Consider the following 71,771-nt stretch of genomic DNA (forward strand, 5'->3'; position numbering starts at 1 on the left):
AATAAAATGAAATGAAATAAAAAAGCAGTTTTGTTTCTGATTGTGCCACTTTGAGTTTCTATTAACTCCCCCCCCCTGTGGTATGTCCTTTCAGCCACTGAAAAGAGTCAATTTTGGTAGAAAATGGAATAATGGAGTATTAAAGATTTTCTCTGTTATGCATTTTGATTTGTTGCCTCGTGAAAACACAAACCCACACACACACACACACACACACACACACACACACACACACACACACACACACACACACACACACACACACACACACACACACACACACACACACACACACACACACACACACACACACACACTGTTTTAAGTGCTGGGCTATAATTCAGCGTAGCAGCAAACACAAAGCTCCAGAGCGGCTTCGCTTTAATACAACAAGACAATATTTCAGGCCTAGTGGGGCTTCAGAGAGACGTCTCATGGAGGAACCACCGGGTACAAACACTGTCTGCTTCTATTAAATAAAAGATGTGGCAGCTTCCGTGTTTGTTCCCATGTTGAATTCCTGTCCAGGGCCGCTCGGATCGCTTTTATTTAGAGGACACACTGAAATACCAGCCGTCCCATAAGATAAGAGGACGGGAATAACAGGTCTCATTTCCATTTTGTCCACAGAGGAAGAAAACGCACGCACACATCTTATACTCCAGGAAAGAAGACACTAAATCCTCATAGTGATGAAGTTTAACACGGCATCTACTTACAAATATGTACAGTCTGGTTCTGGAAGTGCGGAAATCATATGAACGGCTCACATGACATGAGATGACGATGACTTTCGAAACCTGGCTCATTTATGTCCATCATTATCCACTTGAAGGAGTCGTTACTATGGAAACTGTTGCCCTCCGTCAGGGTCTGATGGTGAAATGCATCAGATAAGAGCAGCAGTCAAAATAAAAGGTTTTAATGTTGATATCTTCAGAGATGCCCTGGTTAAATAAAGGTTGAAAAATAAAACTAATATATAAGTGTTATGTGACGTCACCAGAAAACACTAACAGCCCAAGAATAGACCCTTGTGGCCCCTCGTTATATGGCGAGGGGGCGCAAGGGGGCGTGGTTAACAAACTGATTCTCTCTAACTACACGACAGCAGTGAATCAGCTCCAGGACGATTTCCTGGAACGAACCCGTCACTGTACTTCCCACCATTCGCTCTGTGATACTTCCTGCTCACTGTGGAGGCAGCAGTCAGCAAGGATCAGATTACAGCCTCTCCACTTACTGGGGCTTCGCTTCTCCCTCGTTACAACAGGTCACCTGATCGGACCCGGGGGATGTAGAGCAGGAACAGTCTGTGAAAACAGAACAAGGCACGAAGGCTGCAGGACGTTTTCAGGTGAAGATGATGCACAGAGACAATAAAGCTCCTGGTGTTGGATGAAGCTACGTCACAAAGTCGAATAAATCTCTTTATCTGAAATGTCCCATATTCAAATGTAATATAATGAACTTCCAAACATGAAAATTAAATAAAAACAGTATTTTTTATGTAAAAACATTTGTCAAATTGGTGCATTCCATGTATTCACATATAAAGTATGTCAAGCCCATAAATATGCATGTTTATGTATGTATAATATATACTTTGACATATATACAATATGTGTAATAATTTAAACATATAACATATTCATGTGTATAGAAGTGCAATTTACAAACTACACACACATGCATAGCAAATGCATAGCAAATATTAACATATGTGACGAAAGTTACATGTGTCTGTTGTATTGTCTTGAGATTGATAATAAAGGACTGATGTTTTTGCGATATATATATAAATATAGTTTTTCTATGTATATTGTTTTAATTAACTTATCTATTTAATTTAGATATTAGATATTAATATTATTGATATAGGGGCATATTTGTCACATGTTACATTTCTAAATCAGGTAACATTCATATAATTGAGAAATAATGTTGTTATATATGTATTTTCCCACTTGAGGTGGATATTGTTTGCTGTTCTATTTATTTGTGTTTCCTCTGATCTCTGTGTCTGTGCAGCTTCATTCTCTGTGTATTATTATACAAACTCCTCTGGGGAACTTATTGACTTTCTGTGTGTCGTACAAACACCTTATCTGGATGCTCTGCTGGAGCGGAGGGTGTATTTGGTAAATAGATTGTCTGTCCTTCAATGAACGATGGTGTTTTCCTTGTCTGGGCGGGTGGAGACTTTGAAGACAACTCGTCATACCTGCTGCATCAGAACTAAATACTATAAGAATACTGAAGTTTTTAATTAAAGAATTAGAGAAGATTGAATTTCAACCTGTAGGAAAAGTCAAATGATGAGCTACTCATCCTAATTCAGAGAATAATAATAATTTAAATATTTTAAACATATAAAATCTCTTAATTACTGCAAATACATGATAGGATAGATATGTGGTCCAGTATGTGGGCAGTGGTGCGGCACTTCAATGGATGTGACCCTGAAGTGGTCCATATGGCACCAGGTCAGTATTTCTATGGCTTAGTTGTGACCCAGATCTGTCAAATAGCAGAAGTGCTGTATAAATACAGATATTATTATTATTATTAAGTCTTATTTCTCATCTCTTACCGTCACATGCCTGTTTTCTGTTTTCCAAGCCAATGCCGCCATCTGCTGTTCACTACCTGGAAGTGCAGCAGAGGAATATTAAAATAAAGGTTCAATCAAATAAAAACATTACAGGGAAAAATACTATTAATATTACATCAGAAAAAAATCTCAACTATCTCAGCTTCATCTAGGAAAGAAAGCTTGTATTCACGTTTGTGTTAAAGTTGCAAATGTGGAGAAAATCCACTTTATCGTCCTTTAACAATTAAAAGCACGTTTGTGTGTATTGTAAACAATCAAATTTATCTAAATTTACAATGCATGAAATAAAAGTCTTCAAAATGAGACAAATAAACAGGGTGATATTTGCTAAAATGAACAATATGTTATAATAAAATAGGGAAACAGTGGTTTGTTCCCCTGATAGAACAGAAGCATGAGGCTCAGACACATTCTGCCTTTCACCAAATACAGCTTTTAATAAAATAATATAATTGATGCCATTTATTTCCCCCCTGAGTTAAAGAAACTCCCTGAACCCATCCTCTTTATGTCTGTCGCTCTCACACTCTCACACACACTCTCACACACTCTCACACACACACACACACACACACACACACACACACACACACACACACACACACACACACACACACACACACACACACACACACACACACACACACACACACACGGGTCTGTGGGTCACTGTACAATGAGACAGCTGAGCCAGTCCTCCCAGTCCCTGGGGAAACAATTACACCGGAGCAGAGGCAGTGGAGTCGGACAGGGGGCTGGGAATTAATGATGGGCTCATGACCGGCTGCCACTGGCTCATGACTCAAACTGGAGGAGAAGCTCATACACAGAGAGGATGGCGTCCCCTGCTGGTAGGTACATGGTACTGCTGTTTCTGTGTCCTGTCTGATTATCATTAAATATAAAGTTCCTACATGAGAATCATCACATAGTTCATAATGCAATTAGAAATAAAGGAGAAGTTAAATATAGATCTATATTTCTCTAAAACATCTGGATCAAGTAGAGGTTTAATTACTGCAGCTTTAACATCACATGTTAATAAAGATAAACTGATTAGATCTGAGAGTTAATTCAATATAATTAATCTATCTATCTATCTATCTATCTATCTATCTATCTATCTAAAGTTCAGTATACGGAGACTTTACTACCATCTAGTGGTGAAATTGCAGATTGCAACCAGCTGAACAGAGGAACCTACTTTTGCTTCAGGTGACATTAAAACATGAAAGTCTCTCTTCACAGTCAGTGTTTGAATGAATCTAGATTAAAAATAAAAATATATATCTGTGTGTGAAAGCTTGAGTCCAGTTAAGGGACTGTTGGGCCTCAACCTACGTTTCAGCCACGTATTTCAAAGTTAATAATATTATTTATTGCTGGATCCTGAGTGGACGTGTAGAGTCAGTTCATCCTGAGCCACATGCATCAGCTCAGACTGAGAGAAGAACCTGGACGGGACAGAAAACCCATTAAATCACATTTTTTCAATTTTTCATAACGATGAGGACATTGTATTCTAGAAAACAAACCATAATCACTTCTGAGCTGATAATTATCTAAATGCACACTTTTCCTTATTCGTACCCATTGTTCAGACACACAGTGAAAAAGCCAGACCTCCACCATCCTTCTCCTCCCCCACAACCCCCTCCAGCTGCCTCCTCCTCCTCTTCCTCCTCTGATCAACCACCCCCCTCACCCACCCACCCCCCCTCCCTCTCGTGGCCTGTTGCCATGGAAGCTGATTGGAAGGCTCACTCTGTCTCTCCCCGCTCGTTGCCACTCCATCCTCGCCGAGGAGAAAACAAAAGCGAGTCGGAGCTCGGCACTAAACCAAAAAATAAAAAATGAACTAAGACAAGACGTCCATCTCAATTTCTTCATTTTCGTGCTTCGTTCAAACACAAGAAGAAGAAATGTGAAGCCCTACGACTTCAATACTTTATCTTTGTCCATGTAAACTCAAGGCTGAGGCTTTAAATTTATTTATTTTCGTTATTTTTCAAACCAAACACGACTGTAATGGGAGAAGTGAACGTTCAGGGTCGAGCATCGCTATAGCAACAATGTTTCAGGTCGAGTGGTTGAAAGCTTTGTTGTGTACATTGATGTTTGGTGCTGTTTGTCTGCTACAAATACGGCCTGTTTACAATATGGCTGATATTTTCAATTTGCGAATAAAAAAAACAGCACAAACAGACTTTAAAGAGACTGTTTCCATTCATACATGAAAAGTATATAAATGTCATATTTCCATCATGTTAGCTTCGTAATTACATCGTCTTTTCCCCCGTTTGCACCCATTGATAATTAAAGATGGACGACACGTCTCCCTCCGTCCACAAAAGAAGCTAAAATATCACGTAAACAAAAGCTGCCAACTTGCGCATTTGGAGACAGAGTCCATCATGATGTCTTTTCCTTTATATGGCATCAAATAACAAAAAATGTACAGACTTTAAGGATTGGTCCTTCTGTTAACCGCCACCAGGGAGCGATCTGTGTCACCTTTATGGTCTATGCTGCCACCTGGTGGTCATTGTGACAAACTACAACATCTGAGTGGAATCGCACATTCAGGCTTAATTTAGGTTCTTGAGACGTCTTTTAAAAATGGAAATCTGCACAAAGCTGCTCAAATCTTTAGAAATTGTTTGTTTATCTGTTAGTGAACAGGATTATTAACTTGTCTTAATTAACTTGGTGGGAGGCTGTGGAACGAGTTCAGGAGAGAACCCATTAAATGTTGGTGCGGCTGCAGGACTTTTAAAAGACGATCTTTAACATCGTGAGACATTTTTGTTGATTTCTCAGAAAATAACTCACGTGACTTGATGAAAACTTCACCTGTGTGTGTGTGGAATTAGTTGCGGATACAAATAAAAAATGGAATCAGTTAATGTAAATGTGGTTTCATGAGGGGACTGTCCGGCCTTGTGTGTCCTTCTAGTTTTCATTTTGGAAAGAATCAACTCAGGGCCACAGCCACACTGAGGACAATAGCTGGGTCCTGGTTCAGGGGCCACAATCGGTCCACGGAGGAGCTGGCCTTCGTGGGCCGATGAAGGCCGAACTGAGATGAGATGGACTGTTCTCACCTTTCACCCGAGACACCACGATCCACCCAGTGGATCCTTGGAAATGGGACAGAGCAGTTTCCCCTCCGTGACGCAGTCGGTCTTCAAACACAGCCTCTGAACGGATGCAGCCCCTGAAGTGAGACACAGACAGTGAGGTCATGGTGTGAGACCTTCATCCCATAATGAAATTCACAGAAAATAGATATGAAAACAGAAGCATCATGTGATCCAAACTCCATTAAAACAGCTAATTGATTCTAATGTTGTTCCTGATCAGTTTTACATTCCTTGTGATGGTGTATTTATTGTGTGATGAGTCATTGTGTATTCAGTGTGTTATTCCATCTATGTAAGCTTCAGGTGGTGTCTACTGTCCAATAGGAGACAGAAATTGGGTTTATATTCTGTCATTTTCTGTCTTCATGACGTCAATTATAACATGATGGGATTTTCTGATCATTATCTGCTTTAAATTGTGTCTCTAGCTCTATTATATGTGGAGACATCTTGGAAAATGTGTTTTTCAGACTATATTTTTGTCAACTTTGACCTCTGACGCTTCCAAATCAATATTCCCATAAACTCTGGTGAAAACAGACCGGGCTGAAAACTATTAAATCAAGGCATCACATGGACATATGCTTTAAAACCTTTTTCCTCAAACAGCTCTGAAAAAGTTACCTGTTTCTGTACTTTATGTATTTTAGTCTCTCATATCGGCCTCATGTGTGTATTTTGTTAACTTTCATAGACAAACCAACAGTGAAGATGATTGATTTCCATCATTGTGTCAGTTTCCTCTGATCCTATTCGCTTTGCTATGGATTTAAATTTCAAATTAGCTTTTCGAAAAAAATTTAAGAGGACGCCACATGTCATTTTGTGTTATAAACACCCTGCAAATATATCAGAGTGAGAAATTACACGTTATTGGGAGAAACTCGTGGCTTAATACTTGATATTAGAGTTAATGATCCTCCGGAGAGAAGGCAGAATCTACACTTTCCACCCCCACCCCTTCACATCCACCAGCACATCTACACCCTCCCCTCTCTCTCTCTCTCTCTCTGTGATCTCCAAGGGCTCGCTTCACCTCAGTCAAGCTCCAGCGCTCCAGCCGGCAGCAGCATCGGGCTAACAAGTCTTTGTGAGGAGAGAGAGAGAGAGAGAGGGAGGGAGAGAGAGAAAACAGGAAGAGGAAGGGAGGAGGGGGTGCAGACGGTGAGAGAGCTGACAGCCTGAGCATAGGATGAGGGTGCACAGGGAGAAAGCATAAGATAGACAGAGGCAGAAGTGCTCAGTGCTGCACAATAGTGCCAGAGGCTGCTGGAGAGAGAGAGGGAGGGAGAGTCAGGCATCATGGCAGCGCTCACTGCATCATCACGACACATGGGGATGTTTGGCTGCCGCTGCTGGTGAACACCGTGTGATGCAGAGGAGCGACTCGAGGACTTCCTGGAAACCAGAGGCGAGCCGAGGAAACAGGTCAGTGACGGTCAAAGGTAGAGAGAGGGAGAGAGGGAGAGGAGGGGGGGTTCATCCCAGCACAGGGGGGTGAAGGGGATTTACATGAGTCAATGAGAAATCCCCCCTTGTTAGTGTTTGGGATGTGGACATGCATGGGGAGTGGGAGGCTGCGTGTGCATTCAGACACGTGAGTGGTTTTGTGCATGTGTGTAGTGTCTTCCTGTTTCTACTGATTCTCCCTGCAAAGCAATGAGCAGGACTGAAAAACCTCAGAGGGTCTGGATGGAGAAGAGGGAGGAAATAATAAAGAAATACAGAAATAAGAGGGTGAGACATTCAAATGAAAGTGTTTGGTAATGAGGAGCTGCAAAGGAGGGAAGTGTGTGTGGCAGTGTGGGTAGTAAGAGAGGGAGCAGGGAGACAAAGCCAGTCAGAGAGGAGAAGCTTGGCCCAGCATCCAGCTCTGCTGCATATGATGTAATCCTCCACCAGTCCAAGCAGACAGCTCAACACTTTCAACAAATCTGAAATTGAAGTATCCACAAACTGCGGAGGGCTCGGTAACACCACACTTCCCAGTTTGTGAGAGGATTTACAGCAACCAATGGGAAAGGAGAATAAACGACCATAACACGTCTTGATTGATTCTCTACATTTGAATGACACTTAATTCTCGAGTGCGAAGTTCTGCTCAAAACATCCTGAAGTTTAGATTCTTTCCTTCTGAGCTCCACTCGTTTCAGTTTGAGCCTTAAAACCACAAGATCCCATCGTTTAACGTTCCTCCAGCCACTTACTGTGAGTCCACTACAGAGGTTTATATTAAGTCCTGCATAATCGAGTGGTCGTGTGGTAAAGCCAAGCGATGGATGGAATTGGCTCAACGTTAATCTCGACCCCTGAGGGGGAAGATTCCCGCTTCCTGTCTCGTCAGGCCTGAGAGTGACTGTGCTGGTTTAACCTGGTTTGAGAATCTGTTACAAATAAAAATATAGAGTAAATTATGATTTTCAAGCTCGTTTTAACCAGATTTGATTCCTAATGTTTTGATTTGTGAATTTGAATTTCAACAGAGTTCAATATAAGATTGTGCTTTTCTAACTCATTTAAAATAGTTTGATGACCTTGGTTCCTTCTGCAGTAAAATGGGGTTTTGATGAATTAAAAAATTGCAAACTCTTTACTCCACTTTGCAATATGTGTGGGTCATAAAGTGGATTTTCTTCCCACAGTTTTTAAAGTTTGCCAACTTAGTCTCAAAAGCCTGGGAAAGAAGTCAGAAGTATCTTGCATCACCTGGGTTGCATGATTCTGTCGTGATCCATGAATCTGTGGTCTGTGCAGGTGTGACGTGCGGGAGGAGCCACAGGATGAGTGGGATTCTGAAGAGGAAGCTCGAGGAGGGTCCGGCCCCCTACCTCTCGCTGCAGGGCTCTGAGGATGACGAGGTTTCCTGCAGCGACAGCGGCAACAGCAGCGACAGCCTCAACCATCCCGTTCCCTCTGGGCTGCTGGACTGTAAGACCACATCACCACACCTCCACGTCACCACGTCACCTCACGTCACCACGTCACCACATCACCACATCACTACATCACCACACGTCACCGTAAACGTATCGGTGAAACAAGACAACTCACTCTTTAGTGTCCATTGCAGTCATTGTGTATAATTCGTACGTAATAAAATAATATGGCAGCAAACGTTTTGCATTCAAGATTAAAATGGTGAAGATTTAAATGATAGAAATCTTTCCATTACATATTTAGTGGTTCTGAGTATAAAGAGTGTAGTTAGTTTCACCCCTCAATACCTATAGGATACGATTCATCTTTTATTATATAGACACACGTGTGGAGTCCCCCAAGGATCTATTGTGGGGCCACTCTAATTTTCTATATACAATGCATCAGAATATCTCCCTCAAACCTGACCACACTGCAGATGTAACACAATTGTTGTCGTCTCTTGACTGTTCCCATTATGCGCATGATTAAATGGGGTGACTGGGTTATTTTATTCTGGCAAGACAGAACAATAGCATCTTAGTTTATTAGGTTCATGATGTATAATTATGAAACAGGTTTAGCTTGACCCAGACCTTTAATAAAAGCTAATCGACAATTAAAGTCCAGACCCGACTCTGTGTTTCTATCCCAGCTTCTCTGCAGCAGCACTCAAAGCGACTCCGGGGCCGCAACGTGCACTTTGAGAGCGTGACAGTCTACTACTTCAACCGGCGGCAGGGCTTCACCAGCGTGCCCACGCAGGGCGGCAGCACCCTGGGCATGTCGCCACGTCACAGCGGGGTGAAGCGCTTCACCCTCAGGGAGTTCGCCATGGAGCAGAAGAGGAGCCACCGCAACATGCTGAGGGATCATCTCAAGGAGGAGAAGCTCAACGCCATCAAACTCAAAGTCCGTGGGACAACTGACTCATAAAAAGTTCCATTACCTAATTTATTAACCATGATTTTTCCTTCATCAAAGCCTATTTGCTTAAAGGGTAACTGCTAATATAGGACAGTTATAGGATATAGGAATAAAATAAACTTTTTAGTTTTCTCTACATATGATTATCCTGAAAGATCTAATGTTTGTCCATTTAACGTAAGTCTCCACTTCCTCCAGATGACAAAGAACGGCACCGTGTCATCCGTGGAGGCCGACACCCTCACGCTCGATGACATCTCTGAGGACGACCTGGACGTGGACAACACAGAGGTGGACGATTATTTCTTCCTCCAGCCTCTGACCACCAGGAGACGCCGCGCCCTCCTCCGGTCCTCGGGGGTCCGACGCATCGACGTGGAGGAGAAGCACGAGCTGCGTTCCCTCCGCGTGTCCCGGGAGGAGTGTGGGTGCCGGTGCCGCGGGATATGTGACCCTGAGACGTGTGCTTGCAGCCTGGCCGGCATTAAGTGCCAGGTAAATGGAACTGTGGTGAGGCCCATCTATAATACTCAAGTGTTGTTCACGTCTGTCTGAAGAACTTTAAACTTAAATCAATATTCATTTGTTCTTATTCGGTCAAAAGTCCAGTTAGGAAAAGTAAGAATTTTGAGTTTGGGTTATTTTTGGGTTCTGACTTAAATCTATACTGGTGCTACTCTTGTAGTCACGACCTCTGACCTTTACATTTTCTTTCACGAGCTGTGACGTGTGTCCACATCCTAACCACAAGCTCCTGAGTTCTATTTGAACACAACAATACTAACTCCACATCAATATATGCATACAGCTGCATTATAGGTCATACACCCTGCCTCCTCCATGTAAGCAGATGGGACATGGTGCAAACTGAAAGGTCTAGGTACTGTGGTTTCTGTAGTGGATGGTGTCACACCACAAAAATTAATATTTTTGTTTTACCTCTTCTACCAGACAGTTATGTATTATTGAATTTATCTTCAAGGTTTTAGAGGATTTTTCACAAACAAATGGGTGAATCATTTTTTTAATAAACAGTTGACTGCTGTCTGATTTTCGGGGGTATTGACCACATGAAGTTCTTCTGCATCAAGATGTATGAAAATATTAAAGAAACCAAATATAGATTGTGCGGTTTTCTGGTCAAACATGAGCAGCCCTGGTCATGTTGACCTGTGCTGTTACTTCTGTCCCACACCTGTGCACTGAATCAGGATTTCTGTCCGCAGGTGGACCGCATGTCATTTCCCTGCGGCTGCACCAAAGACGGCTGCAGCAACGGCACAGGACGCCTGGAGTTCAACCCGGTCCGGGTGCGCACCCACTTCCTGCACACCATCATGAAGCTGGAGCTGGAGAAGAGCCGCGACGAGCAGCATCAGCAGCAGCAGCCAGAGCAGCAGCTTGTAACCAATGGCAACGGTTACCATGGAGACTCCTCCTTGGTCCGGCAGCAGCAGCAGCAGCAGCCGAACCTGCAGTTTCCACTGATGAGCGCCACGCCGCACATTCCCATCATGCACCTCCAGAACACAGGCGACGCAGATTTACATCTAGATGAGGAGGAGGAGGAGGAAGAGGAGGAGGAGGAGGAAGACGAGGAAGAGGATGAAGATGATGAAGCGTATGAGGAAGACGAGGATGGCAGCAGTATGTGCAGCGGGCTGTCAGACTGCAGCACGCACAGCTTGGAAACAATCGACCCCGAGGATGGAGAAGAGGACGAGGAGGATGAGGAAGATGAGGAGGACGAGGACGAGGAAGATGAGGAAGAGGAGGAGGAAGACTGGGAGTGTTCACTACCTCCGCCCTACTCTGTCCCACTTCCTTCTGTGCTGAGTTACTCCAACAACACACTCATGAGCCTCAGTAACCCCTTCCACAGCACCCCCCCCATGCAGCACTATCAGATGGACGGCTCAGTGAAGGACACTCCCGCTTTCCTCAGTGAAAACGCCACCGCCGCCCCCACCCTCCCCACCCTCCCCACAGTGGAGACCGCACTCGAGGCCGAAATAAACACTGAGCCCCACTGCCGAACGTTCCCAGGCCCCACAGAGTCCCTGACACTCCAGACCCGTTCACATGTAGACACCCGTGAGACGAGCACCGCAGCCAATGAGCGGCCGCGCTCCACAGACCTCCAGAACGGTCCAGACGACCATGACTCACACACTGAGGCTGTGGAGCAGACAGGGGAGGAAATAGGAGAGCCATTACAGAAGCGGCTGAAAGAGCAGGGAGCCGAGCCCGATGGAAAGACAGACGCGTCGTGCTCACAGAGCGCCTGATGATTCAGACCCTTCAGAAAGGGAGCGCTTGTTATTTGGAAATCTTTATTCAAGAATTGTGACCTTCCAGCGTCGGAGGTTTATTCTTGATAAGTGCACTTCCAAAGAGAGAGGGTGATCTCATTCTAGCTCAGTTTGTCTGGAAACCTTTTCAAGATCAACTGGCCAATAAAACAGTGTTTCTGTATCTTACCTGTAACTACATGAAGTATCACTTCTGCCTTGTTCTGAAGTCTTTGATTATTACAGCATGTTTTCTGGATGTGGGGCGTCAGTGACTGATCCATGAGATTGTGAGGTGCCCGTATCGTTTCACTATTCCCCATCGTGCTGGTGTGTCACCCCCGCTGCTAGTCGTTCTTGGATGCCTGTCTGTATCGCATGTGTTCTGTTTGGACTCTCACACAAACTGTAAAATGATAAACGATGTCACTGGCAAAACAACAGCATTCGTATGAATTATAGACAACACAGTGGACACGAGTTGTGTTTTTGTTCCTGTTCTGTGCTCAGTTTTTATCCACGCTCGCAGTGTAGCGGACTATCGCATGGATTGCTTTAGATTTGGTTTAGAAATGTATGTTCCCCGCAGGAGGTATTTCATTAACGTATCAATAAATATTTTTATATTAACAATGCATGACATGGAGTGTTGATTCTTACACATGTCCACCGTGTTTCTATATCTTCTGCCGACTGTTTCCATCAGTGTTTTGTTTACGCAGCTTCTCTTGCCTGCAGCCTCTGGAGGTATGACTAATTGCAAACTTGACTTTTCCATCTAGAGAAATCATCACGCTATGATTTCACCGTGTCCAATATTTCCAATTAAATATCTACAACATTTCCACCTGCCTCAGAATTGCTTTACATTCCAAATTAAGACAATAAACAGCGACAAATCACGACTTAGGTAAGGTGTCATTTCTCTTTAAAACCACAGCACCTCCTCCATGAATCTCAGTTTTTAATAACTCCACCACTGACACTTTGCCAATATGAACGTCAATCATTCTTTTCCTCCTCTAAATAACACCACAATCATCCCGTTGTTGGTGTCAATCGAGCTTACGTGTGTGTTCCTTTTATTAAAATAAGAAGAGGAATATTTGTCTGTGCATGTTATTGATCATTTTACAGTCCTGTGAACAATGTGATAAAACTGCACTATTTAATTCTGTTATATAAATCTGACTAACAAATAAAGATATAAAATCCACTTAATAATCCACTTCAGGGAAAAGTGATAAATCCTCCAATGTGCTGTATTTTATTTTTCCACCATCAGATGGCGTCTGCTGCTCAACATCTGACTTCATCTTCCCTCTGACGTCCCTGAGCACGAGGGGGTTCAATCCATTTTTTTTCTTTTTGTCTGACGTCAGTAAATTTGTTGATTACATGATTTCTGCCTCACGGTTTTGTTCCGAACATCAGTTGTCAAACGAACGCGTCTTTTTCTGTCACTGAAACAAAGGATGGTGTGATGATCCTCTGACGTCCACACACACCTGTACTGTTCTGTCCCTGTTATCTCAATCTGATTCCACCCCGAGCCCCCACTCGCCTCATATCCTCTAGAGAGCGCTGCAGAGTTAATAACACTGTGACCAGACCTGTTCCCCTCACGTATAGAGACGTATTTTCATGGCTCATTTCATAACCACACAACAAACACAGCAGGTGCCGGTCACAGCAGAGACTGAATGTACCTACAGGCGAGAGTGTGCAGCTGAAACGTGCAGTTACACTCTGCACGTTGAATATCATCAGGAACACAAGGTCAGCGGTTGACCTCCGCCTTTTCTTATACAATCCAACCATTAAGGTCCGTGTCGGTGGGGGTGGGGGGGTGGGGGGGTGCAGCAGGAGGGGAATGCCCGCCCCAGCAAGGTATGGTGGGTAAAGTGAGCCCAGAGACGCCGCTGATCAATCACAGACACAGAGAGCTGTGATGTGAGGTTGCCAGGCAACAGGCCGGGAGAAGCAGGCACAGGAGCAGCAAAGTGTTCGGAGGGAGGAGGAGGAGGGGGGTGTGGGGCTGATGGGTGGGGGTAGTCTCGGCTTTTTCACCTCCGACTCCCTCCCGTCTATCCCAGCACCACCTCCTCCTGTGTGCTCGATGTAGACGAGACGCTAAAGACAGGAAACACTGACGAGTACTTGTATAAGCAAACACTGAATATGCTCAAATGTTAATGTATAGAGTCTGTTTAAAGGACACACTGTCCATTTTACACAGTCTAACATAATTACATCCTCCTGAGGACGATAAGCTCATTCTATCCTGGATCTAAAAAAAACTGTATTTCAAGATGACAGCTAAAGTATAGGTCTTATGGGACATGGATCAAACTGCTCAATTTCCCAGTAAGTTTGGTTTTAATTAGTAATTTGATGCAATTAAAACGGGATGAAATGCAAACGTGGCGCTACAGCAGGTCACAGGTGGGCTGCAGCCATGTCACAGCCCCAGTCAAGCCCCCTCAGGGATTATAGAAGGCTATATTTTTTATTTAATAATAAATATATAAATAATAAATACTTCTTAAAAGTGAATAACCACACAGCGACTTGTTGCATATATAATAAATTCACTTCTTTTCATTTTGCTTTTTCATGTGTTTGTGTTGTGGCTGCACGGGAGCTGTCCGGTGCTGAAAAAGGTTTTTGTCATTTCCTCCTGGTCACTAATAGTTTGTTGATTAATCTTTGGCCAAATTGATTTAGAAAACAATATCTTTATCAGAACTTAACATCAAAACTGGAGATAACACTCCCAAGTTATTAAAGCAAACTATGTTATTTTTTCATTGCTCCAGCCACTTTATCTCTTCATGCACAGATTTCAGGATCTTTTCTTCTGAACATTGTCGAATAATTTGTAAAGGTGCATCAGCTGAGACTGACTTACGACTTACATCGGCGGGACCTCGCTCCCGTGGCTCCACCCCTCCTGAACAGACTCTGGCTCCAAATGACGTCACTGACACAACATGGCTATCGTGGCTTCTTTTCTGGATAGTGGGAGGAAGTGCATCTTTATTTACAGTCTACGATTCAAAACATTCAGTCTGCTGAGCCTCTTACCTCTAAGCATCACGAGCTCTCTCCTTCAGAATGAAAGCATCCTGCATGCAAAGTACACTTCCCAAAATTACTTTTATTTTGGAAATCTAGATTTGTCTTTTCTTGCCACATCTTTGGTTAAAACAAAAGAAAAAATATATATATCACTCATCACATTTAGCAAATTACATAGTTAAGTAACATTTACTTGAACCACATGATCCTGTTCAATTGACCAAAGTTCCAATAAACAAGCATTTACAAAAAATATGTCCTTTATTCTTTTGGCTTTAAAATGATATGACCACATGAGCAGACAGTAGTCACTTGCATGCAGTTCACTAAAAACACTACAAGCGCAATGAGAGCTGGCTACTGATTGCTTCATGGTTTGTATCTACAGATATGGGACCAAACATGTGTGTTACAGTGCAGAAAAAAAAAGAAAAACACCTGGAGGAAAAACGTAAATCAAATGGACTCATATCTACAGTAAAAACAATCTCTATAATATGATATTGGCCCAAACAGAAGGAAACCTCAAACTCAAGGACATCATCGAAAGGCAAGGACTGGGAACGATGGGGGAAAGCCAACCCAAAGGAGAGGAGAACTGTGGCCTAAGTCAAGAGCAGTGGAGCGAGGATCCCAGGGAGCCTGGACAAGGGGTGACCTCCCCAAGAGGAAGTCAACAAGAGCTGACCTATGGGCCTAGAGCCTTTCTGGATCTCCTTCTAGCTAAGGGCCGTCTACGACCCCCTTCACACCCCTGTGAACCTGCACATTTGGGGCAGAAGAAGCGGCCCGATGTGCAAGCTCTGTGGGCAAATGGGCACCATGATTGCTCCGACCCAGGGCAGATACTTGTGGAGCCACGACAAAGTACAGACTGTGCTCGCTGACATTCTGGAGCAGGAGAGAACCGGGAAACATCAACTCAAGAGCAAAAGATGGCTCCAGTTTCCAGATGTTGTCTAAATGCAGTCCTGTTCTATACTGAAGGAAAGAAGATCATCCAAGTGGAGCTGACTGTGCCGAGGGGTGCGAGGAGGCATTTGAGAGAGAATCTGAACGCTACAAAGACCTGGTGCAGGGACAGAGGCTGGGGGCTGAGGCTGGCGGGCTGAGGCTGGCGGGCAGGGCTGTACCCGGTTGAGCAACCGTCTGATGACGTGACTTCCTGTCCAAGGCTGCCTTCATCACGTAATGACTGAAGTTTGAAGTTTCGCAACTGCAGCAGAACATAAACAACACTCACATACAAACACAGACACGTGCAAACTTTCTCTCCCACACACACTTACATGTGGTGTTACATAGCAGTGGGGGATAAAAAGGGCTCTTACATATACTGTTGGCCCGGATATTATTTACAGTACAAAAACAACATGAACGTCAAACAAACAAGTTGTGACATTATAACCTTCATTCGAGCAGTTAGAGAGATTGACGTTGTTCCTTTTTTAGTATATTTTATTACTTGAGATCATTTCTTTACAAGAGCTCTGGAGGAGGTGGGACGGAGGAGAGGGGGGTGGTGGGAGACAAGGAGTCTGTTAGAAGAGACACTGCAATACGACAGCGGATGAAACGATCACATGTGCGCGTCACCTCCAGGAAATCACTCCGACATTTTAGGGAAATGTACGGATTTGTCGTCAAGAGTTGGATGAGGAGATTGATGCTGTTCTCGTGTTTGTATCTTAGCTAAAGCTGAAGAAGAAAATAACTGGTTCACTGCAAAGCTGAAAAATGCTTTTAATGCCCAGAAATGATCATGTCGCTTCTGCTTAGTTCAGTAAAAAACTCAAATGTCAAGGTTTACTGGGGGTTGAGGTATCAGCCGAAGATCCTCTTTCTCCTTTACTTTCATATTACCAATTCTACTTGACAATATATTTACGTAAAAACACAAAAGCCAACTGTGATTGTTGCTGCTATGACGATGGCGTCAGTGCCAAGTGTCGGGGACGACCACCGTCGGGTGTTAACGCATCTCACACACGTGAGTCCAGTGTTAAAGCTCAGTTTTGCAGCCTTTATCTATGAAAAGAGTCAGAATCTTGCGTTGAGTATAAATGAGCCTTTCCGGACGCCAGCGGCTAAATTGATGAAATCTTCTCATCTCACTCTCACAATAACGAAACCAGGCACGTTTCCCTGAATGTCAAACATGTATCTCATTCCTTCTGCTTGCATACATTCAGCTTCTCTGAATCTAGAGACTTGTGTATCCTATTGAAATGGGGGAGATGGCCGTTCAGACAGAAGCACAATACAGATTTGAACAATCACTGGTGTGTGTGTGTGTGTATCTGTCCATTGCACTTGATCTAGCGTTGACGTGGTCCTGACCCTGCATCGTACCAGCTTCACATGGCTGTCGTAGTTTCCAGCATCGACTTGTTCTGCCCTTGGTGATTTTACAACAGTGAAAGCAGTGGACACATTCTCACGATAAAGACACAAAAAAGTAGAAAACATTCTTTCTCATAAAAAAGGAAAATCTTAAAACCAAAAGAAAACAAACAAGAAAATGCAGAGTACTCGTTAAGTGATACAGCTATTGTTAAATTCAAGACACTGGATTTATATTAGTAGCAGCAGCACTAGCTACAGACAACTTAACAGTACACTCAAGTGTGTCAGATAGTAACAACAACCAATAGGAAAATCACAAGCGATTTGCAGAGAGGCTCTATCATGTTCCACTCGACTCTGGCAGTGTCTGCTGGATCATTCGTTTCCACATCTCCGCTCTGAGCAGACCCATCAAACCACACTCAGATTCTTAGGCCTCCCTGGCGGAGCATTCCTCCACAATCCACACACAAGCGTAGGTCTATCTACCCGCCCTCAGAAGCTGTAAACAAATTTCTCTCATGTCTCTGATTTGAATGTTTTGTTCCTTTAAAAAAAAAAAAAAAGTCTATTTCTTTCGTTCTTTCGAGTCTTTTCCTTTGTTTTCCTTCTCCCTGTTCTCCTTCTCGTATTTGTCCTTGTCCGATTTCGTCACGCTGTTGTAGGAGGGCGGGGAGGCCGTGGACGGCGTCATGTCCGTTTTGTCCGAGGTGGAGTTCTCGGTGAACTTGCTGATGACCATCACGTCCTTGTCGGGGTCGCGGATGCCCTCCTTCAGCTTCTCCTTGTAGAGGGTGGATGCCTTCTTCATGGCCAGACAGATCATGTAGCGGCGGAAGGCTCTCTGGATAATGACAGCCGACATGTCCTCTTGTTTGCGGCGCAGGGTGGTGGTGATGGGCTCGTAAGACACCTTAGAGGGGTTGGAGGCCATGAAGCGCTCCTCCATCTGCCCGCGCAACACGTCCATCTCGCCGCCTTCGCCCAGCACGCGCTTGGTGAAGGCGAACAGGATGTCAAGACAGTGGATTCGCTCGCCACTCACCATCGGCAGATCCATGGAGATGAGATGGATCATGTTGGGCTTGGGCATGCGCAGCGGCGGGTCTAGAGCGTCTGCAAAGTCAGAAAGCTTGCTGTACTCCATGAACTGAGTGGCGCCTGGATCGAAGCGCTCCCACACCTCGTAGAACATCTCAAAGTCGTCCTCGCTCAGCGGCTCGGCACTCTCCTCCGTGGCCACGCTGAAGTTCTCCAGGATGACGGCGATGTACATGTTGACCACAATGAGAAAGCAGATAATTATGTAGCTGACGAAGAAGAAGATGCCCACCGACGGGTTGCCGCAGTTGCCTTTGTAATTGTTGCCCGGGTGCTCCATCCGGCTGTCGCAGTCGGGCTCCCGTTTGTTCAGTATGGGCGCCAGGAGGCTGTCCCACCCGGCTGAGGTGGTGATCTGAAACAAACAGATCATACTGTTCCCGAAGGTCTCGAAATTGAACATGTCATCGATTCCTGATTCACGCTTGACATAGGCGAAGTTGGACATCCCGAAGATGGCGTAGATGAACATGACGAGGAAGAGGAGGAGGCCGATGTTGAAGAGGGCAGGGAGCGACATCATGAGGGCGAAGAGGAGCGTCCGGATGCCCTTGGCGCCTTTGATGAGACGGAGGATGCGGCCTATCCTGGCCAGACGGATCACTCGGAACAGCGTTGGGGACACAAAGTATTTCTCGATAACTTCGGATAAAAACATTCCTGTAGAAGCAAAAAGAAAACAAACACATTCAGCACAAAATGTCACTGCAATTCCACTGGAAAGCAAAGACGCCTTACAATATGTCCTCACCCACGATGGACAGGATCACCACCACAAAGTCAAATATGTTCCAGCCAATCGTGAAGTAATAGTGACGCAGGGAGATCATCTTGAGCACGCTCTCCCCAGTGAAGAGCACGATGAAGACCATGTTGATCAGGTAGAGGATGTCGTCCATCTCCTTCGTCTGGTCGTCGGTCTCCACCATCATGGTCACCATGTTGAGGCAGATGAGGATCATGATGACGATGTCGAACGCCTGCTTTGTGATGCAGTCGAACACGCAGCCTTGGAAAGCGTTCTGAGGGAAGAGGAGGAGATTTCACATGTGGTCCAAGAAGTGACAGCAGAGCGGAGCATGAAATCTGAGTGTGTCGGGTCTTACTGTCGGTCGAGGTATCGGTTTCTGTGGTTTCTTGGAGCCCAGCTTCTTCATGGCGTTGTAGTATTTCTTCTGTTCTTCAGTCATGAAAATGTCCTGACCTCCAAAGTAAAGGGGGAACAGAAGAACTTGGTTAAAACCGTGAACGACAAAGCAAAGTTACATGTGATGCAGCGTCTTGATTATGTGTTAAATGAAATTAAGTAAGTTTGCAGGATCTGTGTCCTGGTACATTTTGTTCTTGCTCAAAATCCTACATGGCAATAAATCTTGCTGCAGGTGAAATGTATTTAATCCCCCTTATATATCCAGATGAGACTTTCTGCATCACGTTTGAGCAGAATAACGTCAGTAATAATGTTTTTCTTTGAGCCGGCACAGTCGCTGTGCTCTCATTAATCAAAGACATGACTTCCCCTGCTCAGTATCACACTCTGAGTGCAAGATGCATGTCTGGAGGGAAGACTGGTGTCACCACTGAACAACCATCTGTGTGACGCCGTGGCTGTGGGGCTGCTGAAGCACACCAACTGATGTGGTGTCTCAGTCCCTCAGTCAGTCAGTCAAGTCGTCCCCGGCGGCGGCACAGAACCCCCTCCCCACCACCTCTCACCCTCTCCACCTCCTCCCCCTCTGCTCCCTACTCTTGGGCGTTGCCAATCCTGCTCGTTAGCACTCGGTTGAATGGAGGGCAGATTTCCAAACTGCGTTCTCTGTGACACTAGATGTGTGTGTGTGTGTGTGTGTGTGCGCTGCGCGCGCAGGCAGGGTGTTTCTCAGCGAGTCACGCAGCCTCAGTAATCCTCGGCAGGGGTGAGGGTCCTCAAAGTGCTCCAGATAATGATTATTCTGCAGCTCAGTTCTTTCTTGAACAGAGCTGGGGCTCTGCCTTGGATAAATCTGTGCTTCTTCTTCCAGACTTTGCCTGAGATTTCATGTTCAATTTGAAATATCACAGCATCTATTAAAGCCAGGGCTACAGTTAGGGCCAGGCAACACGTTCTAGTATATTAAAAAATAATTTCTGCAGGAAGTTTAAAATATCTGGATATAAAAGTAGTAGCATACCAATTACTGTAAGTATCTGATGTTGTGGGACTGAGATTTTAAGAGAAAGTTACTCAATGCAACTCATCTTTTTCTTCTGCTGGTTGAAGTTGTCGATGATGACACCAATGAACAGGTTGAGGGTGAAGAAGGAGCCGAAGATGATGAATATGACAAAGTAGAGGTACATGTACAGGTTCACTTCATATTTGGGCTGATCTTCCAACTGTAAAAAGACAGATACATTAAATATGTATAACTCAGCTGATTGTGCATCTGCTCGTTCAGTCGGACATAAAAGTCTCTTACGTCTCGAGAGTCCACGGCTGCGTACATGATGTCCATCCAACCCTTAAACGTTGCCTAGGAGGAGATGAGGAAAAGTTAAAGCTGCTTGATTAACATATAGAGAAGTTGTTTGGGCAAAAAGGGGATTGCATAAATTTTGAAGAAATTCTCTCAGGGCGTTCTTGAGGTTTGAGGCTAGAATGTAATAAAATATCTTAATCCTAAGCTCAGGGTGTAAATTATGGGTTAGTGCTGCCAACTTTTGCTGAAGCTCACCACTTGCAGCAGAGCCAGGTACCCGGCCCCCACGTTGTCAAAGTTGATTTTGACGTTCTTCCAGCGGCCGCTGTCGTTGATCAGGTTCAGGCAGTCCGTCTTGTTGTTGACGATGTGGATGGGGAAGACCTCGTCCGAGGTGGTGTTGACGCAGTAGTAGTACTTCCCCGCGAACAGGTTGACGCCCATGATGCTGAAGATGAGCCAGAAGATGAGGCAGACCAGCAGCACGTTCATGATGGAGGGGATGGCGCCCAGCAGCGCGTTCACCACGACCTGGAGAGGTCGAAGCACACAAACTCAGCGCTCTCCTGTCCATGTCTGATTTTGGATAAGTGGCCATGACAATCATCTAATCACTTAACTGCTGGATTTGATTGATGCCTTCAGAGCTATAGAGCCAACACTGACTTACAAATTCAAAGTGTTCATATATTATTCAGAGCTGTGTTTAATATGTTACGTGTGCACACGTGAAGCTCTTACCACCATGCACGTCTACAGAGAGAATTTGACAACATGACAGTTGGAAAGAAGAGAGTGGAGAGGTGAGAGTTTACATTTGATAGGTAAGAAAGCAAAAAAACGGAAAAAAACCTTAGAGAGGCGGGATGAAGTCACAACATTTTGTTTGACTGCAAATGAAAAAAGACACACAACAAAGAAAAACATTACAGGTCAAAGGCACCACACGAGCAACATCAGAAAAGAACGTCAGAAAACAGCAGTGTACAGTAATCCAGTGACACGATGTGAAGACAGTCATGCAGATAGAGAGAAGTAAAGAGCGGAATCGTAAGGAAGAGATAACTTTACAGGAGTCAGACAGGCGTGCAGTCTTAAGAGCTTTATAAACAACATTTCTGTCCGACGTGTCACACGTTCACCTGCATTCTACACGTGCAAATATAAATTATACTGCAGAGCTTTCCACACATGAACTTCCATGATTAAGACAAATACTAGCCTTCTTAATAAGACTACTAACTAACTACTAATCTACTGCTAATTAGCTTGTTTGTAGAATAACACTAATTAAAAGTCGCTGTTAATCCTTGTGCTCTTACCCTCATGCCCTCAAACCGAGACAGGGCCCTCAGGGGCCGGAGGGCTCGTAGCGTCCTCAGAGATTTGATAGCGGTAAGCTCCGAGTAGCCCATAGCGTTGGCTACGAGGCTCACCAGGGACACCTGAGAGGAGATAATGACAGAGACGAGCAGGGTGAAAGGTGAGATGTGAAAAAAAGGTTCCTCTGCAAAGTGCTGGCCTTATAAGAGGCTGTATTTTCCATGAATGATTCGTCTGAGCAGCATTACAGACATCATGGAGCATTAAAAAATGAATCACAGCACATGTACAACGACTGTGAAGAAGATTTCCACAGCATGAATCCATCCGACAATATACATACGTCTACGATGAGGAAGTCGAGCCAGCACCAGGCGTTGGTGAAGTACTTGACGAAGCCGTATGCCACCCACTTCAGCAGCATTTCCAGGATGAAGACATAAGTAAAGACCTTGTCCGAGTACTCCAGCATCGTCTTGATGGTCCTCCGCTGCTCGATGTAAACGTCCTCGAAAGCCTGTGCAGAGGGGAAGAAGCAACAAGGTGTGAAGAAGGGAATTCTGGGACATCAACATGAATCGACATCAACATAAGCACAAGCAGTCAACTGTAAATACACATCAACGTTTGCTCACCAGCGCCCCACTGCTGAGCAGGATCATAAATATGATGAAGGACTCAAACCAGTTGTGCTCCACTATGATGAAGCAGGTCTTCCTCAGATTCCACCAGTTCTTATAATGGTCGTTATCCTCGTTGATCTGGCAGCACTGGAACTTGCTCACACAGCCTGCGGGCAAAGGAGATGGGTGATAAAAGGAGTGTCCAGGTTCCTTCTGCAGTCAGGTGTCATTAAAACAGAGTTTATATCTTTAAAAGATGTGTTTTCTTTTTTCTTTTTAGCATTTGTTTTTTAAAATCAGGTTTTTATTCTATCTTCTCGTAATAATATGAAACAAAGTGAATGCAATATAAGCACAACAACTAAATACTAATCCTATTTGTGACATTCCCAACAGAAGGTGAATGCTCCACCTCCAGTATCTTATCACCAAGCCACAAAAAGATGCGTTTATTTAACGTTTCATGAATGACTGAAGAAGTGTTTGCACATCCAGAATTGTGCTGGAGCTGTGTCGGATAAAATGTCAGGTTACATTTCAAACCAAGAGAATCCCACAGTCTACTTCTCTTTCTGTCCTGCTGAGCATTAGTATTCACTGTCATTCAGCACACGGGGGCTGAGCACAAGCAGTTAATGCGATTTACTCCACGTCTTGAAATGTGCTGCTGAAGCGTTTCCTCTCCCACCTCTCTCGCGCTGGCCCACTTTTCCCCGTCTACCCATCATCCTCTCTGCCCGTCCCCCTCGCGTCCCCCTCACCCTCTGTGAAGCAGGCCTCCGGTTCCATAGACTCCTCTGGCTCCAGCTCCACCGAGTCAACCCCGTCTCCCGGGGGCCGGATATCAACCGTGCTCCCCTCCGATGAGCTCAGACGCTTGGGCTCTGTGTCGAGCTTCTGCACGGGCCGGGAAGAAGATGAGAGGTTAAACTGCCGAGTCTGGAATCACAGAGGATCAGAGGTTATAGGAGCCAACCTTCTGAGTTGGTTGTGATTCACTCCAGTGCCACAACTGGAAACCTGACACTGTGATAGCTCACAGCGTTGGGCTCTTTAAAGTCACTGCATCATCATCATCATCATCATCATGCAGCATCGATCAAATGTACCTACAGGCTTTGTTATCAGTTTTATCTGTTGGCTCAAATCAGATTATGTGGGAACACATGACCTGGGGGTTAACTCGTGGAAATGCACTGTAGGTACATTTGATGTGACCTCATTCTGAGGAAGAGTGCATGCAGTATTCTGGTGCATTATCAATCCAAGCCTGAAATAGAACCAAGCAGAACATGTGCTCAAGTATTTTCATGTGCACTGAAAAAAATTATCCCCTATCAATTTGTCTGGAGTTTGTCCCATTTCCAAAATGGTGGAAAAACAGTGTCCCCGCCCCTCAAAGCTAGAGTCCCGCCCACAGAATGAGTGCTACACCTTTTCCTCAGTGACATGAAAACACGTTATTTCCATTCCTTGAAAGCAGTGTACAAGCTTCTTCTGTTTATGTTGAAGTAGACGGATAACCACATTAGCTTACCAGCAAAAACCAGTACTGTGCACTGTTTATAAGACAGCATGTGGTCTGGCATTTGTCTTTTGTTCCCATGACAGACCCAGAAAACATTCAGGACTAAGTGATGTGCAGGTGTTGCTGCTGTTGTAAAGTTTATCGTCTCTCTCTCTCTCCTCTGAACCCCTGAAGTTATCTCGCAGTAATGTACATTACAACATCATCTGCATAGTGTGTGAGGCTTTTTGGTGTCTTGTGTTTCTATTTGGGTAAACATGGTGCCGCGTGGCCTCGTGTCTGATCTGCCTGGTGTGTGGAGGATAGGAACATGTCATCCTAGACAGTGCAGCAGCCCTGATTGCTGTGGGACCCAGCTAATACAGCATGGGAATGATGGAAGCATGCTGCTCACGAGTGCATCGTTTTCTGGAAAGGCGTTTCCCTTCCCGCTCGTTTTCTCCTGCAGACCCATCTTACCTCTTCTGCACATGGCTGATTATTTATACTCTTTACCTACCGTGTTTTCATCACTATAGGAAATGTCAGATTTTAATGGCTATAGTTCTACAAGTGTCAAGATAGTTGCAGTGAAACAAAAAAGGAATAACACAAAGCACAGGAAATAAGCCAAATATAATTCTGTGTTGTTTTTTTTGCATTTTTATAATTTCCAATTCTATATTTGAGACAACTGCCATGTGTTATATGTTTTGCAACTCTGCAAAAATCTGCACCGATTCATTTGTGTTTCAATCTCCTTGGAACGAATTCAGTAAAGAATCTTCCACGAAAATGTGAATATCCCAGAAAACAAGTATTTCATGTGTGTGTTTATGGGCAATGAACCGGACAAATGAATTTTGTCCGACTATACAGCAAAATTCATTCCTCCATTCCATCTCTCTCAATTTGTTTTTTTTCTCCTCGTCTCCTCCTCTCCCTCCACCGCCTCTCTTCCTTCATTCTCACGCTCGGAGTGTCGGATGCCAATCAAGTCCCAAAAACCAAGTGAAAACCAAGCAATGAAATCAAAAGCAAACATCATGAGTTCAGATGAGTTTGAATATCAATGGGAAAAAAAAGGTGGTGTTGCTCATTCCTAATGGTTTGTAACTGCAATACAGCCTGATGTTTGGAGATAAATCATGAAGAGGGGGGGAAGGAGACTTACAGCATTGAGGAGCTGCTATACGGGAGAGGGGTGGGGTGGGGTAATAAAGCAAAGAGGGTGGGGTTGGGGGACGGAGGGCAGACCAGGCAAAGAACGGAAAAAATGGGCAATCCATTGAAGGTATGAGAAAACATATGTAGTTTGTCTGTAGATGGCAGAGGCAGTCCTCATGGTTAGTGCTATGGTACAATAAAGTGGTCTTACAAGTCTCCTCTCACTGAAAACCTTGAGAGCGTCTGTGACACGGCTGCAATAACAAACGGGGGGTTAGACACAGTAAGTCACACGCACCAGTCAGCCCACAAGGCACAGTGGCCACAGACATCATTTCCCTGAATGCATTTTCCTGAGAAGACGCACACTTTATCGTGACATGTGACACTCATCTCTCACAACAGGCACAAAAACAGCATAAATCCATCCATCTATATATATCTAGAATTCACCAGCCCCTTGCTACAGGGCGTCAAGTCAGGGAGTCACTGCCGATCCATATATGGAACATGTGGTGCCACGGCTAAGATTAGTCTCCGGAGTTGTTTTGAACCGCGGAGAATTGGCACCACACCCACAGTGGCAGGTTGACATCACCGGGGAGCAGCGTCCCGATGCTCCGTCAGCCTGGCAACACGGAACACAACACCTGGCATCTGCTCTGAGGCAATACATCACCAAAAGTATTGATTGTGTTCAAACGGTAGAAGGTTTGATTTCTGATTTCTGTTGTGCAGCAGACATAGATCTTTAAATTCTAGGTTTGCTGCTTCATTAAATTAGTCTCTATAGCAGGTGTTTGTGTTGGTGAGTCAACTGTGTTAACACTGTACACAAACACAGAAACACACTGACACACACACTCTAATGAGCACATCTAGAAAGTGAAGCTGATACACAGGTCAAAAGCAAGTAAGTCGTTATTCCTCAATTCCAGCAGATTCCCTCAATATATCCATCAGCTGACTGTAGTTGGAAGTAGCGTTGGGTTCTTTTACGATACTGCTGTTAAATTGATAATTGATCTTAAGACCTAAACGGTGCTAGAACCGATAAGAGAAGCACAAAATGACAGTCGATGATAAGAACAAGCTATATTAATGCTGAGGCGAATTGGAAGTTGAAATTTAATATATTAACTTATATTATTTATATACTTATACACATATAAAGGAACTAATCACACACACGAAAGCTGCACGACTCTAGAGATGTCCCTCAACCTGACAGTCGATCATTCATTCATCTTACCTCCTTGCTGCCCTCCACGTCCGACGAGTCGCTGCTGAAATCTTCCGTGTTCAGGTTCTCAAAGTCTGACTCGCCCACAGCGATGGGCACAGTGACCGTGAGGCTGGGGTTGTGAATAAATGACATGTAGTCACATTCCTCGATGGGGTACTTCACCACCGTGTCCCTGACCCCGACCACCAGCCCCCCTCCTGGCCGCCCGTTGCCCTCTGTCATGTACACCCTACTGGGCTCTTTGGTGATCTCCAGTGTGGTGTGATTAGAGATACAGTTGCCTTTGCCGTTGCTGTGCAGTTCGTCCAGGGGTTTGCTCTCCTCGGTCAGACCGGATCCCTTGCTGCCCCCGCCGAAGCAGTGGCTCTGGAGGAACTGCCGCACCGCAGATTTGATGAACGCGATGCCCCGCTGGATGCGGCCCACGGCGATCTGCAGGTTGTTCATCTCGCTGTCGTCGTCAGTGGCTGCCAGGTTGTCAGCGCTGAATGAGCTCAGGAGGAGAGCCAGGAACAGGTTTAGGACCTGGGAAGAAATTCATATCATCAACATCTCCTCACCTTCCTCTAGCTGTGCCTTCTGGAGAGAATATGGCCTTAATACACAGCACAACGTACCACAAGGTTTCCAATGACCATGACCATCATGAAGACTATCAGGCACATGGACTGCCCTGCCACCTCCATGCAGTCCCACATGGTCTCGATCCACTCTCCACACAGCACCCGGAACACGATGAGGAAGGAGTGGAAGAAGTCGTGCATGTGCCAGCGCGGCAGCTGACAGTCGTCGGAGATGTTGCACACAAACTCCTTGTAGCTCTTGCCAAACAGCTGCATGCCCACCACGGCGAAGATGAAGACGATGATGGCGAGCACCAGCGTCAGGTTCCCCAGAGCGCCCACCGAGTTACCGATGATCTTAATCAGCATGTTCAAGGTGGGCCACGACTTGGCCAGTTTGAAGACCCTCAGCTGTTTGAACAAAGGAAAGGTCAGCATTTCATAGAGGAATAACCACGATAACTGTCAATATTAACTAGTTTTAATGAACAGACAAACGATTAAAAGTAATTATATGTATAACTCCTAAACACAGGGCTTTTTAAATATGGAATGGACATATATTTATATTAATTGTAAAAAATTATTAGTTTGACATTTTTAGAAATATGATTATTTTCTTTTTTGACAAAAGTTAGATGATTGAAACCACTGTCTGAAAGCTGATGGACATTTTTATTCGTATAAATTTAACTTAAATCACCTTGTAAGTACATATTTCTATTATAAAAGATCCTTAACCGTGGCCCCGCTGTACTGCAGCACACATCAGGTGAGCGGAGAAAAACAAACCGAGCCCCAGAGGCCTCAGCAACTCTCGGTGGAGTCATATTGCACAGAAGCTCTCATCCCCTCATTAAGAACACGACAGTAATCAGCCTGACCTTAGAAGCACAGGTTCATGTGATCTCTTCATAAGATAAATGACATTACGTGCTCTCACCAGTCTGAAGGAGCGGAGCACAGACAGGCCTTCCACGTTGGCCAGGCCGAGCTCCATCAGACTCAGACTAACGATGATGCCGTCAAAGATGTTCCAGCCCTCCTGGAAGTAGTAGTAGGGATCCAGGGCGATGATCTTGAAACACATCTCCGCTGTGAAGATACCGGTGAACACCTGATGGGGGAAGAGTTGAAGTTTGAATCTGTGTCATGAGATGTATTTCAAGTGTATTTCTGATTTAATCCAGTCGGACAACACTTGCCAGGTTTCCAACCAAGAGCACGGTGTTGAATTCCTTCGTCATGGGGTAATGCTCCATGGCCATGAACAGGGTGTTGAGCACGATGCAGATGGTGATGGCCAGATCCACGAAGGGGTCCATGACCACCATGTTGACCACCTCCTTGATTTTCAGCCACTCCGGATAACAATCCCAGATCAGACAGGTGTTGGCAAATCGATACCAGCAGGGGGGGCACTTCTGTCTCGACTCTTCAAGCTCTGCAAAAGAGAGATGAATGAATTTATTTGTGTCCACCTCCCTATTCTCTTCAGATTTCAAACTCTATGGCATAAGGTTAAAAAATATGCAGTCTGATCCAAACCTTCCATGGTGTTGGTGAGGATACTGGCCACACTCATGGCTCTCTGCCGACCCACTGGTTCATCCAGATAATCCATGGACGGCTGGTGAAATCCTGATCGGCGTTTCTTCAACTCGGTGTCTGTCGTTGTTCCCTGGAAATAAAAAATTAAACACAAAGAGAAAGATTTACATTCATCTGTGCCGTAGAGCTCAATGGATTTAGAGAGTGAGGATGAAAATGTCAAAAAAGTAAAGTAAATTGAAAAATTGAAAACCATAGATTGGCGAGAGAGGCAGCAAAGCAAGAAAGGAACTTTAGGAGATAAACTTGAAGGAGGTCAATGGGAAAATAAAGCATGAAACAATGAAGTCACCTCAGGCAGCAGGAGACCTACAGGGGAGGTTGTTACAGACGTTCCACCGACCAGCGACACCACGCCGTTGCAGTCGACGGCGCAGTGCATCTTCCCGTTGGCGGGCAGCATGACCCGAGGCGCCCCGAGGCTCGTCTGGCTGACGGCGCTGCAGCGGCGCTCGAGGCGGCGCGGCAGGAACAGGGAGCCGCGGCGACTGTCGCTCTCCTCGAAGGTGCTGTGCTCGTCGTCGGCGAAGTCGTTCTCGGAGCCCATGTCGCGCGCCCGGCCGCGAAAGCTGAAGAGGCTGGCGCGGCTGTTCCTCCGAGGAGACAGCAGGGACCCTCGGATACTGAGGAGAGACTGAGAGAGAAAGAGAGACAATAAAGAGAAAATGGAGTTAGAGGATGGGGGGAGGTGAAACCCTGAAATACTGGAGGAAGACTTTTAGTGTTGGGACGTCCTGGAAAGTAAAAAAAGAGGAATGAGGGATAAAAACCAACCAAACTTGCAGTTTCCTAAACTTTTTTAAAAGTTAGAGGAATAGAGATTTTAGGTCATAAACATTTCACACAGAGGTAGATTCAAGCAGCTGTACAGGGATATTAAAAACAGCTGAGACTAAATTAAACGGAGCAGAATCAAAGAGGTTAAGAGATTATAAGTAGTGAAAGAAATAAAAGGATACATCTGTATGAGTTAAATCTTCACTAATTAAAACATTAGATCTTGTTTGTGTGTATAATCTGAACAAAAACCAAAGAGTAAAATGGAATCTTAGACTCTTAGATACTGTAACAGAAAATAAAGTTAAAGTTCTTTTATTACATTATGATGTGGCGTACCCGTGTAAACAAACTACAATCAGCCTAATTGGTTGATTTGTGATCAGGGGAAGCTTCTACCTGGTTGGGCGAGGAGCATCTCTTCTCATAAGAGAGGCGGTTGGCATCCACAGAGAAGCGGAAGCTGGAGCGCTTGATGCTGTCCTCGGACTCTGACTTGTGGAACTTGCGCACTCCCCTCTCCTCCTCCTCCTCCCTCTGCTTCCTCTTCTTCCGCCTGTTGCGTCGCTCCTTGGCACTCTTGGAGCTCAGCTTAGACGTCCCCGAGGAGGACTCGGCGGTGGGGCCCCCTCTCCCGCTGTACTCGCCGCTCTCTGTGGCTGCTGCTGCGGCAACCTGCCAGCCAATGGGAGCAAAAGCACAGTTGTCATGGCGACCCCGGCGCCTGTCTCAAAGGCTCTCTCGGAATGGAGCGGAGGAGAGAGGCTGGCAGCTGAGAGCAGCGGCCGAATGAGCCTCAGACGCCTTCTAAAAATGGACGCCTGATTTCTGGATTCTTGCATTTATATCATTTATATTCATGTGATGAGAAGTGAAACAACACAATAAATGAATTTATGAGCCAATCCAATCAAGTATCGCAGAAGAAGATGATGCATGATGAAGTGTCATCTTCATTAGGTGCTTTTTGAAAGCTGGACCGGGGGATATGAGTCGGTAAAATCTGGTGTTTTAAAGAATAAAGATTTGTTTTATGGTTACAAGGTTTGAAACTCTAAATTCCCTCAAACAAAGGTTTTATCTCTGCCCACGTCTGCCTCTGCTGCCAACAACAACAACAACAACAACAACAACAACAACAACAACATGAATGTGTTGAGCCTGGAAGAACAGCCCCTGAAGAACGGAGCAGCGATAGAGAAGACAAGCTTTCAACAGATAAGATAAAAACAAGCCGACCTTTCATTGCTTTGGTTAATTTCTTTATCTGTTTATCCTACTAACAACTGTATGAAACCATTTATTCACCACTTTCATCAAGTGGATCTAGTCGGGAACCTCTGCTGTATCTACCTCTTGTACTCGTTTCACATTTACAAATCTAAATTTCCCATTTCCTATATTTTCCAGATTCAGTCTCTGACACGGAACCTGTTGCATTCAGCCATGTGATATACGTGCAGCAGGAATAGATCTGGCTTCGTTGTCCTGGCCTCAACATCACTGATTGGCTGTGATTGACTTTCTGAAGGTCGACCAAGGACGCCTGACCCCCAAGGGAGCCGCAGTCATCAAAGACGGGGGGGGGGGTCCTTCAGTTGTCTGGGGCAACACTGTTTACAGCAGCTGGATCAAGACTCTAAGCCAAAGAATCAACAGTGTCCCCAGGTACATGGAGGCAGATTCTCCCATCCACTCGTCTCTGTTATGAAATCTCTGTCTCTTCTTGAACCTTAAACCTTTTCTCAAGTGAGATAATCACTCTGATGACACGGACACGATTCTAAATGAATTATGAGGAGAGAGAAGATGAAATTTCCTGCCTGTGCCTCCTCCTGCTGTCTCTTCAGTTGCTCCAGCATGGCCTGGAACTCCTCCTCCTTCTGCTGCGCCTCCTCGATGGTCGCCTGGTTCTGCTCGTCGTACGCCATGGCCACCACGGCAAGGATCAGGTTGACCAGGTAGAAGGAGCCCAGGAAGATCACCAGCACGAAGAAGATCATGTAGGGTTTCCCCGCAGCACGCAAAGTCTGACGGTCCAGAGAGGAACAAAGAGAAGAGTGATTGGGAAATATTCTATTAAGATACAGACATCAATCACACGAATCCGACCCAACCTGCTGGTAGAGGTTTTCCCAGAAGTCCTGGGTCATGAGTCGGAACAGAGAGAGGAAGGCCCAGCTGAAGGTGTCGAAGCTGGTGTAGCCGTAATCTGGATTACGACCCGCTTTCATACACGTGAAACCCTCTGGGCAGAGCCTGTCAGGACAACACTTTGCATTAGGAGGCGCCACGTGTGCAACTTTTACACAGAAATTTAAAAATTCCAAACCCTGAGGCTTGTGGTAATATCAGCTGGTATTTTATTAGTCTCATGCAGCAATGATGCAAATCTTCCATTAGCAGCACAGGAATAAAGGAAAAGTTTCAACATCGCCAAAACCCATGAAACGCAGCCACAGTTAACCAGTTGGTTTTAGTGCGGTGGAAAGCGTAGACACTAATTGTGTATGCTCAGCTTTGTGGTGCGTCTAATTGGTCATATAAATAAAACATGTCGAGCCTTACCCAGCACCGCTGCCGTTCCCACAGAGCAGAGCATCCCTGCGTCCAGGGAGGTAATAGTAATTATCTGGAGAAGAGAGGAGACAGTGGGACGTCAGAGACACAGGAGCCAAGCAGTGGATATGAAGAAATGGAATATTATTACTCTATTCTCAAAATCTCATATTTTCACCCCTTTAAGTGGCACTAATGCTTTTTTGTGTGAGACATAAGCACATGACTTTACATCCCTGAAACGGGTGCGACGCCAGACTTTAAAAACATCTGTGTGATTCTAATCAGCCTCTCACTCCCTCCCCGCTCTTCCTCTCTCACTCTGGCATCAGCTTGTCATGTAGCTGGTGCCTGTCTCCTCTATGTCCCGCTGACCGTCAGTGACTCACCCTCCTCTAGCACTTTAGGCTGCTGCTGCCACACAGATGGGCTATCGGAGAGTGATGAAGGATAGTGAGGGGGTGAAACTAGAGGCTTTTATTGTTGAGGCGATTATTTGCCGCATTCTCCCACCAGTCCCTGCTCCCAGCCATCGCTGTCACTCCCTATCACGGCCGACCTCCGCTACACAACCACCACCAACACGACTGACCCATCTCTGCATATCCAGTAGCCAGCATCTGACTCAGGCTGTCTGGGGAGGAAGCTAACTTGACCCTAGTTAACCTCTGTGTGCGCCTGGCAGACATGTAACACTTTCACGCCGCGTCACTTACCCGGATCGCTGATGTACTCCGTCCAGTTGAAGGGGTTCTCTGTGGCGTTCTGCACAAACGTAGTGTTGATGTCCATCAGGGAGTTGTTGAAAAACATGTCGTCGTCGTCGCTGGTTACGTTGCTGCTGTTGGTGGCGTTGCTGGTAAACGGATAACGCACACACTTCTGCCTCAGGTTGCCCATGAAGAGCTGCAGGCCGATGAGGGCGAAGACGCTGAGACAGAACACCGTGAGGATCATCACGTCCGACAGCTTCTTTACCGACTGGATCAGTGCGCCCACAATGGTCTTCAGGCCTGGAGGTGGGACAGGGTGAGGGGACGGGAAGGGGACATCGCAGAATGATTACTGCCTGTTTGTTACGAGCTGGTAGAGAGAATCAGCAGAGGTGAGAGCAGCAAGCAGCCATTAGGATCTGCAGCGGAGGCTCATGTATGTTTGTGGTCATACAGGAACCAGGCAGATCAATGCTAATAATGGATAAACCACGAGTTATGGTGCTGTGGGCACTGCCAGTATTGGTCTCAGTGGAAATGATGGTAAATAAAAAATGTGTTTCTGTTTGTTTGTTTTTTCCACAAGTATAATATTCTGTAAATCCGTCTTGTGGTTATAACAGGAGTGAAAGTGTTCACCTGAGCTCTAAGTGCAGTCGCAAAGAGCAGCGCACAGCAGTCGCTTCACAAGGTCAAGCAGTGAGTGAAGTGCAATACAAACTGAAGGGGGGGGGGGACTTTACTGATTAGAAGTTGCAGTAATTCTCTTTATCTTTCTCCAGCAGCTGTGGTGATGCATGGGGGGGAAATAGTCTGATGATAATATTTCAGAGTGGGAGGAAAGAGGAGAACCACTCTGATGTGTTTTTATGTCTTTTATGTTTTCTGTGAGTACATTTGCATGAAGCAGCTGCTCATTTAAGTATTTAGTTTGTATTATAGAGGAATAGTTTAACATTTTGGGAAATACACATATTTGCTTTCTTGCAGACAAAATATAAAAACAGCAGGGTGCAGCAGCTTAAAGTAACTAACGACCAGATCATCTCATTTTGGTTCAGCCCCTGAATTGGGACACAGCATTTCTGTTGTGCTAAGCTGAGCATTTTTTATTTTACCCTTTCTTGCAAATCACATTGTGTCTCCTCTTGTTGTGCAGCACTGTGGTGAACTGTGGTTGTTGTGCTTTATAAATAAACTCGACTTGACTGCTGGCTCCAGTTTCTTTCAGTTACGAGAGAGTTACTTTAAATGTCAAACTATTTTTATTCCTGCACAATGATTTTATCTATTTGCATCTCTCTTCTCAACAATAATGAGCTGGTCTTTAGCAGAATGCTGCTTTTAAATCTTCTCCAAAAACACAGTAATTACCAAAGTAGCAAAGACGAGCACTGCTTGCACCGGGCTTTGCACTGCGACACAAATCGAGCCCAACATGTTTAAACTTAATGTAAATGAAATCTCAAACATGAGGTGGAATTAGAGGATGGATGGTTTGCATGTGACCTCTGTGTTAGTTTGTGATGTGAGTAGTGTGAGTGTTCAGAATACCACATCCCAGCCACCACTGACCAAATCACAACTTCTCCAAAAAGGAACGCACAACATCGAACAAGACATGCACAGGAAAACACAGAGAGGAGGAACCCTACACACACAAGTACTTGCCACCAGAAAATCGGCTTTTGCAATGTCTCATGCAAAAAGGAAAAACAAATGGTGCACAAAATCTACTCGCACGGCTCCCAAGGCAAGAATAGATTTCAACCAAAACGAATTTTGCCTTGAAGGATGTGTGGAAAAGCTTTGAATCCTGTCAATCTGTGCAGATTGGAGCCAGATTCCAGCTTTTACTGGCCTTGGGAAGAAGGCAGCATGGAGGGACGGCGACGGGCGTCATCAGGCTAAGCTACAGTGAGATGAGCTGAGACGGGGGCAGGGGACGGGGGGGTGTGCTCGGATGTTTGCAGAACGCCAGTTAGCCGTTAGCATTATATTAAACCCTGTGGGGCGCCGCGATGGCTCGCTCACCTGGGATGACTGATATAGTTTTCAGGGCTCGCAGAACCCTGAAGGTTCGCAGTGCTGAGACATTGCCCAGGTCCACAAACTCTGTGACATATCTGTAAGGGAAGGGAGGAGGAGGAGGAGCAGGAGTTGGGGAGATGGGGCATTTTGGAAAAAAGGGGTGTGGGAGACACGCACACACACACACACACACACACACACACACAAACCAGGCACCCACACACATGGTGTGACGAGACAAGGGGAGGGTCACGGGAAGGGGGAGGAGGGAGAGGAGGGAGAGGAGGGAGAGGAAGGGACGGCAAACGGTCACGCACAGAGGACAAAGGCAGGAGTGCCGGCGGCAGGCGCAGGCAGCCTTACCTGGTATTACTGAGATAGTTTTCAAAGCTCGCAATACTCTGAATGTGCGCAGAGCGGAAACATTGCCTAGGTTTACAAACTCTGTTATATACCTGCAGGATCAAATGCACAGTTACTTCACAGCATTGCACAGGCAGGAAGCCAGTAACACGTGCACAAACACAAACATCTGAGGAGCAAAACCACCTCTTATGGGGTTTTCTTCTAATCTTTACTCAAGAGCAGGGTCTGTTTGAGTGGAATGTGAAATCAGCCTCTCAAACTGACCACACACTTGAATAGAGATTGGAAAAACTATAAAATCATTACCAATTACATTAAAATTCAATCAGAATGAAATATATATATATTATATCTAAACATACTATGATCACTTTCCCTTTGTAATCTCACGCTGAAGTTTTATTTGGTTTCAGGACAAGTAGCTGAAGTCACTGAGGCATGACACAAATCTGGGCCAACATGCTTTGGGGGCTCACATCCATTATGGAGCAGAGCTGCCGTTCCCGACTCCAAAACCAATAAGCTACAGATTATCATTTCTCCACTCTTCTTCTCACACTCAGCAGGAATTCATCGGCTGCTGGGCTGATTAGCATTAAAAGCATTTGGCCTGCTAATCTACGCCAGATCATGTTAAGCTGATCCTAACCGTGCTTGTCATAATACTTACGCCATGAGGATAACACTGAAATCCAGCCAGTTCCACGGGTCCCGCAGGAAAGTGAACTTCCCCAGACAGAAGCCCCTGGCCAGGATTTTTATAAGGGACTCGAAGGTGTAAATCCCTGTGAATGTGTATCTGGAGATGAAAACACAGGCAGAGAGTAACCACGTTGGTTGATGGTGACACTGCTGCATTTTTAAATTGCATGTATCCCTTCCTCCTCAAATCGTATTAGTCAACCATGTTCTTCACAAGCTTTCTGGTGATTATATTATCTCCTGAAAATGCTGCAGTGAACAGGACACAGGAGACTCATGTACAGCTTGAAAAGGCAAATTGTCCCTGTGAGATATTGAAGTATTTTGGTGTTGTACAGGTCAGACTGTGGAAATCAAAGTTTTTGTCATCGTTTTCTGTTTAACTTGACATGTATGGCACCTTGTTTGTCATCCTGAGACATTTGCATCATCTTTGTTATGTGTGGGGGATTTCATTATCATATTCATATAAATCAATAGATATATTCATTACTAATAAGAGACAATTAAAAGCTGGACTCACTCTACATTCTTGGCCCATTCTGGGGGATTACTGAGGGTCATGAAAGCACAGTTGGTCAGGATAGTGAACATGATCAAGATGCTGAACAAAGTGATAAACAGTTAAGGAACACAATGGAACATTTTTGACAAAGAAAACTATCACAAGAAAGATAAAAGCCTGATGTATGTCTATGTACAAAGTCTATACACAAAGTCTATAAGTGACATTTAGTCGTTAACATCAACTCATTTAAATCCCTCCTTTGTTTGATAAACCCTTTAATCCGAATCAAGCTGAAACCATAGCAGAAAGGATATGAGTGTACTAAAACTCTAATAGCTATCCTCCTTAGGGGGTTGAAGGGGCTTAAGATGTACAAGGCAGGAGTGGCGTTGAAACGGAAGATTGCCTTCCCCCGATTCAATACTATGAAGGTCTGGAAGAGAGACAAGAGAGAATGAATTAAAGTCTGTACAGCGTCTAAACAAAGAGGCAACTTGCTTCAATACAATAACCAAGAAGAAAACTTTAAGAAAACAAGGCTGAAAGAACCTGATGTCATTCTCAAATTATAAAGTTCTGTGAGTGCAAAACCCTAAATGGAACCATTAAACCCATTAAACATATGAATAATAGTGACCAACATTACAATTCTCTTGAATGTGCCAAAATGAGCGACAGCTTCCTGTAGCCTCTATTAAAAACTGATCTGCGCTCACAGGAGAGACAGGATGTTATTTTTCCTCAGCGTGGGAGGACGTTCCTACATCTGCTCATGTGGTTCTGAGATAATTGGGCAATTAACTTCAAGCATTTAAGGCCAAAAAAGCACATGTTATGATGCTTTGGGGCCAGCTGAGTCAAGGACAGATCTTCCAGGTATTGTTTCACCCTGTAAAGGAGGACAAATGGTTCCTATAACAGCTCTGACCTTCTGATTGCTGTAGAAGGTATCCAGGTCCTCCAGAGGGGTGGACACCAGGTGGGAGGGGGTGTCCCCATAGATGAAGGGGAGAGATTTCCCCGCCTCCAGGTCACTATTGGGCTTCGGCCCATTTTCATCATCGCTGTCGCTGCGGCGCTCCGCCCGTGGTCTCCGGGCCTCCTCCTCGGCGATGCGCCTCTCGATGGCGGCCAGCGACTCGGGGACGAAGGGGAGGAAGCTGTCAGGTCCGGGCGGTACAAGCAGCTGTGCCATCTTGTCATCCTGCTTCTTCAGAGGGCAGCGAGGGGCTCAGCTGGGGCAGGGAGCTGCAGCGAGAAGGGAAGGGGTCAGAGGGCTTCTGGAAATAGTCGGCACGTTCACCTTTGGGGGTCAACTCATCTTCCTGGATCAAGCTGTGAGCATGAAACTGCCCACATAAATTACAGTGATTACAACACAAAGTGCATGTCTGAAAGCAGCTGCCTTTACATTTGGACCAGATAATCAGTGGAATCTGCAGGTACAGGAGTCTTATCACACACACAGACGGACATTGAGGAGGACCAGAGCTGCGTTGGAGAGGCCGGGGAGGAGAGAAGCACATAAAAGACGACACATTTCACATGCAAATGGTTGACGGAGTGACTAATACCAATTTGAGAGCCTAAGTGTATAACACAATGGTGTGACGTTTCCAGCTGGCCTCTCTGAAATCTGTTTCATAACTAGAATTCATCATGTGGACAAATCACAAAGCTGACATAATGATGTGCCTTCCTTTTACTTTGGGATGGATCAGAAACAAGAAAATAAGAAATGAAAATGTGTCTCACGCTGACCTCTGGGCGGAATGAAAGCAGTGAGGTCACAGGTAGGACGGACGCTTTGGAAACAGTAAATATGGGGTCTGACATTGAGGACACGCCTTCAGCTGATTCACAGGGACACAGAAATACCCAGCAACAACTGACGTGGACAACACGAGAGAAAAACACTCTGAAGAGAACATTATCTCACCAATTTACCCCCATTTACTCCTCGGTCTTAATCTCTTTATCGCTCCATGGAGAAAGTGGTTTTTAGAGAGTTCCAGGCAGTACTTTCCTGTAATGGCACGATTAATTAGTGGATAAATTAACTGTTTTCATAGATTTTAGTCGAAGCATTACACAGCAGCAATATCAGATTCACCCCCGACATCTTCTCTATCCACCCAGAAGCCCATCTCCGTTCTCACAGGGAATAGCAGGAAGGCACAAAAACAAGATCTTCCCCCAAAACCCTGGTGAGTCATTATCAGCACGTCCTCGGCGCCTCCCTGTCCCTGCAGCTCCCACAGGTGAGCCCTGCTCCTCCTGGGACCCTGGCCCAGAAAACAGGAACCTCCCTCTGGCAGAATAATCTCAAAAGTGCATGGTGTCTCCTTTAGTCAGCAGGTTTTTCTTTTTTCTTTTTGGGAGAAGCAGAGGCCGCCTCCATAACAACAACCTATTTTTATTTTCAGTTTGAAAGCTATAGGGTAAAGCAAGAGGACAGTTGTAATAAAGTTGTATTGAAATTAAAACCTGTGTACGAGTAGCAAGCAACTCAAGGGAATCTCTGTGTGATCTACAAAGCGTTTCAACTAGAGTATTAAACCGTGCACAGATTGGCATGCTACTACTTCTAACTTAATTTAAGTTACCAACTACCAGTAAAAAGCTTAACGGCTCAAAACGTGTGTTATATCTTGACAGAACTCGAGACCTTGCAGTTTAAGTATCAGTAACACAGTGTGTAAAGGTTATTTGTGACGTTCACAAGGCTGAAAATCTGGTTTTTCATGCAGTGTTGGATGTAAAAATTCCACTGTGACATCTGAACATTTAAACACTGTGGTGAAGCTTTAGTCCTAAAAATGGCAACACTGAGAGAGCATGCTTGGAAATCAGATACGTCTGATAAACAGCCAAACGCAGCATCCATCATTACACATGTAAAGACTCACTCCAAAGCCACAGCAGCCACTAAATGCGTCTCGAGGTTATTCACAGGCCATAACATGTGAATTAATTGCAGCTTCTCCCATAGGGGCGTTTCATAAAACACATCTGCTCGTGTCCTGAAGACTGCCCCGGGACCCGTGTTGTGACGTGTGGCCTGACAGCTCGTCTGGCGAGCGCTGCTGGGTGGTGGTTGGGGGGGTTGTGAAAGCCTGATCGACCCCCGTATGTGGAACATCCACACCCACCTCAGCGCCATCAGCATGGTCACATATAACGTGACATTTCTACGCTCATGTGATTCACATGAATAAGCCTATGGTGTTTGTGCAGCATTTAAACAGGATGTTGACACTTCAAGCGTTATCTGTGGTTTTCAAGTGTTTTCACACTATTGCTAAGAAATCTAAAGCCTCTGGAGAGCCGAGGCTAATCTTCTGTTTTCTAACGGTCACAAAAGAGAGCGACCACTCAGCCTCGTGAATGATGGACGTGAAACCTTGATGCAAGGCTTATGTCACGCTCTAAATCTTGTTAGCAATTTCACTGGGCCAGCGGTCCAGCAGTAAATGACAGGGTGGCATTTTTTCTTGTCCCTCCTGATATAATATGATTATCAGAGACGCTTTGAAGGAAGAAAATCTGAGATTACAAGAATAACTTTGGAATTTAATGAGGCGAAAATCATAATATTGCAAGAAAACAAAGTCCCATTCCATCTGAATTCTAAATTTCCAACCTACTACTACTGAGAAACTACTCAACCTCTTTGGATGTCTGATATTCCACCTCTAAAATGACACGTAGCCTAAAACTACGACTTTTTAGACCTTTAAGAAGCCCTGATAGTTTTTATTCTGACGGTTTGCCCTGTCCACACTAACCATTAGGATCCCCACAATGTCCAAAAGTTAACACAGGTAATTCCCTCCACAGCAGCTCAGGAAACAAATACTGCCTGGGGGGAAGTTATACCACAGAATTTCACAATAAAAACACAGAACAATACCCACTCTGTGTAATTCAGACGAGTGAAGCCTCATTTCAGGAGGAACAATCAAAGCAACCACAAACTATTTTAATGTTGCTACAATCATGTGATTATTCTCACGAGGCAGACTTGACAGACTTGCCCTTTAGGTCCATATCGTGTCCCCGATATATCCCCATCACCGCAGCCGGCCATGCCTCGTTTACAGAGCCCTGAAGCAAGGAAACACAAGCTCTCTTGTTTCCGTGGGCAGATGTTTCACTGATACTGAAGCTTAAGAGGGCAGCTGCTTCAGAAAACAAACAAATGGAGCCACAGACCATTTGAAAAGACCCAACGACAATACAACATCTCTGTGTGGAGGCCGGCCGGGCATTTGCTGCGTGTGTTACCTCAGCTGCTCAGATTTCCTCTGAATGACTGAAATGTCAGCTGACGTGGTGTCAAAAGGCCGTAGCTGTCCATGGTGCTTAAAGCTCAGCCCGGACAACAACGTTTGCCTGAGACAACAAATGGAAAATCTCCCCGATGAGACACGTTGGATGCGTTTATCTGCAATTACAACGGTTTAATCTGTGATATTCATGCTTATGTGTGTGTCTTTAATTGAACTTTAAGTATAGGGCTGGGCTGCAAACCGATATCTTTCATTATCACAATATCATTTTCATCAAACAAAGGTTCCATATGCATTTATATACTGGATACTTTTAATTAAATGTCTTGTGTCTAGACATAAGGAGTTTGAAACCACAACTTCCACTTTCCAAAAATCTGTCTTTAATCTTCAAAGGAATAACAATGTGAGATTCATCGATAATTATCGATTGTTCTGGTCTCACCGCTCTTCTACCATCTCCTACCTGTGATATACTGAAGGTGGCAGATATTTAAGACAATATATCTCATGATATTAATGTAACAGACACAGATACGAGCCCAGGACATTAAAGGCTAATCAGAAATCAGACGATACCTTAATTGTCGGCGGATTCAAAATAGAGCAGAAGCTGTCGCCATGTTGATCACGTCTCCGCGTTTACCTCCAGGAGCCCACACACCGACACTTGTCGCATTTCTCCGACCGACAACAAGAGCTTGTTTCCCCACACAACCACCTCCTCCTCCACCGGCGGCAGGACTCCCAGGGGCGAGACCAGAGAGAGGCGATCCGCGCAAACACGCACACGAGCCGGGGGAGCGACGCAGCTCCAGCCTGGGGTCCGTGGAGCTCCAACCGAGGGGTCCTCTAACTGTGGCTCCAGGAGCTTAAATCATCTTCTGCATGAAGTGAAATGTGTACAAACTCAAAGTGCAGAGGAGGACCAGGGGTTTAAAACCACCTGTAAACCTCTGGATGGTTCTCAATGAGTCTGGGCGTGCCCGGTGTGCCAGATGTGCTAAATCTATACAGGCAGCATCTGGATCACCAAAAACACAAGAACACCTCCTCCTTCTCCTCCTCCTTCTCCTCCTCCTCCTCCTGTCATATCCTCATTAAACCTCTGATTTCTGCTTCACACATGAAGAGAACACGAAAATAAAAAGGGCCTGTTGCTAATAGAGGGTGGAGGAGAGTGGAGGTGATGATATTTAAGATCAACACGACATTTTTGTTCATTTAATCTGTTTGGAAATGGAGGAAAATGTGCATCATAGCTGTAAATGGTGTTAAATTAATATATTAGTTTCATTAAAGGGAGAGGGGACTATAGTCTCTGCGTGATTAAAACAAAATGTCGAGGAATAAATGAGGCAGGATACATCACGAGCATAATTAGCGGAGGTGCATTCAATCAAACATGGAAAAATGACAATAAATATAAACATAGGGGATGTGTTCTTCTTGTTCTTATAAAGAAAAGATGTGAAGACGGTTGTTAATCGTTGTTTGAGTGATTAGAAGATACTCACCACCATCATGGTGCCCAGCAGGTGGGGACCTGGAAGGTAGATCCCATATCCAGAAAGAATAATCCTCAGTTTCAGGAGTGAGCGTGAAAACCGTGTAAATAATCCCGCTGGTGGTTTGTTAATGATTTAATAAGAGATTAGTGGGTTTGTCTTTTTCCTGGTTGCCCTCCTTCTTCTTCTTTAAAGCAGCCTGCACTCGCCATTGAGAAATCAATGCGCGCTTCCGGTTGGTTGGGCACGGGAGAGAAGCGGTGACAAGATGGCCCGAACACCACATGTCCAAAATACACCAGTAGTGACGTAGAGCTGCGAGTTTAGATCTAAATTAATGCAGATTTACTGTTTAAACCCATAAATACAATGCATTCAATCTATATCTCTTATTTCACTGTGACAATCCTGCAGGTTGTCATCCAACATGTTGGTTCAGGTTCAGAATCTAAAAGAAAAATTATAGAAAACTCTTAAGTTTTATTGTTCATGATGAGAAAAACTCAGTAAACTCCTGAGTCTGCTTTGCACTTTGTAAACCCTGTTTGTAAAGGTGCTGTGTAAATAAAGTTGTTATTATTGGTTATGATTCCCCTTTAACATTCAACACAAAATAAAAATCCCTATTCTTACTTACTTCTGTTTAACTTACCATCTCTTTGCACATATGTTTTTTGTATATGTTGATACTGAATTAATTATAATAATGACATGAAGGGTAAAACTAATATTTTACTAATAAGTTGAATGAAGGGGAGGGGGCGGGGTGACAGGTGACAGGAAACAGGTTGGCTCACGTGGAGACCACACTGAGGTGGCCCCATGTTTTTTTCTTGTGAATTTACGCCACCTGCTGGACAGTTGGATACATTACACTACTGGAGGCCTTGCAGACAGGGAGCTGACACATTCACAAAGATCTTTGCATAAAATGGATGAATTTGAGTTTCAGCAATTTATTTATCCACTTATTTATATTCTATATTTGTTTTACCTATTTTGCACATCTTTTTAATATTAGTTACTTTACTATTTTTACACATTTCCCTTTCAATACACTGCCGGTATATTTGTTTTGGGGATTTCACTAACTTTAACACATTATTCTCTCCTTGGATTTTATGATTTTATTCTCCCTGTATATCTTTATAATCATTTACCTTTAGTTTAAAATTGGTCTTTGCAATGCACAGCAGCAGACGAAGCCTTGAAGTAACCATCTTACAAATCTGACTCTAACAATGACGTAAGATTTGAGGACATGACTTGAAAATGTTGACAAGATTCATTGTTTGCTGTTAGAATGTATTCAAATAAAAAACACAATTATATATACAGCGTTTCCTTGGTCGGTGTGAATGACTTCACAGTTACATTCTTGGCAGCTGACTGTGACTTTGCTGCACATTTCATTAGAAGCCAGGTGATGAATTTGGGAGCGTTGTTCTGGACTGTGAGACGTCAGAATCAGCCTGTAGCACGTCGAAGAGCCTCTTGTGCCTTTGTTAGAATCTGGAGAAACTAACATGGAGCACATTAGGGCGCATCACATTTTTAAACTCTCTATAAATATTCAGAATGAGCAGCATCAACTGTCTGTACGCTGCTGGGTAAAAACTTCCTGAGTTTACACAACACGTCAAGAATAGAGTTTACGTGAGTGTGAATGTTTACATTAGCACAGGATGACGCTGGGAAATGAAATCATATTGTTGGCGTTTGGATTTCCTCTGACAGGAAAAATAAAGCTTGTCGGTATCACGCCACTTGTTTCCTCACAGGGTTCCAGGGTGGAATCTGAAGGCCTGAGGGGAATCTGTCCTCGAGTGGGTGCAGCAGGGGAGTTAAAGCTCTCTGGCACTTCACTTGTGACCAGGACCAACTAGATGTGGGCCCAAGTGGCACAAAACAAATCCGGGCCACTTTTGGCACCTTTGGTTGAAATGCAGTATTGCTGTGGCTTGCTCGTGGCCCAGATCTGGCAAACAGGAGAATATGGTCCTCTCTTCCATTTCACTATTTAAGTGCTGATCCTGGATAGTGTGACTTTCTGTTCCTCTGTCATTAGCCATCCAAAGAAGTTCATTAACGGCCATAGACGGCCACACACAACAATGTGTTCCCTGCAGCCGGCCACTGACAGACTTCACAATGAGATTACAGGATTACAGTCGGTGTGGACATGTGTTCCCTGCGCTTAATTTGATTACAACTCCCACTTAACTGCCTGTTACTGCTCCTCGGACTGTGTGTGGATGAATCAGGAGCTTTGTGTGATATTACCTCATAGTAAATAACAATAATTTGACTTTCTGTGGGTCGTTAATGTTTCACAAAACATTTCGTCTGCAGGGGAGTGTATTTAGGATTAACCTCGAAATGTAGAAGCAAGGAAATCCTTCTACGAATCAAAGCCGTAGGTAAATAACTTCCTACTAAACTGTAAAAATAGAACAGAGTGAAGTCCATGTGTTTATAACAGGGAGTTTTTGTTTCTTAATTTACTCTGTTTAATTTAATTAATTAATTAATTTATAATGATTTAAACCCAACAACAGAGTCTGTCATGCTAGTGGCTATATGAAATGATTTTTAAAATTAAATTCTAAAATAGACCTGAAAAGAAATTAGTGACAATATGATAGTCGTGTGTGTGTAAATGATATATATTAATTAATGACCCCCCTCCTCCCTCAACTTTTATGATTTACAATGAAATACCTGAAGAGCCCAGAGAGGCCGGACGTGAAGTGGTTTCATTCAGCTGTGACACAACAAGCTGGAAAGATAAATAGCGACAAGTAGCAGCAAGAGAGTGTGATTTTCCACCGGAGCCAAAAACAGACTCGTGCAAAAAGTGAAAGGTCAACATGTGGCTGCATAATATTCAGACTATTCTCAATAAGTCAGAGGACATAACTGAGCCTTTAGCTTGTTCACCACTAAACACCATCACCTCTACTTTTGGTTCTTTTGTTAGAAATCCAGATTTGAATGATTTGCATTGTTTGCAGAGAAATCTCAATAAGTCTGATAATGGTTTTGCAGCTAATCATCATTAATTTATCCCAGAGAGGATGAGAAGCTTATGTGGATTAGAGGCCTTTCCCTCAAATTGTCTGGTTAACTCCTATCATGTAACATCCATGTGTTTTTCCACACGGGTTACCATGTTCATGCCTGTGTAAATACCCCCCCTCCCTTCTCCACCACATACACACAGCACACACACACAGACATGCAAAGTGCGATCACATGACTGGGCAGGGCCTCTAGGTGTGGTGGCTAAACTGGGATTTCAAGGGGAAGAGGAGCTCCTTCTCCCTGGACGTCTGTCCTCCCACCACCCAGCAAAAGCAGAAGAGACAGGGGACGATGTGAGGACGCAGGTAAGTGCAGAATATAAAAGATGGACACTGAGCATGATGAATGGTCTGTGAATCTGTGGCTTGGGGAGACGCAGCCTTTAAAAAGCACTAATCCCTCTTACTTGAGCAACAGTGTAAGCTTATTTGGTCCTCGAGCATTATGCTTGAACAACATGGTGGTGGAACAACAGACAAGTGCTGGATGGATCTTTGCCTGTGTGAGTTTGTCTGTGAGATGATTTTCATGGCTTTATTGTGCTCAGACGATTATTTGGAGTATTGAATCTATTGTTCATGATTCCATTGATGGTGTGATGTAGTTTTTTGCAGTGAATATAGTCTTGCATGATAAATGTATAAAGTAAATAAATGATCCACATAGTTTGTACATCATAGATTTGAACTACTCCTCAGACTATTTACAAATATATAATTTGACAAGTAAAGAATTAGATATAAAGATATCTTGGCCTCATTGTGCATTCTAGGGATAACTGGAAAGATTAGTTTCCGACTATAGGGGGAATTCAAGGAACTGCCAGCTCAAGTTGGAACAACTCATCCAAGATGTTGGTACAGGAGCTGCCAAGTTGCTGACCTCATCATTTATAAACAAATTTACAAAGTTTTACAATCAGCTTTTAGCATCATCATATAATAATAATAATAACAATATATAAACCAATTAACAGCATTTTACATTCAGCTGCAGCATCAACTTGTTAAATTTTACAATTTTCTCTCTTGCAAACTACATTTCCATCTCTCAAAGGCTTAACACAACTTCCACGCCATTCAGAAGTTTTTTATGTTTAACGTGGATAAGTTTAAAATAATTTGACTTCCTGTCACACCTCATATAGGAAACGCTGTGTTTAGAGCCTCCATGTTTTTTCCCCACTTCAAAGTACATGAACACATCAAAGGCGGAAAACAAGTCCTACATTCGGGGAAACAGGACTTTCCGAGGGGCACTTGAACGCACTGCCCTGATGAGCAGGGAGACTCACAGCTGTTTTGTTGGCACGCGCCTGGCTGAGAAGACGCACGCAGGGTCAGAGTACATCACTTTCATTCACACATTCACACTGACGGTTTCTGCTGCTGCTGCACAATTTGCAAGAAAACACAACAAGAACAAGCTGGAAATGGTTTTAATTTAGTTTCCAACGACGTTGCAGTGGGGAGACATTTTTTGCAGTGTGGGAAGTGAGTTGTTGGTTTTGGTGCAAGTTTGAGGAAGAAGCTCTGCAGGTAACTCTTTGATTTGAGTTGTTCAAAGACTTGGAATGAATGGTTGGATGCATTTATGCATAAGGTCTGTAGTCAGCTCAATAAGGACATTTAAATAAAAGTAAAATGAGCTTAATGCTAAAAAAAAGTAAAATACAATCCTAGAAAACCAAATGAAGTCTACCTTATTGCACATGTTGCATTGGAGGGATATGTTTATTTTCACATATGTGGATACATGCAGCATATCTTTACTATCTAACATGCATGGAACCTGAAGGGCACTCGGTGGCACAGACATTGAACCACATTAAATTCACCAGATCCAGATTTCTAATTGTAGCTGCACCAAATGACACACACTCATAAATATCAGTCCCCTAAACACACATTGGAAAAATCAAAACAAAACCCTGGAACTTCTTTTCTGACCAACACCACATCCTTCCTCCAAGTTTCGTGGAGAAACAAACCCAGACGAACACATGACCTCCTTGGCTGAGGGAGGTAATAACTGAAATATCTTTTACACCCCAGGAGTTCAACGTGAAGTTGGGAATAGCCTCAGATCTTGAGTTCCTTCGAGGTCCCTGAGATGGACGAGGAGGGGAATCCACTGGAGAGGGACCACTCCCTGTATGTGGTTCTGCCCGGGGGACAGGAGAAGAGTGCCATGGTGCATGGAAGGTAAGACATATTGAAGCTACAGGATTATTAGTTCTTTGGAAAGTCCTAGTTTTAGAATAAACTCGGACCTGACTGAAGTTTGCCGTCATTTCTTCGTTCCCCCTCCTCTCAGTAAACCGGTGATGGACTTACTGGTGACCCTTTGTGCGAGCTACCACCTGAATCCGTCCGACTACACCGTCGAGGTCGTCTCGCCAAACAAAAACAACATCAGCTTCACACCCAACTCTCCTATTGGCTCCCTGGAGGCGGAGAGGATTGTGCTGAAGCCCAGAGGAGCGGAGGAAAAGATCAGGATGCCGTACATGCCTGAGGTGAGAACCGAGCTGAAAAATGGATTTGATCAGTTTCAAGGATATAATTTGAGTGTTGATGATGCAAAACTGGAAGAATACAATTATTTCAGGAATAAAAAAGAGGTGTCATACACGTAGAAGACCTGAAGTAAGATGTCGACCTTTAAGATGAGATCCGAGGGCTGTTTTCCTGTTGTTGTGAACACGTCTGACCCAGACAAGGTCCAGAAAATATCCAGACCCAGTTTTCTGAACATTTTCCAGAGTTCATGTCTGAAAACGTATATGAAGAGTAAGGACAATGTACGTTTTTCTCATTTCACAGTTGCATGAAATGAATAAAACAAACTTCTCTCTGCAGGCAACCGTCCGCCTGCTGATCAACTACAACAAGGCCCACAAGGCGGTGGTGCGAGTGAATCCCAGAGTTCCCCTGGAGCTGCTGCTGCCGCTGATGTGCGACAAGTGCGAGTTTCAAGTGGACACGACCGTCTTACTGAGAGACTCTCAGTCCACAGAGCCACTGGACCTGACCAAGACCTTGAATGAACACGGCCTGAGGGAAGTGTTCGCTAAAGACTCTGCTGCGAAGGAGCCGGCTGACCGGTCCAAGACACCGGAAGCAGGTACGTTAGAGGACGACGCACAGTATTAGATTTATACTCTAAACCTTATGGTATCCTTCTGTGTTGGTAAATATAATAATGACATTATGGTTCTCTCACCCACAGAGATCATCTCACCACCTTCACTGCAAGGTATCTCTCTCTCTCTCTCTCTCTCTCTCTCTCTCTCTCTCTCTCTCTTTATTTCTAAATCTATCTCTTTATTTTTCTCTTTCTCTATCGTACCGGCACATAAGACACACAAACCGTTATTAACACCAGGTGTGACGGGGCCTCAGTATTATTCACCTTCTACACTGTGCATCATTCACTCATCTAGTTCTCATACGTTGTACAGATCTGCCAAAGAAGGAGTCCAGACAGAAGGAGAACCCTGGATTCCTCAGCTTGTTCAGAAGAAAGAAGAAAAGCCCAGAGCTGGTTTGTTCACAGCTGTTTTCACCAAACTGCTCCACACTTTCCTATCACGTGCTCAGTCTGATCGTTTCCTCTGTGCAGGACGGAGCAGCGCCCGGCCTCTCCTGCTGCCAACAAACCGATGGCGCTCAGTGTGAATGTGCAGGACGCTTCCTCCTCCAACACTGGGGACACGCCCAAGAAGAGGCGAGCCCCCCAGCCGCCCATGGGTGTGTCGCTGAGTGTCCCCAACAACCTGAGCACGTGTCACCTCAGGGTGCCTCAACCCTCAACCCTAAGGAGAACCAAAAGGAGGGCCCCACCCCCGCCCTGTGCAAACTCCCACCAGGAGCAGCAGGCGGACACACAGCTCACAGGTAAAATCATTCATGACCTTTGACCTTTGCACAAGGGAATGGACTCTAAATAAGAGTGAGTGGATCCAGTTGTACTGATTCTAACAGACTGTTATAGTAGGTAAACCCAGGTGTTAGTCACATTCATTAAGGCTGTGCTCTTCATTAATGTGATGATTAACACCTGGATCTACAGACTGTCAGTATCAAACTGCTGTTTCATTTCTCACCTAGAGGCGACTGTCGGTTCTGCATCCTGCCGACAGCAGCACAGATGAAATATCCTACTAGAATAATCCCTGTTGACCTTTTACAGTATTTCAGTGGAAATCAAATGGGTTTAGAGGACGGGAGGGTCAATTCCTGTATCTGCCAAATCCTTGCGGCTTCACTCGAGTCGGGTCAAGAGAGATTTGAAGTTAAATCAAGATTAAAATGTCACAGTGAAGTCCAGTGGGAGATTTAGCAGTTAAATCCAGCACAAAATGCAGCTTTTATCAGTCGGAACAATTTAACCCTGTTCGGGGCAATTAAAGTGACCTGAGCCTTGTCCATATCGGCTCCAGTGATAAATCCTCCATTGTCCCGGCTTTCATTCTCCTGTATGAGTCTGTCTGATGTGCTTTTATCGCCTGGATTCAGGTTCTCTCTGTGCTCAGCTCCTTTTTACTTTATCTCACGCTGCCTATTAGACCACTGTGATTACAGGACTTCTTAAAAAAGTTGATTTTTCTTGTCAGTGTTGTAATTATCAGACTAAATTGCCTTCAGCGCTGTCTTGGTTCACTCCCTTGTTTTCCTTGCTGACTCAGTGTCAAGTCCTGGCTGGAAAAACAAACTCCCAGTGTAGAGTCGATCATTAAACGCACTCCTCTTCCTCCTCCTCCTCCCCCTCCTCCTACACTTATGCAATCGCAGCCTGTGAAAGTTCATCAAACTTCCTTGTGGAGACGGTGACACAAGAGTTTCATAAGCTGCTTTCAGACATGCACTGAACTCCAGAGATCCTCCGGAGAGTGAGAGCCTCCGGACTTTCTGCAGACTTTCAAGTTAACAAGTCTGCAGCTGGTCTGAAGGAGCCTGGATTCACCTCCAGCGAGTGGGTGTGTTGATGACGTTTCTAACACGCGACAGATGCAAATGCTAAAATAAGAAAGAAAACAAATATCTCAGGATGGAAAAAGCTGAGGATAAGGGCCGGACATTGTTTATGTGTGAAAGGCAAACTCCTGAGAAAGTCCAGACCCGGTTTCACAGATCAGAATGAAACTTTAACTGTGAAGGTGTTGGGGCTCGTGATTGTTGAGGAAACCTGCCTGAAAGCTTCTTCTCCTCCTGCTTACAGACTCACCTGATGGGGGTGATTGAGGGCTGCTGCTGCTGCTGCTGCCGCTGTCTCCTTTTCCTCTCCTCCTTCCATCGTCCCTATTCCTCCTCTCCGTCCTCCTCCTCCTCCTCCTCCTCCTCCTCCTGCGTCGGCCTCTTCTTCCTCCTTCCCGTCTTAGTGGCTTTTTATGGATGTGTGTCACTGTGGCCTGCTGCACCTGAATGTTATTTATTTGTCTGTTTGAAGCCGTCTACTTATTCCTCTCATCTATTTTTATGGAAATTCTGTAATTCTTTTTTTTTTTGTTGTTTTGTGTTTTTACTTTATTGAATAGACTTCATAGACTAATTGTTGTGCCTTTAATTGAAAACAGAAGCCAAGTCCACATTTGTCTCATTTTGTATGACAGAGTATTCGGGCCAAATAAATAAAAGAAACTGATATTTTGAGGATAAAGTTGTAATTTAATGACAAAATGGTCATAATTTCAGAAAAAGGAAAAAACGATGCAGGCAACAAACTGATATTTGCAATATTATACATTTCTACTCTCATAATGTTACGACCTTACTCGCTTAATCTCATATTTTCTCCCGTTGTGTCCCAAATACTCTGTCATACATTCTATACGCAGTATTTTTTATTTTTCCACACTCTTTTGTGAAATTATAAATGTTCTCTCTATCATAAAGTTCTTATAAAATGATTTATACTTTCTCAGAGTTATACCTGTATTATATTAATGATTTGATTCATTTTTGTTAAATTCTTATACTAATTCATTTAAAAATTATACTAACCAGAAAAAACATCATTTGTCTTTTTTGCAATAAAATGGTGGAAATTTCCTTTAACTTCAATTTGATGTGTTTCTGTGTCTAAATATTTGACTGAAGTGATTTAGTATTTTCAGTTTCCTGTGTTTTTCTTCTGTGTTTGGGATATTTTCATTACAAATATTTTTCTAATGTGCAAAACGTCCAGTGGAAATACAGCCAGTTCTTTTTCAACTGAAACTTCACGACCCTTATTTGTAGTTTCCTGTCTCTCCAGGGCCTGTTGACCCTCTGAACACTCTGGAGGAGCTGAGAGAAAGCGACGAGTCCGACTCCTTAAACCCGTCACTTTCCTCGTCTTCGTCACCAAATCCATCACGAACACTGCCCTCCTCATCCTCCTCTCGACCATCGTTTGAACCGTGTCTGCCTTCGTTTCGAGGGAAAAACTTTTCAGAAGCCCGCAGCGCTCTCGCCAAAGTCCTGTCATCTTCTGTTTCCAAGGGAACGCTGGTCAAGCATTGGAGGAATTCTGCCACCCTCCCGAAGATACACCGTAGTTCCTCCTTTCTGACTCAGAGGTTTCCAGATAACGGCCTTTTCTGCATCGAACTTGAGTCTGTGCTCAAGTCCAGGCTCCCCACTGAGCCCCAGTGGGAGGATCCTCTGCAGAGGAAGGGGATGACCACTTTCAAAGTCGTTCCCCTGAAAAAGCAGAAGTCCCATGAACCAGAGACGCCTCTGGATGTTCCAGACCACCACCAGGTAATGGTAGAAAATGACCCTGAGAGTGAAGCTCCTCCTGAGGCTGAGAATAATCAATCTGAGCATGAGGATGATTCATATTCTCCTCACGGATCAGACACTGGAACACCTTTGCAGAGGCAGGAGCTCTCTTCCCAAGAGGTGTCTGACGCTCTAGATTCTCCTCCACCTGCCCAGGAGCCATCTGAGGCTCCAGACTCACCTTCCCAGGAGGCGTCTGATGCTCTAGATTCTCCTCCACCTGCCCGGGAGCCATCAGACGCTTTAGATTCTCCTCCACCTGACCAAGTGGCATCTGAAGCTCCAGACTCTCCTCCACCTGCCCAGGAGCCGCCTGACGCTCCAGACTCTCCTTCCCAGGAGGCATCTGATCCTCCAGACTCTCCTCCACCTGGTCAGGAGCTGTCTGGTTCTCCAGACTCTCCTCCACCTGACCAGGAGGCATCTGACGCACCAGACTCACCTGCACAGGAGCCGCCTGACGCTCCAGACTCTCCTTCCCAGGAGGCATCTGATCCTCCAGACTCTCCTCCACCTGGTCAGGAGCTGTCTGGTTCTCCAGACTCTCCTCCACCTGACCAGGAGGCATCTGACACACCAGACTCACCTTCCCAGGAGCCGTCTGGTGCTTCAGACTCTCCTCCACCTGACCAGGAGGCCTCTCATGCTCCAGACTCTCCTCCACCTGACCAGGAGGCCTCTCATGCTCCAGACTCTCCTCCACCTCCTCCAGAGTTAGACGATCAGAAAAGTACAGTCTCACCTCTTTCTGAGGTTGAGGGCAACGATGAAAGGCCGACGGAGGAAGAGGAGGAAGAAGTTGTATTCGAGGTGACTGCAGCTACAGAGTCAGACAAAGTTACCAGTGACGATCAGATCAACTCAGACAATGAGAGCGAAGATCTTCAGAGTCCTGGTCGAGGGTCTGTGAGTACTAACGTGGACCAGTGGGTCTCATGTACGGATGAGACTGAAGAGGAGGACGTGTTTCCTCCTCCACCTCCACCCGTCTTCTTTAATGAAGACCTAGAAGTCCTTGAAGAGGAGCAAAAAGACGCCACCACTTCTTCTCCTTCCCAACCATCAAGTCCTGCCTGCAACGGAGAGACCAACGTGTTCAGCAAGGACCATCGAGACGACTCGGATGCACCAGAGCCTTCGGACAAGATGGGCGCGGCTCCATCAAGATTTGCACAAGCGGTGGCGTTGGCCGTGCAGAGGTCTCGCCTGGAGAGTCACGGGAAAGCTCTCGACTCTCAGGATCCCAGTGATCAGCACAGTGCGCTCCCCTCAGCACCCAGGTCCACGTACCAGTACGGTAAGTCCCTAATGTACAAGTACCTCTTAAAAGTACCTCCTCAAAAAGTTCCGCCATTGTTAAATTTTCCTCCTTATATTGTATGTTATATCTATGTCTCATCTACATCTTATTACATGAATAGAGGAGGGTCTTGACTCTATGTTTCTGCTGCAGGTGCCTGATGATCTTCGTCACTCATCTTCCTCATCCACCCTCAGTTTTCTGACGAGCAGCAACTGATTTCTGATGTTTTTTATTTTTCTTTGTGCAAGACGCCATGTTGTGTTGATTTTATTTTTGGACTTTACGTTCAGAGGTTGGACGTAAACATTTAGCTGTTGCGGTGAAGGCCAAATGTACAGGACACGAGTTTGTTGAACCCACAGCATCCTGTGTTTTTCTTTTTACTTCCTTTTAAAGGTTCTTTCAACATGTGCCAAGGGCGGACACACAACTGACGTCAGAGCTGTGTGTGTAAAACAAAAGCAGTGATATGATTGTAATTATTGTGCTTGGATTTATTAATTTCTCCCTCAGGATGTAGAAACATTTTTTTTATGCTCTCACACATGAAGTCGTGCAGTAAAACTCATGAAGTCGAATCCAGGCTGGTTTGGTTTTTGGCCACCAGGTGGCAGTAGAGCATCATTAAACAGGTTGGGATCTATTTATGAGGTATTTGTTTTTATCTGATAAATTCTTGTAGATGCATGTGACATATTCTTTATAGTTTCATATATAATAAGTGACTATTGTTTTTTATTTACTATAAAGGAGCCGTGAATGAAATTCACGGCTAACTTTTAAATTATAAAGTGATTTATTTTTCTGCACTGTCAGAATTAAAATGCATTTGAAGGATATTTTAAAAATAAAAAAATAACTTTCAATATTTAACTGGGAGATGAGAATTTCCTGCATTTCCAGAGACAAAATAAAAGAATAAACATCCCTGTTGGAAGCATTTCAACACCTTCAGTAAATAAACTCAGTCCACTTTGCTCACATGCTCACACTGTTATGTCTTTAACGGACCCGTACCTCGGGGCAATACTGCACAGCTATACTTGGGTGCCAAAAGAATCCGCACTACTATATGTATTGATCCAGCCCTGGCCTTGGAGGAACAGCAAGGAGCTGTGCGAGGGAGAGACCCAGCCAGAACTGCCTGTGGCCAAACCTCCTTGTTTGCCAGGCCTGGACTGAGTGGGCTCGCTTCAAGACTTTCTCTCTCTCCAACGCTCCTCGCTCCACCTGACGAGGGAGGGAGAGGAGAGGGAGAGCAGGACGGGTTGCTGGTGGATGATGGGAGGTGACCCTTGACCCTGTCGTGTTTCTGCGGCGCTCCCCCCAGAGGGGGCGCCCGGCCCTCAAGGGCACCGCCGTGTCACACCGCCGTTGTCATGGAGAATGCCATTACCGCCCCTAAGGGAGAGAGCCACATCTAACGTTTAAAGTCTGTGGATAAAGAAACAGACATATGTTGGGGAGAAGCTCCTTTTCCTGCCCAAAGCAATGATATCCAACGCAAGTGACAACCCTGGCATTATCCTGCTTTAGCAGTGAAAGGTTGGATTTCAACCTGACCACTGATGTCCATGATCACGCAGACACAAGAACGCTGGGTTTATAATGCAGCGGAACATGAAATGCTACTCGTGTCATGTACGTTTATGATCCAGGCTTTAAAAAAGGCTGCCAGCGCAGACGGACCTTTGAGCAGCAGACGTGGACACAAAGAGGTTTTTGTTGATGCAGTGTCTCAGGAAACCAGGTGAAGAGGAGCACTGAGAAACACAGGGAGCGTGCAGCATCCTGGAGGACGACTCAGTCACATGATCCAGGTTCAGACACGTTGATGAGGAGGCCGATCACACACCTGAACAAACATGGAGGGCCACAACTACCTGTGTGGAGAAAATGCATGTGTGGAGCACAGATGCACCAAAAGGACTTTAAAGACACCAACACCTTTTGGATTTACTCATGCAGGTGCAACAAGACAATATTATAGCTCTACATGATCATACGCACACTGTTCAGCGTGCATCCATCGTAGCCCCCTGATTCTCACCATGGCAACATCATAACCACCTTTTGCAATCCCTCAAATTATCATTTCAATTCTTTGATTTCACACATCACTGATATATTCTTTATATATTTCAAGAAAAAATACAAAACATCACCCTTGGCAACGAGGATTCCACATAATGAAATTAAATAATAAACTTAATTCATGATCTTTTGACCTGGAACATGCAAGTCCAGTACGAAAGTAAAAACTACCTGTGAGGTTATTGGAAGTTGATTTAATTTTGTTGAATAATCAGTTTTACTCAATGGGGAAAAATAAGGAAAAACCAAGTATTTTTGTTTGTATAATAATTAGTGTAATGAGTGGATAGAAAAATAAGAAAGATCCGACCCAGGCCACACTGGGATCGGCCTTAACTTGAATAACACTGAAGAAAATTAATAATAAAATCAATGAAAAATATAAAAAACAGCTCACAGGGGGGTTCGGAGGGTAGCTGCGTATCCCAGAATGCACCAGACTTCTGTAAAGCATGAAGATTTCTTGCGTGCACACAAATCACTTAACATCCTTCTTCCTTTGTTATCTCATATGTGTGATAAGACATGATACCTTAAGTGTCCTGCTAATATCTGATTTTAGAACAAGCGTAACAATATGATTGGCCCACATCCTGGAGCCCACTGCGAGTACACACAAAATACCACCACCCCCCCACCCCTGCTCAAATCAATAACACAATAGCCGGCCCACACAAATAGTGGTAATGCACATTAATCATTTATTTATTCCTTCATCTCTTCATTCATCTCTATTTAGTTATCCATCAGATGTATCTGCCTTGTGGTGTGGAAGATGCCCACGAGCTGGCAGCAGTCGGAATCTGATTATAAAAACAACGAGTGCAATGGGCCCGAGGCGCGCTCCGGCCGGAACCCGCCGCGTCTGCATGCGTGTTAGGGGGTGCACATGTGCATCGTGGAGACAGAACGCTGCTAATATATGTGTGTTTACATGGGCACCTCGATGCTTGGGTAGAAATAATCAATAGATGAATCACCAAAAGCGATGCAGTCCTCCCCGGGCGGTGTGGTTGCAGCCTAATGCTATTCTTTCCATTCACCTTGGGAGCGGCATCCATCAGGCCTCCACCCCCCTCCCCAAAGTGAGGCACGGCTGCCTAAAACACCAGCAGCGCTCGAGGGGCTTCTTGAAAGTGATGCAGGGAGAGCACAGTTGACCCCTGACCTCCTCCATGTTCGCGCTCGTTTCCATCCTCTTTGGCGGAGCGGCAAATCACAGAGTTCCTGCCTCATTGGCGTTGTCAGGCGCTTACAGTAGTGTTTCTCTGCATTGTGCTGGTGGTTAACTGGTTCAAATGTTATGGAAATGATATTTACCTCGTCTTTGATCCTGTAAACTCCAAACAGACGGGCCCTCTCGCTCGGGCTCTTATATTCTTTTTCCACCGCTCCTCGGTTGAGGGTAGAAGGACTTAAAGAGGCGCCAAAAATACAAAGAGCGAGGAAAGAATAGAGAAGTGAAAAATCTGAGCGGCGCAAATCAATCAAACATGTGGATCCTGAAAGGTATGATTCGCCGTCGCTTAAAGGACAAAGCGATGCCAGTTTGACACGAAACTGCACAAGTCAAACAGCTTTGTTTCATGAGGTAAGCCGGCGTGCAGGAGCTACACGCCGCCGCGCCATTTTGGTGCTCACAGAAGGAAGGCCCCTGTTGCTCGGTGATAGATGGCGGACAAGGCCCATCGCTCTCATTTTTCTTCATTCATGCCTTATCACTGAGTCCTTAGAGGAGGGGACGGGGGGGTTCTGTGTGATGAATGGTCGACGTCTCTGATTCAACGCAGTGACACAATCACGCCACTTAATTTGTCAAACCCTCGTCTCTATAGGATCCTCCACTGTGAAGCACTCTAATGCAAAACAATGTATTTCCTCCTGGTGACGTGTTGACCCTGTTTATCTTTGACTCTGTGTCGTCTCACTGAAAACTGAAGCTTCTAATGAAGCTGTGAATGACAGTGCAGGCCTGGTGTGCGACCAACAGGGGGCACAGTGATCTCTGTTTCAGAAACACACTGATGGTGGGAATTAAAGCACAACAGTGATTGTTCCAGATGTTGCAGCTGTTGTCGGGTTTTTATTTTAGTATTTTCCTGAAGATGCATGAAAAAAACTACTGATTTACACGTATTTTTACTATTTACTTTACAACACAGCCAACTAATTACAGTGTAATTACATATAGAGCAAATCACCACTGCAAGAAACATATGCAGGAATAATTGTGCATTTTAGAGGAAATGAGAAATAAATTATGCTTTAAGTCTTCTTATACCTGTGGGATGCAGCGGGGGAAACTACACACTCTGCAGAACATGTCATGTAATCATGGTATAATAATGTTTTACACGGTTACAGTTTGTTTCTGAGGAAAATTAAATCCTTGAGAACTACTTATTTAAAAAGTATTGATACTTGAAAGAGGCTTCACAGGTTAAACAGCAGCCTGATGCACTGGAGATTTGTGACATGCTTATGGATTGTAGCAGTTTTAAAGTAAGTTTGTCCCACCTGACAAAAGCTACTATAGAGATATACAGTGCATATTATAAAGGAGCAAATTTTACATTATAGCTGCAATAAACAATATGTGCACTGAACAAAAGAGAAGCACGGGATTTTTCACACACTACAGAAATCAACTATTTTGCGAAAATGTTGACACACAGATATTTCAGTTTTCTGACTTCACTGCATGTTGTGCTAATTATCTGCACATTTCGAACTCTAATCAGTCATTCAATTTCAAATATTTCATTTCCTATAATTCCACACATCTGGTCTGAACAGTCCTTTCTCATCATGCACAGGAGGAAAAACTGATGAGCAAGTTCATAATATTAAATCTTTATGTATAAGTAAGTGCATCAAAATGGCTAAACACATTTAGATATATATAAACTCTTTGATTCAAAGGAAGTGGACCATATTATAAAAAAATTTAAATTTAGAATAGATGTGATTTTTTTTCTCAAACCATTCCCTTATGCCCAGTTAGTCAACCATTAAAAACTGGTATAAGCATTTTATTGTGATGCATCCACTGTTATTTACACTGTAAATCACAGCCTGTCTTATAAAACGTATTTCCAGGCCTCTTGATGGAGCCGCAGCGCTCGGCAGCATCCCTAAAAAAAAAAATATGATTATTTTTTTATACTCTCCTCTTTCTTTTTTGTCTGTCGTCATTAATAATTCATCTCTTTTCTTGGATGCTAAAACAACAACAAACAGAACAACAGCTCGGATAATGTATTCAGTCAAAAGCTCATTGTCTGGGGGAGGAGGAGAGGGGACAGAGAAAATGTGCACTGGAGTGAGACAAGAGAGCACCCCGACAGGGAGAGGCTCAATGTCACTCCGCACCGTGGCGGGAAGGAAGAAAAACAAACGCCAGAGGGGAAAAAAATTAAACAAAAAGAGAGGAAGATACAGTTTGTGAGTCATAAAAGCCCAATTAGAGGCATTAGGGCCCTCAAATGGAGGATTACAATGAATAATTTGCGACTGCAATTTTTCCAGACTGATTGTGCCATTAATGTGGGTGACAAAAATGAATATATTTTTGAAAAGGGCTCCAGGAAAAGCTTTCAATGCAGACAGGAATAAAAAACAGAAAGCAATAATTCAAGGTTACATGTATAAGGTGCCAAATCTGCGGAGCGGCCGACCATTGACTCAGCCGCCTTCCTTTAATTCCCTCCACTCCCCCGTCACCCCTTCGTTTGGAGAAGCTCGACCTTGGATGTCTCCGGTGTGAACCAGTGCCGCGTCTTTCACATTACGCCAGAATGGATCCTGACTCATTCAATTTAAAGCCATCACCAAAGCACAATACCAGGCCAATTAGCTGCCATCATTTAGCCACTTCCGTGCCCCCAATTTGAGGTTACATGACAATTAGTCACATTTGTCTCCATTATCGTCGTGGTCCCTGCAACACGCGTCTTCATGTGTGTAACTTTAAAGCTTGAAGAGGGATTAGAAAAATTAACACAACTTCAGACTATTACACTTTCAAAGTTTAGCTTTCTTGAAAATGACACAATGAACAACTGAGTCATTTAAATGCATCAATGTATTTATGTATCTATGTATGTATGTATGTATCTATCTATCTATCTATGTATCTGTCTATCTATCTATCTATCTATCTATCTATCTATCTATCTATCTATCTATCTATCTATCTATCTATCTATCTATCTATCTATCTTTCTGAGTGACTACAAAATGGCGGTAGCATGAACTTCAGTACATGCAACTCATATAAAACCAGTAATATATTTATTTCCTGGTAAAACAGAATTAGAGGAGATGTGAGAGTCAGATCTGCTGGAGGCAGCAGGAGAACAGACTCACTTCACGTTCAGAGATAGAAACCATGTATGGAAACACTTCTTATCTTCCGTAGCGTGACGCTGGGGTTTGCACATCTACTTTTCACGTCCATCTCTTCTGTGATGAGTTTAGGGTGGAAGGTCCAGACCCAGAGAGAGATGCACTGAAAGGCAACGTTTCTTATTGCGATGTAAAACCTCCCTGTAAAGAGTTTGCTGAAGTAAAAGGCCGCTGCTATTAACAGGTGTTCTGCGTCTTTACGGGGCCTCGAGGAAGCTTTAACCTCGGCGCCATCGCACTCGGGGTAAACAAACATGAACCCGACTCTCAGCAGGAGGCCGCTATTCACAATCTGCTTCTTCCTGCAGGAAATTAAGAGTTGTATGGACTCTTCTCCGACAAACACGCCAGTTTTACTTCTCTTCAATATGCTAGAAAGTGAAACATCTAAAAAAACACCTTCATGTTTTATGTAGAAAATGAAAGAGGTAGAGAGACGCTGCTTTTTGACGACGTCTGCCAGAAATAATTTGGAAAGAGTTCGATCTTTGTTTGACTCCGACAACGTTTGTTTTATATATTTATATTTGGAGTTGAGTGAAAGTCTCACAAATACAGAAATGCTTCATCTTTTGTCTCATCAGATCCTCATCAACATAAGTATCTGGACTTTGAGATTAAATTCTCGTACGATCTTTATTCTTCTCGGATTTTTCCCGATTTCAACTTTATACCCATTAAATTACAACTTTTTTCTCATGACTTTAACTTAAATGTCTAAATACGATGTAATATTATGACTTTATTCTCAAGTACAGTTTTATTCTGGTATTATTATGACTTTTTCTTATAATATTACCAATGTATTCTCTGTATTTCTATTGTTGTAATATTACGACTTTATTCTCAAAAACAACAGCAACAATCTTTTTCAATATCACTCAAACAAAACTGAGAGTAAATACATTTCACTTCTGCAGCTTCTCCTTCATCTCGTCTTGAATTCAAGTGCTTTGAGTTAATTTCCACATCTCTGGCCTCTGCACTGAGTTGCAGTGTTATTGAGTCTCACGCCACACGGCCACGAATTAAAACAGAATATTTTGAACGCTCAGAGTTGAAGGGGCTTTACCTGTGACCCCCTTCTTCTACTTCATCTGCTCCACCATTTCCTACACGTGAAATACTTTGTTAAATAAAACAAATGAAAGGAAGCAGTTTTGACTTTTGAAGTTTTCAGCCACGGAGGGAAAATCTTTATCATCTGCTCTTCATCCGTCAGTGTCGGTGAAAAGAGATGTTTTCTCGGCCGGTTGAGTGATACATGCTCCAACCATCGATTTCAGCATCTACAAAAATAGCACCTGTGTGTGTGTGTGTGTGTGTTGTCTTTCCTTTGTCCTCACATTCTATTTTCAAGAAAAATCTGCTTTGAACTTAGTTTTAATTGTAGGTTTTTTTGGAGGATATTGTAAAGAGGAGTAAAAAAAACCTGCATACCTGTCTGTGTCCGTCTCAAATGTAATATGAATTCATGATATGATACCTGGAGTTTATTAATTCAGGGCCACAGAGACAGATGAATAATGAAATTTAATGAAAATTTTAGACGGACTAAAAGTCAGAGTGCTGCTGTCATTAATTTTAAAAGCACACATACCGTCAGGCTTCACACAGTAATGATAAATTCCTCCGCTGGGCTTCACGCTATACACTAACCGTGTCCAGTGCTCCGCCAGAGGGACTTTAGGTTTTTCTGAACTGGAATTCAAGGTTTTATTATAGGAAATAAATAATAACAAAAAAAACAATATTAAAAGTGGAGTTTAAGGACTGTAGGGAAGTTATTTGTGGTTGTGTTTGGATGGCAGTGGATTCTGACGGCAAGCAACTTAAAAAAACACCTGAGAAATACCTTCACATCTCTTATCTCAAAAACAAAACAAGTGTTGAATGGATGCGTCTTTTTTTTGCTACGTGCGGTGAAGAAAGTGATTTAAGAATCTATAAGAAACAAAAGGATCAAGTGGAACATTCAACTACTCCTGAAGTTATGAGAAAATAATTTGTAAAATGCTAAATGCTCTGTATTTATATAAAGTTTGTGCTTTACAGTAAAGTTTTGCCATTCAACAGGGAAGACTGGGACCGAACCACTGACACTCTGGTTAGTGGACCACCCACTTACCTCCTAAACCAAAACTAACCTTAAAAATCTAATGGATTAGAAGAAAAATGTGGGAAATGAAAAACAAGCGTTTCTGATAAGCTCATTAAATGTTGGTGTTATAAGACTTTGCAGATTATATCATGAACAGTTTCCAACTATGCTAATTGCATTTTAAATAAATCCCACAAATCATCCTTGAAGTGTAATCTATTCAGTTTAATTGGATAATTGGGTCGGGTCAGATTCATCTCGCTTTTTTCTGCCCCCTACTGGTTGATTGGAGTAACCGGAAGTTGACGAAAGAACAGGAAGTGAGTGTGTTTACATCGAGACGTCACGTTAATGGAGTCCTGCACATCTGCCTGCACCTGTGGACATCGTCTGTGAGTGTTTTCTGATCCTGATACTTGTATTCACTCATGTTGACGTGTTTTTTGAGTTCATTTCTTCTTTGTAGTAATTAGTCATGAGCTCTTCTGGTCCTGATCCTGTAGAACGAGGAGTTTACGTGGATTACTTTTGATCTGGCAGGTTTTCTTGCATTGTAATGGGATTTTTACATTGACATATAAACGTCCTGTCATCAGAATCAGAATCAGAATCTGGTTTTATTGCCAAGCAGGTTTATACATATCCAAGAAAAAATTGCTGTGGTGTATTTGTGCAAGTAGAAATATAATATACTTCTTCTTCTTCTATTGTTCAATGTTGGCCTAATATCCTGCAACATAACTGTAACTTTGGTTCGAATAAACCTGAAAAGTCGTTAACTGGGCAGAAAGGAAATGTAAATCACTCCTGCTAAAACAGAAATTGCGTAGCTTGACCCCCAAATAGTTTGTGTGCAGTTGCTTATTAAATCTTTCACTTATCAGCAATGTTTTCCAAGCAGGTTATTGTGTTAATTAATTCTATAAAAGTGTGATGTATGTCACAGAGGAGGAAAAACTGAACTAAACACACACGACAAACACAAACTCGGTGTATTGAGAATGAATAACGTCGGTGATGAAGCGGATAAAGGTGAAGACGACAGGTATTTCACAGTCGCACACTTCTCAATTAAACACAACACACAAGAGCAGCAGCGGCACAAACAACCGTCTGGATTGTTCGTCACCGCTGCAGCAGCTTCTCCTGACACTGTGTGGGTGTTTCAGCTTTGTGCATCAAAAAGAAACAACTTTTCAAAGCCGCGTCTTCAAAAGAAACATTTTATAATCCTCCCGTGACCCGTCCTCTTTATTCCCGCAAAAATTCTAAAAGACTCCGGTATAGAAGTAGGTTTGTGACACGGCGACTGGATTATATTAGCGCGAATGCAATGCTTCATTTCATTGTTCCAGCACTAAAACTTAATTCCAGGTCAGAACAATAAATGCAAACAAATTAATAAATTTTTTGGCCGCATATTCCGGTGGTAATTTTCCGAGTCGAATGATATTCTCTAAGGAACAGCCTTCCTTTTTATATCATAAATGAATCTATTTGAAAGAAATCCACATTCTCTAAATAGCAGACTCCTCCACAATTAATTGGTTTATCAGCTTCTTTTCACATATATTAAATTAATTTGGGAGATAAGTTGTACATCAGTAAAAACCCGGCCACGAAACAAGACTTCAAGTGGTAATAATTTTCAGTTTCATGGCCCCTCGGTTCTTTCAGTTATTTCTCTCTATATGATAAAGAGCCGTTTTTTTTAAAAAATGAAGCAGAAGTGTCCTTGTGACGCTGCGTCTTTGAGCGCCGTCCTCCACCTGTCTTCATTTGTCGTCTCCCTCAGTCCCTCTTTGTCTCTGTATTGCTTTAAACATATCGAGCAGTACAATGGTTCCACCACAGAGGAAGCTGGCAGGAGAGTAAATCCACTCAGATCCCTGCGGTGTACTCATACTACCTCACGTCCTGTGGACATGCCACTGTACCTCTGGCCCAGCGTGGGCCGCACTCAGCCAAGCGTGGTGCTATTGGACGGGCCGCGGAGGCTGGATGTACTCTGACCCCAGAGGAGATTGGATCCTTGGTCATGGAGGAACTCGCTGCCTCCGCGGCACCACAGTACGACTCCTTACAGCCCGATAATGTGTTAGTTGTAGAGGCTCCAATAAATCAGGAGTCAATACAGGATAGAAAGCAAGATCCGCTTTGCCTTTTTTACTCTTTATGTTTGAAAATAATCTGCAAACTGTTGTAAAACTGTTGTGTAACGTAGCTTTAAAGGCCTTGGACAGCCAATCACATGCTTCCTACTGAAAGTTGCTGGGTCAAACATGAACACACCAAAGTTCTTCATTTTTAAATGATCTTGTTTTACACATTGAGTTCTTTGTTTCCTGTGAGTTTCCTGGGTGCTGATCCGTCTCTGTGCTTTTATTTATTATCTAAATACAGGATTTTGCATCCAGCTGCATATTCCAGGCCACATTAGGAGGAACTGAAGACTAAACGAAGCCCTGACGATGAGTGAAGTTCACTGAGAAACAGAGAAACAAACGTGCTCCATCAACTTATTGTACATTTGGCAGCAAAAAGGCATCCCTATATTTTTTGAGGTGGGTATACTGCCAACTCTTTTGAAGCTGTTTGTCTATGGAGTGTCAAAGCTGTCAAAAGATGTTGTCACATAAACATGTCACGGCGAGATCCAATATCCAGCCCCCGTCCACCTGCTGACAGAACGACGCCTCCTCTGTTAAATCCTCTCCTTGCCTGCACAGTGTGAGTCTCCATAAACAAACACACGGAGACAAAAGACAGACGATTTCTCACATGTCGACACTCCACTCTTTGAAGCAGGAAGTGCTTCCAGTGAGCGGGCGTAGCGACCGGCGTCCGTCTTCCACTTAACTACCCATAGATTTTTTTGAATAGCATTAGAATACATGAGGACTGGGAGACAGCGAGGTGCTCTCCCCTGGTTCCTAATGTATGACTATTTCATATGGACAGGAGCGGGGGGGCGGCGGGGAGGCGGCTGTGGGGGTGATTGACACGGGCCCACATTAGGAGCAGCTTTTGGAAATAGGTCCGCGGAGACTTGGCGGATTGGGTCTGCTGGAGGAACGGTGTCTCCGCGCGGAGCCGTGCCTTCTTAACCCCACTCATTGGTATGCCGAAGCGCGGGCATGGCGAGCTCCAAACGGCACAGCCTTCCAGACTGCACCCCCCCACCCCCCCCACCCCCCAGCACACCGCTACGCAGACACAATCCCACTGAGGACCCGTGACGATATGCAGCGTGGAATACTGAATCAAAATAGGCTCCAATTAATAATCACATAGTTAGTTGGTTCCTTTCCCGTGCGCACGCTGTGGCCTGCAGGAGCCTTCCAGAAGTTTCAGCACGGGGGAAAGTTTGGTTTATATCTCACAACGTGCTGCAGTGCACACACACACATGCACGCACATGCACATGCACATGCACAGAACGTCAAACATGTCAACTTTCAGCTCGGTGGAAATAAGAAGGCACAGGCCGTCGAGTGTGTCCCTCCCACGTGTGACAAAACACAGGCGAAATTAAAAAAAAATGTTTAAATTTGGTTTCAGATCTCGCTTCAGCTCTCGAGAATGAGAGGAATAACATGTCAGCATGGAGACATACGCTGCTGTCAGGCGAGACGACAGAATATCACTTTAGCCTATTGTGACTTTGAACTATATGACGGTAAGCAGACAGATTGTTTTTGTCACAGAACTAAGTGACCTTGAACCCAGCCGTTCTCGTTTCAAACTCTTCCTCCGTACATCTAAAAATATTCCCATCAGAAGCAAACTGATAGAATTTACAAGACCTAATGTCATTGCAAAGAAATATTACCACAAACATACAGTACATATTTTTGTCTTTATCGTTCGGAGAGAGTTATCATTTAGCAAGCTTGGAGGTCCAAGGTGAGACAGGAATATTTGAGTACGCCTAATGAAAGGCAGTATAAAAGGTGCTGTTTGAAATCAGCTTGTTTTGTTTTTTGGCTGCGTTACATGTGCTGGCACTAATTATACAAGCTAGGTAGTCCTCGCACATTCAAAAAAGAAAACTCGACCATTTTTGACATGTTCATTTAAAGTTACTAATCAGATGTAAATATGCAAAGCAGGTCCCGATGGGATTTCTTTGATATGCAAATGGAAAGTGCAAACAAAGGTGGGGGAGATGAAGGATCTTTTTTTTTTTCTCCCCCCCCAAAAAAAAATAATCTCAGAGATGGTGTTGTCATGACATTTTGTTGGAAAAAGAAAAGCGGGAGATGCCATTAGTGGCGTTTTGTACGGGCGAGGCCGCGCTGCACCACAAACTCATCCGCTGCCAAATCTCGGACTCCTGTTCATATATCAAAGGCGGCGTCCGATATGAATCTGGTCCTCTTCGCCATTCGCCCGCAGCGGAACATGTAAACAGGCATGACGGTGCCTCTTCCCCCCCCCGTCCTATCATAACAGCAACTTACTGGCCAGTTATCTGTTTGATGGGATGTAAAAGGAAGGTCAGTGTTTCCATAATTCACTCCACAAGCATAAATCACATTATATGATCTCCTCTGCACAGGGGAGCTGCCGTGCACGTTCACCCCGAAAGCATAAAACCACCAAATCACTGCTGCATAATGCGGCACTTATGGGCACAGGTGGAGGCTTTAAAGACTTTGTTTGCCTCTTCCCTCGTCACGTGAATCGTTAAAATCCCACCGGTTGCATGGGCAATCACGGTTTCCTGCATGTTAGTGCGATATTAGCAGCGCGGCGGCTGACAAAAGTCCCTTTGTGGTCAGCGATGGGAAGCAATGGAGGGAGACTGACTTTTATTGACACAAGGCTGTCAGAATGGAGACGGGACCGCTGTTCATTTCCAATTTCAGCCCACAGATTGGAATCCGCCGCTGGGCCCTCCAGTGTCTCAAGCACCATTTTCTGAGGCTATGGTGTGGAAAACATGATTTAATTCCTGTTCAATGCTTCTCATCAGATTCTCCATCTCTCCAAATCGTCTTTGTGTGGCATCGTATTGAAGGAGTAATTGTGCATCACTGTGGTGGATGGTGGAGTGCAACATCCTCTGGTAAAGCAAGGCGTGAAACTACAGCAGGGAGCGTTCAAGTACGTGATAATGTACGAGTGAAGCTGTTGCTGGGGATGACTTAGTTCTTTGGCACATTTACCTCCTGTCAAATGCACACAACTGAAATCTCCTCTTGCACTTGTATAATCATGTTTTGATGTAACACCACTGTGCTTGTGTTGCTGCTCAGTGGAAGTGACTCCGGTCGCAGCAGCGGAAACAACTGCCGCTAATGAAAAATGACTGTGAACCAATACCTGTTACTGTGATCAATATTTGAATTACATTGTAGTACGGAGATGCTGCTCCCTCACCGATGACACGTTTACTCACACACAAGTGGAGGGTGAATAAGTTGCATTTCCTCTTTTACTGCAGGACATGAGAGCTGTGTCTGAATCCAGGGGCTGCATCCTTCGGAGGAGCCAACAACTGCATCCGTCCATCCCCGATAAACGAAGGCGCCGACGGGTGGATCCTTCTTGGCCAAACCTTCCCCGAGATTCTTTGTACTTCAGCAACAAACCATTTTTCAGAGAGGTAAAGACGCCAGCATGCGACGAGATGTTTAACCCTTAGGTATCAGGCTTCAACTCAACAGCTTATATCCTTTAGTTTCTATTCTATTCTATTTCTAACCAAAACGTGTAAGTGTACAAGTGTTGATTTTTCCTGAAAGTTTTTAATTTGTTACGCGATGCTATAAAAACCGGGTGAAACATAATGATTGACAGTTGAGACAGGCTGATGGATCTTGGGAGGACAATCGCCATGACAACTCAGGTTCAATTTCCTTATTTGTTTCTATTTCTGAGGTTTCCACCTTTTATAAGACACTAGTCATGAGTATGAATCACATTCATTCAATGAGCTTACGAGAGCCTTCCCCTGAGCCACTGGTCAATACTGACTCCTTCTCTTTAACGACGATTGTAAAAAGGATGAAAGATAATGGGGTGAAATGTTAAAACACAAATCCTCACCTGTAAATTCATTTAAAAAGCCTTATTTACAGATTCTGATTCTTTTTAAAACCTCAAATATATATTTTTAATGTACGGTTGTGAGGTGGAATTCAGTTAAATCTGTCACGATCCACAGGACAGAAGCTGCTGATATATCCATCAAATCTCTTATGTTTTCCTACTTGTTGACGGGCTATTGTGGCGCGGCCGGCGCTGCGAGTATGGAGGGACAAATAGAGAGAGGGATTTATTATCCTGTATTGAAGTTCACCCCAAAAGAGCTAGCATTTCACAGGAGCTGCACGCTGACCTTTCCGACAGCCAAAAATGTCATTGAAGGTTTAAGGCAAAGAAATCCAGTCGTATTTAACCAAGCCTTCAAAATCTTTGACATTTCTTCTGATGTTGCCACAGGATGGCACCCTGAAGACTGAGCGCTGGCCTTCTCTACAGAGCTATAGCTTTTATACACATACTCGCCTCAGCCCTGTGCAAACACCAGTCTTCACTATAAAAAGAGAGGATTTAGAGATATGGCATCGCGGCTGATGGAGGATATGATTTGGCTCTTTCTTTAAAGCCCCTCTTTGTCTGCGTGTTCTCCCACATGAATGGGTTATTAATTAGGAGAGACACACAGGTCAGGTGGCAGCAGTTGCTGATTATTTTAGAAAGATTACAGAGGTGAAATCAAGACACTGCTCAGCTGCTGATGTGCCTTTTTATCTCCCTGACACACACAGGCAGATTTCAGACAACCAGTGAAGTCCGTAGATTTTCCTGATGTTTTCAGGAGGGGCTGTACGTGAGAACATCTGGCTTTTCTCTGCATACGTCGTGGATGCAGTTGGTGTTCACTCCCGGGTCGAATGACTCATGCATGGCTGTGATCGGCAGTGATGGAAACATGAAACCTGGGTGAACGTGCAAAATACGTCTTTATTTTGACAGTCTAGACGCTGATGCTGCACCTTCCCTGTGTGACCTAATGATGTGCATTGAACTTCACGGCTTTGGCACGATTGTTTGTGTACTTATTGTTGTTTATGTGATTTATGCAAACTCCTCTACTGGCAACAGGAAAGGAGTCAATCGCCTTTTGTTGCCGTGTTGACCCCGTTTAAAAGCCCCCCCTAGCAAAATGTGCGGGTGAGCCCATGTGAAAATACCGCAAGTGAGTGACGTTTCTACAAATATCTCAGGATTAAAAACTGATGTCATACATGTAGAAGACGCTGATAAAGATGTCAACTTGGAAAGATGAGATTCAAGAGTTTTTGGCAATAGAGGCCGGAATTTATACGTCACGTCCGGCTTCCTGCTGACAAACTCTTGAAAATGTCCAGACCCAGTTTTGTGAACATTTTCTGCAGTTCATGCCTTAAAACGGCTGTGTGCACACTTTATTACTTTATTTACTATTTATCGCGCCCCCTCTCTCTTTGCAGTTTGTCTCCCATTCAGTCAACCCACATGTAACGGCTCACACATTCCCAAACCCCACACACACACACACACACACACACACACACACACACACACACACACACACTGCGAACACAGTGAATCAGTGCGGTGTCAGTCCACATCTTCCCTGCCACTCACTAAATTGAGAGAGAGCTGCTCTGCGCTCAGGCAGAAGTAAACTAGGAAGTGCTAAAGCTGGAGGCAGAAACAAGGGACAAGAATGGGGGTGGGGGTGAGGAGGGGAGGGGGGAGTGGATTCTGAAAGAGACACAAGGGTGGGTTGGTGGGGGGGTTGTAGTGCATGTGTGTGTTTGTGTGTGTGCGCGTTAGAGGAGGAGGGGACGTGCTACACACTCTCAACACCACTGGATACCACCGCGGTGGTCCCTCACTGATTCACATTCCCCTAATCCCAGTTGGCAACCTCTTGGACAGGCACACTCACTCCACACACACACACACACACACACACACACACACACACACACACACACACACACACACACACACACACACACACACACACACACACACACACACGCACGCTTGCACACAATCCCGCTCACCACCCCCACGCCGCTCTAACTCACGCACTCTTTTAGAAAATGGACACAATGGTGTGGATGGGTCCGGCCCTGGATGAGGCACAGGCGCAGATTGAAGTCTTTACACTTGCGTGGTCGTCTCAGTGGATTGACATCACCTCCAGCGAGGAGGCCGAGCACGTATCAGACCGACTCAAACCCTCCTTCAAGGAAAACTGAGGTTATGGTGTTTATTGAATCACCAGAGCACGAGTACTTAAAACGTAAATACCTTTACTGGGCGGCTGAGATATATCACTCTATACAGATTTATACGGATTCTCTCGATCTTTACTGAAAATGTAATCTAATTAACTTTAATCACTTTATTTCTTGGCTTCATTGCTAAATTGAAATTATGAACATTTGTTTTCTAGTTTTCCACATTTCTCAATATAATGCAGTTCTCACAGATCTGTAAACGTCTATCTGGCTAATTGAAACTTTGTGTTACAAATATGATCAATATAACAAAAAAAGCTGTTTTTGATTTGCCAACCCAAACAATGGGCTGAAAGATGCTAAAATGGAATATATAAATAGTAGGTATTTTATGTTTAAGTTACAGCACCCTCTGCTGGCAGGATTATTTACGGTTTACATGTTTGTTTGGAGTGCTGCTGCATGCTGTAAACTTAAAAAAGTTTTATAAAGTTTCTCCAAGAAAGAAGAACGAGTGTTTTTATACTTGGCGGATATTATCTTTTCTGCAAGTTGTTGCACGTGTTGCCATATTTGGACAAGAAGCGCAGAAATATTCTGTCCAAGGCCGAATAGTTCAGGTTTTCTGAAGGCCTGTGTTTGAGGATTTCACGTCGGCCTTTTCAGTTCAACAACAAGAAAGAAAGAAGAAGTGTGATGCAGGGGAGGAAGGACAGAAGGAAAACAGATAAACTGCAAATACACTGTGTGTGTAAGTTGAGACTTTTGTGAATTTAGGGAGTTCTGTACGTTGCAATAACAAAGCCAAAGCATCTCGATCACCACCTGGTGCCTGGCTATAGTATAGGTCATAAATCCTGCCTCCTCCATGTTAGTGGATGGGACATGAACCAAGCTAAGAAGTCAAAGTACATGTCAAAGTTCTCTCAGAAGATGGTTTTCGGATAATTTGGGTTTTAATTAGTTATTTTATGATATGAAAAGGGATGAAACACCTCGTGGCTTCATTGCTGGATAGTGGGAGGAAGTGGAGACGTGTCGTCCATCTTTATATACAGTCTAGGAAGCAAACACCTGTGTCTTTGGCCGCCTGCCACCCCTTGTGACATGCAGACAGACTATAGTTGTGTCCATCTGGCCGCGTGTTCCCATTTCACTTCTCCTAACATTTACATGTGCATCTTTATTCCCACTCAGAATCTCAAACCTGTGCGATCGTATTCAGGGCCCGGCCGCGCCTGAGCTCGCACCTTGAATCCTGAGCAGCACGCGTGAACACAAACGTCTTTATGAGCTGGAGCTGGACGCCCGCTGGCTCAGAAAGAGAGACAAACACATTTCACGGCCCGGTTTGACGTGTGCGCGTCTTTCTGCGTCGCTTTTTGACAA

At 44.3% G+C, this 71,771-nt stretch overlaps 3 protein-coding genes across 7 annotated transcripts; 2 read left to right on the plus strand and 1 right to left on the minus strand.

Moving 5' to 3' along the window:
• Positions 1-6,787: 6,787 nt before the first annotated feature.
• LOC118103233 (cysteine/serine-rich nuclear protein 3) lies at positions 6,788-12,529 on the plus strand. 2 transcript variants are annotated; one of them, XM_035149956.2, is made up of 5 exons: positions 6,788-7,188; positions 8,515-8,688; positions 9,332-9,588; positions 9,802-10,113; positions 10,830-12,529. In XM_035149956.2, exons 2-5 carry the CDS (start codon positions 8,541-8,543, stop codon positions 11,889-11,891), a joined length of 1,779 nt encoding a protein of 592 aa, XP_035005847.1. In that variant the 5' UTR covers positions 6,788-7,188; positions 8,515-8,540; the 3' UTR covers positions 11,892-12,529. The 2 variants fall into 2 exon arrangements, with proteins under 2 accessions (XP_035005847.1, XP_035005848.1); XM_035149957.2 differs by having other exon boundaries at positions 9,802-10,098.
• A 2,688-nt stretch (positions 12,530-15,217) lies between these two features.
• scn1lab (sodium channel, voltage-gated, type I like, alpha b) lies at positions 15,218-42,613 on the minus strand. Of its 4 annotated transcripts, none has more exons than XM_035149846.2 (27): positions 42,387-42,613; positions 37,506-37,825; positions 36,892-37,010; positions 36,593-36,682; positions 36,038-36,166; positions 35,005-35,096; positions 32,974-33,270; positions 32,267-32,330; positions 31,816-31,957; positions 31,522-31,728; positions 30,098-30,373; positions 29,214-29,555; positions 28,859-28,991; positions 28,516-28,754; positions 28,254-28,427; positions 27,365-27,721; positions 26,754-27,272; positions 23,589-23,724; positions 22,840-22,994; positions 22,548-22,721; positions 22,204-22,326; positions 21,137-21,412; positions 20,882-20,935; positions 20,661-20,798; positions 19,529-19,633; positions 19,174-19,444; positions 15,218-19,082 (listed from the first exon to the last, which is right to left on the minus strand). In XM_035149846.2, exons 2-27 carry the CDS (start codon positions 37,770-37,772, stop codon positions 17,890-17,892), a joined length of 6,072 nt encoding a protein of 2,023 aa, XP_035005737.1. In that variant the 5' UTR covers positions 37,773-37,825; positions 42,387-42,613; the 3' UTR covers positions 15,218-17,889. The 4 variants fall into 4 exon arrangements, with proteins under 4 accessions (XP_035005737.1, XP_035005736.1, XP_035005738.1 ...); XM_035149845.2 differs by having other exon boundaries at positions 23,589-23,766; XM_035149847.2 differs by lacking the exon at positions 35,005-35,096 and adding an exon at positions 35,365-35,456.
• Positions 42,614-48,698: 6,085 nt separating this feature from the next.
• On the plus strand, positions 48,699-54,283 carry LOC118103213 (cell surface glycoprotein 1). Its single transcript, XM_035149916.2, has 5 exons — positions 48,699-48,719; positions 48,925-49,007; positions 49,086-49,360; positions 51,720-53,525; positions 53,682-54,283. The coding sequence occupies exons 3-5, from the start codon at positions 49,126-49,128 to the stop codon at positions 53,687-53,689; spliced, it is 2,049 nt and encodes a 682-aa protein (XP_035005807.2). The 5' UTR covers positions 48,699-48,719; positions 48,925-49,007; positions 49,086-49,125; the 3' UTR covers positions 53,690-54,283.
• The last annotated feature ends 17,488 nt before the right edge of the window (positions 54,284-71,771 follow it).

This window comes from Hippoglossus stenolepis, chromosome 24, assembly GCF_022539355.2.
Source record: "Hippoglossus stenolepis isolate QCI-W04-F060 chromosome 24, HSTE1.2, whole genome shotgun sequence".
Taxonomy (NCBI): Eukaryota; Metazoa; Chordata; class Actinopteri; order Pleuronectiformes; family Pleuronectidae; genus Hippoglossus; species Hippoglossus stenolepis.

Coding starts and splice junctions, on each gene's coding strand:
- LOC118103233 (XM_035149956.2), top strand. CDS start 8,541: ATGAGTGGGATTCTGAAGAGGAAGCTCGAGGAGGGTCCGGCCCCCTAC. Junction 8,689..9,331: donor TCCCTCTGGGCTGCTGGACT/GTAAGACCACAT, acceptor TTTCTATCCCAG/CTTCTCTGCAGCAGCACTCA. Junction 9,589..9,801: donor TCAACGCCATCAAACTCAAA/GTCCGTGGGACA, acceptor CACTTCCTCCAG/ATGACAAAGAACGGCACCGT.
- scn1lab (XM_035149845.2), bottom strand. CDS start 37,772: ATGGCACAGCTGCTTGTACCGCCCGGACCTGACAGCTTCCTCCCCTTC. Junction 29,556..30,097: donor GATGCTCCTCGCCCAACCAG/GTAGAAGCTTCC, acceptor TTTCTCTCTCAG/TCTCTCCTCAGTATCCGAGG. Junction 19,083..19,173: donor GGTGATCCTGTCCATCGTGG/GTGAGGACATAT, acceptor TTGCTTCTACAG/GAATGTTTTTATCCGAAGTT.
- LOC118103213 (XM_035149916.2), top strand. CDS start 49,126: ATGGCGCTCAGTGTGAATGTGCAGGACGCTTCCTCCTCCAACACTGGG. Junction 49,361..51,719: donor GGCGGACACACAGCTCACAG/GTAAAATCATTC, acceptor CTGTCTCTCCAG/GGCCTGTTGACCCTCTGAAC.